This window comes from Ictalurus furcatus, chromosome 1 (assembly GCF_023375685.1).
Source record: "Ictalurus furcatus strain D&B chromosome 1, Billie_1.0, whole genome shotgun sequence".
NCBI classification, from domain to species: domain Eukaryota; kingdom Metazoa; phylum Chordata; class Actinopteri; order Siluriformes; family Ictaluridae; genus Ictalurus; species Ictalurus furcatus.
The window spans coordinates 11,273,596-11,334,543 of record NC_071255.1 but is presented as its reverse complement, the minus strand read 5'-3'; the positions used below and the strand labels follow the sequence as shown (position 1 = coordinate 11,334,543).

At 37.0% G+C, this 60,948-nt stretch overlaps 2 protein-coding genes across 2 annotated transcripts; both read right to left on the bottom strand.

Annotated features, from left to right (window-relative positions):
- Positions 1 to 428: 428 nt before the first annotated feature.
- Positions 429 to 24,024, bottom strand: LOC128612859 (carcinoembryonic antigen-related cell adhesion molecule 5-like). Its single transcript, XM_053633685.1, has 10 exons — positions 23,814 to 24,024; positions 22,629 to 22,907; positions 22,232 to 22,498; positions 20,585 to 20,860; positions 20,234 to 20,488; positions 9,749 to 9,878; positions 8,880 to 8,917; positions 7,513 to 7,535; positions 3,988 to 4,095; positions 429 to 1,826 (listed from the first exon to the last, which is right to left on the bottom strand). Exons 1-10 carry the CDS (start codon positions 24,022 to 24,024, stop codon positions 1,770 to 1,772), a joined length of 1,644 nt encoding a protein of 547 aa, XP_053489660.1. The 3' UTR covers positions 429 to 1,769.
- A 9,530-nt stretch (positions 24,025 to 33,554) lies between these two features.
- On the bottom strand, positions 33,555 to 49,446 carry LOC128607897 (carcinoembryonic antigen-related cell adhesion molecule 1). The gene is made up of 12 exons (XM_053625156.1): positions 49,087 to 49,446; positions 48,226 to 48,543; positions 45,522 to 45,797; positions 45,171 to 45,425; positions 39,022 to 39,151; positions 38,494 to 38,531; positions 38,198 to 38,220; positions 37,620 to 37,718; positions 37,402 to 37,475; positions 34,131 to 35,648; positions 33,953 to 34,045; positions 33,555 to 33,587 (listed from the first exon to the last, which is right to left on the bottom strand). The coding sequence occupies exons 1-9, from the start codon at positions 49,133 to 49,135 to the stop codon at positions 37,431 to 37,433; spliced, it is 1,233 nt and encodes a 410-aa protein (XP_053481131.1). The 5' UTR covers positions 49,136 to 49,446; the 3' UTR covers positions 33,555 to 33,587; positions 33,953 to 34,045; positions 34,131 to 35,648; positions 37,402 to 37,430.
- Between the last annotated feature and the right edge of the window lie 11,502 nt (positions 49,447 to 60,948).

Below are 60,948 nucleotides of genomic sequence, written 5' to 3'. Positions count from 1 at the left end.
TTTAGTTGATCAAAAAGGTTTGCATGAACACTCAGGCACAGAATTAAAGTTGACATCTTTTACTTTGGTTTCTTGAGTGCAAATGTGTAATTACTCTTAATCTCCTTATACTGTTTGTGAAACTGAAACAAAAGTATAACGAAAGTATACTAAATTATTACAGAAGACAGAACTGATCTCCGAGACTACGTATATGCTGCTTAAAAAAACTTAAAAATAGCTAAATTAAATAAATATTAAAAAAAAAAAATTAAATTACAAAGATGAACAATAAAACTTACAATCAAAGCTTCTCCAAGGATTTACACAACAGATGGAGAAATATTTAGGGCAAGAACAAATAATACATTGTTCTCTTCACTCTGCAGGACTGAAAATGGTGAACACATGACTCTAATAGACCAACAAATACAATTTTCCTTGAAAATTGAAGAGAGCCACCCTGTGATAGAAAAGGTGAACATTAAACATAATATGACAGCATGACTGCCAAAAGACGATTATGAATGACAAAAATGTTAGATTCTTGAACTTAAAATGATCTTTATTGATTGTTTAGTCACAGACAAACAAGCAGAAATATCTAAATAATTCATCAAAAAAAGTCAATTGTATGCATTTGTCATTCTAGAAGTCATAGATGAAAGTATACCAAAGTGTAATCTTAAACCCTAATTAGAGATCCGGGAGTATGAGTTTTTTTTTTAAATATATACAATGAGATTCTGTGGATTTCAAACAAATGTTGAAAGAAAGCTGCGACCCTAAACTTTGCCATTCATACAAACTGATTTGTGTGATTTCCTACCAAGCACTGTCAAAATTAAACACAACTATTATTTTTATATAAATTATATACAGACATATTGGATAAAATTACATAGGCCTAGATGAAACAAAATAGGTTAACAAAAATATTAGCATTTTTTATTAGTAAAGAGAATTACAGTACAGTATTTCACATTAATGATTTTTTTATTGCTATATGCTGGGAACCACTGCACTTATTTTATGTGAACATGCAGTCAATTTCTAACTTTTATTACTTCCTCATTTTAGTTCCCTGAGTAACAGAGTAGCAGGTCCAAAGGTGAAAAACATAGTCAGGGTCTATATCTAATAGAGTACAAGACAGCTAAGCAGCAAGCATGTTTATGGCACTTTTTAAACATGCCCTTTTTATATTTAACAGATATATTTCTAATCAAAGGTTGTCTGGGGTCCACACATGCCATTTCGATTCATGTATTACATTTAACTTATTACAGCTTGGAGAATTTGATTTCTCAACAAAATGTGAACAGAATGTATACTATTTATATTATTGCATCTAATATATTTGCACTACTACTATTACATTTGTACTGTATATATTTATACAATTTTCTTTATACCCCGTTACTTGATGGGGAATTGCACACTGAATCTCATTGTACTTTGTTGTAATTTGTATTCGTAAGTAATATTGTACATTTTAATACATTTGTACCTAATATTAAAAGCAAGAAAATCTAAGGACTAAATTCGGACTCAACACTGAGGGTTCCATTGAAATAGCCAACAATACCCACTTCTATTCAAGCAGAATCTGCAGTGAAACCATTCAGTTACTTCAAGATCTTGGACTCATGATTTTTTCTTCCACAGCATTGGCAGGTTGATCAAATCCACAAATGTCTCTTGCAGAACTGCTGAATTGTGCATTTCTTTTTAGCAGGCGACTGGCAGCCTTGGTCAGTGTGGTCCACATATAATGCTGCTGCTTCAGTCTATAAATTCCTCACATCAGAATAAATGATTTGTGTGGCAGGATTAGATGTAGCTGTCTGGAAAAGATGAAGGGACAGTTATGCTGCAGGGTGTCGTCCCACATTAATCTTCACACAAATCATTTGCTTGTCCCTTAATATGGTTTCCAAAATATATCTTTTCCAGTATATACCATCCTTACTGTTGTCATTATGTTCCTTTAAAGGTCATTTCTAATATGTTAGTGATCTAGCTGAAGACAAACTGCTATTCGGTATTCCCAATGCTAAAAGTGAAAAGTGCATGGACTCTTGTTTTAGGCATGTATTAATATGACTGGATTTTGCAACAATAGCAGCTACCAGCTGCCATTGCTGCTAGCTGGTTAATTATTTTCCAGCTTCATTATTACTTGACTAAGCTGATCAATAAATGTGTATGATTCTCTTATTGCCTTACTGTTGTATTATTTTCTTAATAATTCAGTAATTCAGAACATATTTCCTTTCGACCAACACTTGCAAAGATGGTCTACCAGTTTGTTGCAGCTGGTGGCTGGTCAGGACAAGCTGGAGTTACTTTACTAATTCTATAATTTTTTAAAATTATATTAAAACAAAAGACAATTCACTCGAAGTAAATAGATCAAGATATATCAAGTTTCTACCTTCATTTCTATCTACATTTCTATCTACCTATCTATCTGTCCGTCCGTCCGTCCGTCCGCCCGTCTGTCCGTCCGTCCATCCGTCTATCTATCTATATCTAAAACATCTAAAATATAAGTTCTGATTTAATGTGCCATCAGTGCAGCTGATCTCTCCCCACTTTTCTGTGGTTAGACAATGTGTGTTAAAGTCTTATTCCTAAGAGGCAGTGTTTTGCTATATTTTGGCTTCAGGCCAATTCCGTTTTGGAAGCAGTTTCCTCTACAGTTACACTGTCAGTTTTACAATTTCATTTTTCGATTCGCACTAGTCACTAAACACAAGCTGTTGCAAATGGGTGGAAAATACTTGAGTAATTGTACATTATTATGATAAGTAAATATAATGTTGGCTTATTTATACTTGAGCATTATTTAATTAAATATTTGTACACTTACTTAATTATATTTCCAAGAAAAAAAAACCTTATTTTTACTCCTTAGATTTTTATTTAGGCATTTAAAGTATTTTCAAATTTCAAGGGTCTCTTCTTTTCTCATTCAGCCAATGTCTGTATGTTGTACAGTATATTAGTGGAATGGGCTCAGTTTAGCATTAAATTATTTCAGTTTAGCATCCCGTGAAGTGAAAAAAACAAACAACTATCAATAGTCATGACAACTCGTCACTGGTCATGAGCTTCTCATGCTATACATTGTTGTTAGCGCTATATTTATCTGTTTGCATTTGAATACGGATAAGCCACTGGACTACAGTGTGGAAGTTGAAAGTGAGTGCTCCTGGCCCTACCTTAGTCAAATACTCAGTATGCTGGACTAAGCAAAGCTAGTTGATGTTAGCTAACTTGCTAACATTAACTAGCTATATTTAATTAAACTAGCCTGTTTTCTTTGGTAATGCCAGATTAGATTAGCATTGAGTCCAGTAAGAAACATAATTGGCTAGTCAATGGTAAATACTGCACTAACAGAAGAACGGTGTATCTTCTAATAATTTTGGATAAGTAAAAGTTACTTTTCACATGAAATTTTGACATTAGCTGAATTTCATCAGTTCAAACCATTTGCTTTTTAATGCTTGTGTACATTTAAAAGTAGCAACTTTTTACTTTTACTTGAGTCCTTTTTTTGTTTTGATAAGAATTTTTTATTTTATTTTATTATTATTATTATTTTTTTTTTACCACATATCTATACTGTGATGCAAGTATAACTTCTCAGTACTTTGGCCACCCCTACATGTGCATCCTCTTAAGAATGTCATGTAGTTGCATATGTGTATGTGAAGCATAAATGCTATACAAACCCATACAACAACACTATGTGCATACTTTGAACTTAAATTCCTCCACTTTTATTTTGGTTATGTAGAGAAAATGTACTGTAATTGATGCTGTTGCTAGGCATCGGCACTACCAGAAGATTATGGAAAAATAAAAACAGAAATGCAGGTACTGCATACCACTTCAAGCACTGAAATATAAGCTTTTTGAATGTTAATATAACTTTTTGAATAAAATATAATTAAATATAAATTATATACTTGTTAATCAAATGTAATTGATGCTTACCTTATTATGCTGAGACACATGAGCAGGTGCGTGAGCCATTGGCATGGCTGCTATTCCTTGCTGCCTTTGATTATACCGAAGATGGCTGACGTCTGCATAGTGCAACTCCTGTAACAAAAAGAGGGACTGTGTAAAACAGCTAGTGGTACTAAATACATTCATTATGCTATACTATCATTCAGCATTTTGGTTAACTAACTTTGTGGATTGTGCAATATAAACTAGTGCACGACAGCTCATTTATCTATTTACGTTAGACGTGTAATGCAATGCCAGTATCTGTATATGTTTAGTGCTCAAAATATTCATATCTGTTTTCATATTTTTGTATCAGCAAAACAGGGCTGTTGGAAAAATAAGTCATTTTTCATTTACAAATAACAAATCACAATATGCGAAGAACATACTGTAAGTTCAATTCTTCAATAACTATACAATTCTCCAAACAAATGTCCTATGGAAGTTTCTAACAAGCTTTCTTTCTTTTATCTAACGTGAAAGACTAAGCAAACTAAATGTATTTCACAGCTGTTCTGATGTTTAGGCTACATTTGAGAATAACCATCTAATAATATTTAATTTACATTTTCATTTACATAATAATATTACAAACTTTTTGTGTTTGTTACATTCCAGAAAGACCAGAAAAGTTTGCTGCACCAGAATCTACGTTAAACCTGAGATGCACTCTGCAAGTCAAAATGGTATGAATTCCTGAGAGCATTTTCTTTTAACAACAATGGAGAACAAACATTTTAGAACATGTACAATGAATGAATAAGTTTTACAATTTATATACATATTTTTTTTAAAATTAATTCAGCTACTATTTTCTTAGCAGAGCCCTGCAGAGATATGCTGCCCTGTCCACATCATGTTGTCTGTGTGAGATAAGTGGAGCAACTGTTCAAAAATCACATTTATAATATTTGTACAGTAACATAGTAAAAAGCTCAGTAAGGGATTGTCTTGCTTGGCTTAAAACCAAATAGTGCATCTCCTATTAGTATCATGTTAATGAATTTTTTTTAAAGTTCCAGAAGTGGGGTTGGCAGGAAACCCAGGAAAATCCCCCCGAAAAGAGAGAGAAAAAGTAGATTTTTTTTTTCCTATACATGAACTTTTTGGGCTTTTATCTAGTCTTTTTGTGCAGTTTTTGACTTGTAGTTAGGCTGGAAATTTTCCTGAAACCTGGCAACCCTCCCCATAAACTAGGACAAGCTATTCTTTAAAACCCCACATTAAAGTAAAAACCTTGAGCTGTTGACTTTGTTAATTTTGTATTGTCTAGGATTCCAGGTTACTAAGCCCCTAAAGGATCACAATGAAAATTCTTTTTTAAAATGTATTTATTTACTTTTGCATAAATACACAATAATCTTTGCATTCTCTTGCAATATATTTGTAAAGCTTATAAAAAAGAATACTCCACCTTTTGTTCATTTCTGTATTTGTTTATTATGCTTTATCTGTTCAAGATAAATAATATATTTCTATTTGGTTACCTACCTAATTTGCAATCTTTGGGAGGAATTCAGAATTTTCCAGAAGCTATTGCTGAATTAGCTGACTGTCATTTTAACATTATTATAAGTGAGATTTGATAAGTTTGCTAATTTATCGATATATGATAATATGAGCTGAATCGTGTTGCTACTGCATGACCAAGGACATAATTTAAACTGCTAGTTACGCATGTAACTGTGGTTCTGTGAATTCCAGACTAAGGTTGCTCCTGAAGTGGTCCTATTGACGCCAGCAGGGGGTGCTAACAATGTGGTCTGTGTAGGGTCTAATGCCCCAATATAGTGACAGGAACACTATACTGTAAAAAGTGCACTGTCTTTTGGATGAGATGTTAAACTGATGTTCTAACTCTCTGTGGTCATTAAAAAAAAATTACAGGACACATATCACAAAAGAGTAGGGGTATACCCCGGTGTCCTTGCAAAATTCTCCCATTGGCCCTTCTCTATTATTGCCCCCTAATAATCCCAATCTCTGAATTGGCTACATCACTCTCTCCTCTCCACTAATAGCTGATGTGCGGCGGGCGTTCTGCTGCACTATGGCTGCTGTCGCATCATCCAGGTGGATGCTACACACTAGCGGTGGTTGAGGAGATTCCCCGCCTTCCCCCATACTATGTAAAGCACTTTGAGTGTCTAGAAGAGCACTATATAAATGTAACTGTAAACTAACTAACTAACTAACTGTAACAAATAGTGGAAAATGAATCCATAAAGCTTGTTTAATTTTTAACAAGGTATATTTAATGGATTTGATAACACTGACTCTTAATCATAAATGTTCTTAATATATGCGCAATATATTTCCTCACACAATTTTCTTTGAATCTTTGAATCTTATAATAATGCCAGATTAGCAGCGAATATTTTACATTTGACTGTAACAAGTCACTGGGGTCTCCAATCACTACTCCTGTGTCTGGCAGAATTTATGAGTGTAAATGTATTAAAATCTCTGTCAACGTGGTTTTAAATGTCTAAAAATTATTTGTAAAAATTAAGATCTGGCACTTTACTGAAGATAGAAATACATAGTATATATGCCTAGCCACAATTTAATTATAGTTTATTAAAACTGCAGTATTCTTCCGGATCAGAGCTATGTGGCCCAGCCTGATAATGACAAGCAGTGGCATCCTCCCAGCAACATAAACAACCCAACATTACTGGTGGAAATAGGTTATAAATTGAAAAATTAAATCTACAATATTTTTTATACAAATCGTGAGTCAAAATATTGTATGCTGTTATTTATTTTTTTTGTGTTATTTTCTTCTAATGCCACAGCACTTGCAACAAGCAGAATAAATAATACAATAACGTTGTATGTTGTGCATGCTTGATTACTGCTGTGCCCTTTTCAGTCATCTTTAAAAATGTACTACTCACAGGTCACACCGCAACTGGCAAACTTATTTTTTCCCTCTGATTTTTTTGCTCCTGTTTTTTTTTTTTTTAATGGTAATGTCGCACTGGAAAATAAACATAACTGTATTAAAAAAAGTCATAAACTGCATGAGATTAAGTAACAGCCACTATTCTCTGATTGCTTTGGTTCAATCAATAACTGAAATCGCATAAAGGTGTTATAGTTTGGTTAAAGAGCTATGGCACTGCATCGGAGCACTGAAGGCTCTGTATGGGTTTCTGCTCATGAAAATGCAGTTTGTATCTGGAGAAACATTCCTTAGCTTATTTCCTTATATTATTTATTAGAAAATATCACTGTGTCAATAACTACCAAAGTGGGAAGTGAAATTGCTCTGCCTACGTGGTGTATGAGGTCAAAGGTCCTCAGTGGCTTACGGTAAGAGATATCTATCTGCAGCAACTGGAAGAGTCTTTGCCACTTTAATTACTTCTGTATTATAAACACTATCAAGTCATTTGATGGTAAAGTAATAAAGGCAAAGCAACTGTCAGCTACATGCTCTGAATAAACTCTCTTTGCACGGTGTATGGACTGTAAAACTGGAAATTTAAAAAAGTGACTCACATGCTGTCCTTCACTTGGTGTTGCTGTGGAAAAAAGCATCATTATCATTATGCAACAGAATATTAGGTTTAAGTATTTATGCCAATAATAAAGTGAATTATTTGTGCACGTGACCTCTCAGCCATAACATTAAAACACTTGTGCCACCAAAACAGCTCTGACAGATCGAAGAATGGACTCCACAAGACCTCTGAAGGTGTGCTGTGGTATATGGCACCAAGATGTTAGCAGCAGATCCTTTAAGTCCTGTAAGTTGCAAGGTGAAGCCTCCATTGATTGGACTTGTTTGTGCAGCACATCCCACAGATGCTTGATCAGATTGAGATTTGGGGAATTTGGAAGCCAAATCAACACCTTGAACTCTTTGTCATGTTCCTCAAATCATTCATGAACAATTTTTGCAGTGTAGCAGGTCACATTATCCTGCTGAAAGAGGCCACTGCCATTAGGGAATAATTTAGCCATGAAGGGGTGTACTTGGTCTGCAACAGTGTTTAGGTAGTTGGTACGTGTCAAATTAACTTCCACATGAAAGTCAAGACCCAAGGTTTCCCAGCAGAACATTGCCCACACTTCCTCCGCCAGCTTGCCTTCTTCCCATAGTGCATCCTGGTGCCATCACTTCCTAGGTTAGCGACACACCCGGCTTTCCACATGATGTAAAAGCAAATGTGATTCATCAGTCCAGGCCACCTTCTTCCATTACTCCATGGTCCAGTTCTGATGCTCACATGCCCATTGTAGGCTTTTTCAGTGGTGGACAGGGGTCAGCAAGGGCACTCTGACCGGTCTGCTGCTACACAGTCCCATAAGCAGCAAACTGTGATGCACTGTGTGTTCTGACACCTTTCTATCAAAGCCAGCATTAACTTTTTCAGCAATTTGTGCTACAGTAGCTTTTCTGAAGGATCGGACCAGACGGGCTAGCTTTCACTCCCCACGTGCATCTGTGAGCCTTGGGCGTACATAGCCCTGTCGCCGGTTCACCGGTTGTCCTTCCTTGGACTGCTTTTGGTAGGTACTAACCACTGAATACTGGGAATACCCCACAAAACTTGTCGTTTTGGAGGTGCTCTGACCCAGACGTCTAGACATCACAATTTGGCAAAGGACATTCAGATCCTTACGCTTGCTCATTTTTCCTGCTTCCAACACATCAACTTCCAACATGACACAACACTGACATTGTAACAATAATCAATGTTATTCATGTCACCTGTCACTGGTTTTAATGTTATGGCTGATCAGTGTCTATACAGTACAAAAAATGTGCCATATATAGATCTGAAATTACTTTAATTGGCGATAATATACAAGTCAGTTAACCCAGAACATATTTATAAATGTCTGAAATGCTTTATACATACCTCGATTTTGCTTATTTCCTCTGGAGGTTCTTTCTATCCTGCACAGAAAATGTATTACAATAAATCCGATTTAAGAGTTATTGTTTACAAAGTAGTTAGCAGTCACATGAGACAAGTGTTTAAAATATAATTGAAACAATTATGTTTTAAAATAAAGAAATAACAACTAAATAAATAACTACAACTGCTACTACTACTACTACTACTACTACTACTAATAATAATAATAATAATAATAATGATAATAATAATAATTTTACTCCGATCCTGACATGAAATTTGGTTATAGATACAATTGATACTAAAACCTGTCTATGTATAAACGCTGGCAGAATATTTGTGACATTTTTGAGAATTATTATATGATGATTTCCCAATTAATAGGGCTGCTGGTAATATTTGAACAACAATAAAATAATAAAAAAGTTATGTTAAAATGTGTTGGCATCCATACAATTTCTGGTCACACTTTCAGAAGCATGTATTACAACTTAAGAAAGCAAAGTAAAACTTTTTTTTTAACAAAGGTTTTACATTTTGTTAAGAAAAGAACTGTTTGCGCTGCTTTATTAAGCTGTAAATCAAACCAGTAAATGCTGGAGGATTAAAATACCCAGACAACAAATGCAACCTGCATCTGCTTCAGATTTACATAGTAGATTTACATCATTTTTGCAATGCCCAAGAACTGATCCATTTACAGTTCTGCACCAAAACAGATTTAGACAGCTCAGGTTAACAAAGAATTTTGTTACATCTGGCCCCAAGTTGAAGTTATTTCGGGCCCAAATGTGAACCAGATTCTTTTCAGAAGTGATGAAAATGTTAATTACAAGGAAAAATACAAAGTTATGGTCTAATGTACTTACATTTCTTTGCCTTTAATAAAGTAGAAAATCAAACCAGCAATTCCAGCAACACCCAATAAAACTCCAATAACAATCCCAGCTATAGCTCCTGCAGACAGTGAATCTCCACCTCCACCCATAGAGCCTTCTTCTATGAAAACACAAAGAAATAATTTTGAGAAAAATTTAGAGAATGTCTAGATTAAAAGTATATCTTCATATAAGTCATATATACATTTTATATAGGGTCACTGCACATTTTTACACATGCACTGCCATTTATTTATGACTACTGTACATTTTTCTACACACACTAGCACATTTGCGCATCAAACATGTCTAATGTGCAGTTTTAAGATTGCCACTCTGTAATATATTTCATACAGGTAATGTGTACAGTAATAGTCTGTAAATATCTTGGAGAGCTAATTCTGCATATTTTTATTCCTTCTTATTTGTTGTATATTGTGAGTTTATTGTGCACTCTTAAATATTGTGAACTGTTGTCTCAGTCCTCCCTGTTTCTCTTGTGTTGTGGCTGATGTGACACCAAATTAAGAGTAAGAGTAATACAGCTGGTCTGTTTAAGTATGCTGATGATATGGTTCTGGTGCAACTTTGTTCTAAAAATCAAGTAATGAGCGAGCAAACTTATCTTAAAAATGTGGTTGCTCTTGAAGACTGGTGTAAACTGAGTGCCTTGCATACAAATGTAAGGAAAACAAGAGATGATTTTCATTGTTAAATCTGGTGAACAATATGTGTTAGGGAAACTAAAGTTAAATGATCAGGTTGTTGAGATTGTAGAAAGTTTTAAATATTTGGGAACTTATTTGGATACAAGTTTTAGTTTTTGTGAGAATGTAGACAATATTTTAAGGAAAGCAAGTCAAAGGTTATTTCTTATGCGTAAACTTAAGAGTTTTGATGTTAGTCAATCCATTTTGGAAATGGTATTCAAAAGTCATGTTGAGAGTATTTTAATGTTTAATATTGCAGCCTGGTATGGTAACTTAGGAGTGAGTAATAAAAATAAGATGCAGCGGATACTGAGAACTGCAGGAAAAATAATAGGACCCCAGCAAACACAGCTTGATAAACTGTATTTGCTGGCAATGCACAGAAGAGCAACAAGGGTTGTATTTGACTCTACACACCCACTTAACTCAGAATTTGTAATGCTTCCATCTGGAAGGAGGTATAAGGTCCCAAAATAACTTAGAAATGTGTATAAACATTCCTTTATACCAGTGGCAATTACAATATTAAATGAAAGGTAAGCAACTCCTTCTGAGAATAATTTTTATATTGATGTATTGTGTATGTGTATAACTTGTGTATTGTGTATAATTTGGGGGGGGGGTTGTGTTTGAGAACCCGAAGAAGAATTTCCACATTGCTGGACAATAAAGTTAAGTTAAATCAATCAATTTCCCCTTGATGATCAATAAAGTACTCTTTATAATTACATTATACAGCATTTGGCAGAGTGAAAGTGAAAGGGCTTGAATTTTTTCAGACTGAAAGGGCATGAGTTACAGAGTGATAGGGCATGAATTTTTTCTACATTTATACAACTGAGCAGCTATGGATTAAGGGCCTTGGCAGGACTGGGATTTGAACTCACAACCTCACATTCAGTAGGCCAATGCCTTAACCACTGACTGAAAATTAAAACAATCTCAACACACTAGATTTGATTTTAAACACCTCTACACTCAAAAAAAATGCTGGGTTATCTTTTCTACCCTAATACTGGGTTGAGCCTTTTGGGTCATTTAATTGGGTTATTTTCTCAATCTTGGGTAGTTTTTTGGGTAGTTTTGTGCAACCCAACCACTGGGTTAGTGGCTGGGTCATTTTCACTGACAGTTGAATCCATCTATCTTCTACCATTTACTCCTTTTCAGGGTCACGGGGAACAAGGAGCCTATCCCAGGGAGCATCGGGCACAAGGCGGGGTACACCCTGCCAGGGTGCCAATCCATCGCAGGGCACAATCACATACACACACCACGGACACTTTAAACACACCATTCAGCCTACCATGCATGTCTTTGGACTGGGGGAGGAAACCGGAGTACCCGGAGGAAACCCCCGCAGCACGTTCAGGGAAAACATGCAAACTCTGCACACACATCCGGCAGGACTCGAACCCCAGACCCTGGAGGTGTGAGGCGAACGTGCTAACCACTAAGGTCAGGTGGAGCTAGCGGTTCTTGAGGCAAGAAAACTAAATGAACACAGGTAAGTTAGTGTTCATCCCTATTTAGTGTTAAAGCTGCTGAAAATGCCTGGTCGAGTTTATGATATTTATGCAGGGAGATCTCAAAAATGTATTCATTGGAAAACAGTAACTCAGCGAGTGATAATAACTACCTATCGGGACGGCTTCAAAAGTTAATATCATGTACTGCTTCCTCATTCCTTCCTCAGACACTGCTAGTGTCTTGTGTTTATGTTGCGTGTGAAATATGGACTGAGGTTATTCTATAATTCTCTGTGTCTGCATCTTGTCTGAGGCTCCGAGTTAGGGTTAGCTAGCTGGATGCAGTAGGGATGAGTGATGCTAAGGGCAAGATGCTCACCTGAGTTGATAACATTACTTTAGCATACAGCTCGCGGTAATGTTAGACATTCCACTTACCTTTTTGAGAGTTACCGATAACACAGCATTACATCTGTTCACCATGATGTAATACAGAGAGTGGGTTGATGTTAACTACATTTAGCAAGTGTTTTGGACAAGGCAAGCTGTAGTAATTAGCATTTCTTCATGTATTTGGTGAATGTTAATGTTGGTTAACAGGTGCAGACAGTCAGTGGCTAAAGGAACTTAGCTAACTCAGTAATGTCGATCCCAGAAGTTCTTCACAAGGTTAACGTGACAAAAAAAAAAGTTGGGGTTACAGTAGATTGTAATGCTTTCCACTATCTCTGTAATGTTGATTGACTTAATTAGGTTGTGCAGAGTAATTGGCAGTGAGGTGCTAAAGGCTGGAAAATAAATATTCGCAAGTTAGCTAGCTTTTCCTGGTGAGTCTACAGCGCCATTTTGTTCTTTAGGAGAGTGGAGGTCACATTTCCAAACTTACACAATTTGGGATTCTGTAATGCAATTTCTCAGTTAAAGCCCAAAGACATCTGTTCATATTTTGTAGCTAACAACTAACCAACACTTTTACTGCTCTTTTAAAGCTTTTCAAATGGAAGGGAGTGGCAGGGAGAAGATGCATCAACTCAATTTCTTACATCTGTGAAATGTTTTAATGATTTTAATAATGTCAGTTGAATTTCATGCAATTGTTTGTGTATTTTCGGAGCTTTTAAGTAGAATTTTAGCATACAAACAAATAGCATTTTAAGATAATTGTAGGGTTACAAAAAGTATAAATAACACATCTCTGTGTTTAGAGTTATTTTTAACCCATATTTGTGTTGAAGTTTAACATACAGCATGTGTTAAATGTACTAACACACTGATTGTGGTGAAAGCATCACAAAATGTGTTGTCCTTAACTAGACACACAGGCGTGTTAAAAATAACAAATGATTGAGTGAAGGTTTTTATCAATATATTTCTCCATAAAACCATTATTATACACTAGAAAAAAACAAAAGTGTGCAACAACAGTCCAGTTTACATTAAATTAAATGCACCGCTATCTTCGTTAGCTTTGGCTTACTTGTTTTTAATGCACACTGGATCATAAGTTGGTTTTTTGGATGTTTTAAATTTCTCCTCTGATCAAAATCTGACGCTTTCTTCTTCAAAGTCTATATATATATATATATATATATATATATAAACTCCACCTTAGCAGCTCTAGCAATACATTTCTAAACAGCTTCTTGTATATAAATAAAGGAGATACCATGTTGACATATTTGTTTATAATGTGGAGTATTTTACCTTTTCATAGGGTAAAAATAAGCCTGAAAATATCAACCCATTTATGAAATAAAATGAACCCAGCATTTTTGTAAACATGAAACCATCCTTTGGGTTGAAAAACAACCCCTTTGCTGGGTTAAAATTAACAACCCAACTTGATGGATTAGTTTAGCCCATAATGTGTTCTGTCCTATATTTACCAAGCCATTGGGCTAAAAATAACCCAATTTGGGTTGTTTTTAACCCAGTGTTTTTTAGAGTGTATTCTGCACCTCACATCACAACACCACAACTATCACTAAATGGCAGAGGGACTCCCAGATTATTTTCAGTAAGAAATGACTGATATTAGGTTTGTGGGTAACAAATCAAATCATACCTAAGGGTGTTTTCACAATTGGCAGTTTTTCCACAGAAACAGTGCTGGGCAGAGTGTCTTATGCAACATGCACAATATAACTATAACAACGCACTTAACAGTCCTAACTAGAATCAACAAACTGACCATTGTTATATGCAGTGAACGTTTTAAATCTCCTTAGATTTATCTTAAACTATCATGACTTTTCACTTGTATTCCATTTTTGTTTTTCTTGTTTGACCCCCAACCTGAGACCTGATTGGTCTGGAAGTACAAAAAAAAGCTTGATGTCACTTGGTGACTGTCACTTTTAAACATCACTCAGATTCTGCCGTAATCTTAAATCCATTTCCCTTAAGATTACATGTTCAAAGTTCAAAGGTGGTCGAGAAAAAACACATTTCTTACGGGGAAAAAGTCTACAAAATATAGCGTTCAAACTATTTTTTAAAAATAAACAATAATCAGGGAATAATCTGAGGTAAATCACTTTTTAATATTATACAGAAACAGCACAACTGCAAATGAAAGAAATGCCAATAAAGAAAATATCTTTGTACTGCTTGAACTGTGTGCAGTATCTAAAAATATATATCATTACATATCATTAACATTTAGATGAATAACCAACAATTTATGAACAGAAATATATAAATCTATAAATAAAGTGGGATATTTTATTTCCTGCTGTGCGATATTTAATTTTTGTCAAAGCCAGAATTGTACATTATAATCACTGACAGTATGTAACCACATACGAATACATTATCCATATTCAAAATAATTTGTCCTGAATGAATACTAATACAAAGCTTTACAGAAGGGGAATCTATCTGACACAAGATCTCATGGGAAGCAGCAAAATGTGCGAGTGGAGTAGGATGTTTTTACTTTCCTGTGAAAATATCAGAAAATATTAAAACCCCTTCCAGTCTACAATATGGCCACTTCTAATTTAAATCAAAATAAATGCATTACTGTCAACAAATTTCACTTAGTTTTATTATTACACCCTTGTAGGGAGGCGCTAGTATATGCGCTTACTGTACTGCCCCTGAATCTACAGTTCAGATGGTACAAACTGCACAGTGAATGGAGATTTGGAATAAAACCCAAGTGTAACCTTAAGCAGTGGTTCCACCTTATCATCAGTACACATATGAATCCTAGTTTTTTTTTTTTCTTGTCTGTCATTTTTTTATTTTCGAACTTTTGGTTAACTGCAACCCTGACCAGGAAAAAACAGTTACTGAAGATAAATGATTTAACATTTTTGCCATGTTTTTCCCACATTTTGTCTTCTACAGCATTCAATAAACATTAGTGTAACATATTGTAAGCATTATTGCTCTTATTGTAATTGATGTGGCATGACATTGCAGCTTATGTCATACTATAACAACCTTGAATATTTTCAAATATGATTTTTTTAATGGTAACAATTAGGTTTTCAAAGATATCCCTATACAAGTGGACAGAGCCTCAGACAAAAAGCCAGCCACCTTTTAAACTGCTGTTCATGCTAAATTACAGGGCAGCTGAACACACTCAGAGAAAAGGGGTAATTGCCCTCTTCTGCATACATGAGCTCTCAAATGCCTGTGATTGGCTAGTGTCGCTGTGACTGACAAGGGAGAACTTATTGACCTCCCTCCCACCCAGTAATCTTCATGAATTACTGTAGTAGAATTATCATTATCATATTTTAACTCTTGATATCTTGATGATAGGGCAAATTATGTTTATGCATGATTGAACATTAACTATTTGATTCATTTAATTTAATTATTCATAGTTTTATCCTGCAGGACAAAAAAGCAGGGCCCTGATCCCTCATCTCTGTTGTTGGATTGAACTCAACTGGATTAACCTCACATGTAGGTTGCTCTATAATTAACTTGTAGGTTGATGTAGATAAAAGTATCTCTCAAAAGAATAATTTTAAAGGTAATGTTTACCCAGCTGCTTGGCATCTCATGTTCGTCTCATCTCAGGAATGAATTGCAAACTGTTTTTAAATTCACTAATCAGAAAAACTGAAGCTTTTTGAGGGAGTAGAAAACATCTTCAAGCTTACAAGAGTAGTCCAGATTTTATCCTGACTAACATATATCAAGGAGGTAACTCTGGACTTCAGATCCCATCAGCCACTGCACTGTACTACAACATGTCACATGACCACCTGCACCTGATTCACGTTTCTGTTAACGAGCACACTTATATAGCCATTGTTTGCACTGCTTCTCTGTCTTATGTCTGTCTTAGAGCACTGTGTTCCATGTATATGTGTTTTGAGCTTGTTAGTCTATGTTTAGTTTTTGCCACAGTATTATGCCATGTTGTCTTAGTTTTGTTGTTTGTTTGTTTGTTAATTAAACTATTTGAAAATCTGCGATTGCTTCCACCTCAACCTTGAAACGTGACAGAACGTAAGACCCTCAATGGAAGCAGCAGATCGTGATGAAGTACCTGGGCGTCACTATGCCACCTATGTTTGTGGAGTACTATGCTACGCTACGCCAACAGGAGGAGGAGTACCAAGCTGTGCTACATAAGCAGCAGGTCGCCAGGAAGTACCTGGGCTTCAATCTACCACCTATGTTCACAGAGAACTATGCCATGCCACAACAACAGGAAGAGGAGTCCTGGTACAAGTGGGAGTCTGTGGTCGGGGCTACTCCCATCTCCCACCCTCCCTCCCCTATAATGGATCTAGTTCAGCAAATGGAGTCAGCGGAGAATGAAAGTCAGCCTTCCTGCTCGTCTGAGGACTCTGCTCAGCTTTTTGGGTCAGCTGAGGATGCCACTCAGTCACCCAGGTTGGCTGAAGACGTTGCTCCGTGTCCTGACATACCCAAGTGCTCCCCTCTGTTCGCCAACTCTGTACACAACGTCGCTCGGCCTTCCTGCTTGGCCGGGGACGTCGCTCGGCCTTCCTGCTCGGCCGGGGACATTTTGCCCACGGGGCCAGGACCACCAGATGGCGGGAGTGCATTTTTGGGTGCTCCGGGAGAAGCACCCTTGGGGGGGAGGGGGTTCTGTCATATATCAAGGAGGTAACTCTGGACTTCAGTTCCCATCAGCCACTGCACTACATGTCACATGACCACCTGCACTTGAATCACGTTTCTGTTAACGAGCACACTTGCATATAGCCATTGTTTGCACTGCTTCTGTCTTACGTTTGTCTTAGATCACCGTGTTCCATGTATACGTGTTTTGATCTTGGTAGTTTTAGTTTTTGCCACAGTATTATGCCAAGTTGTCTTAGTTTTGTTTGTTAATTAAACTATTTGAAAATCTGCGATTGCTTTCGCCTCAACCTTGAAATGTGACACTGACACACAACTGGAAATGAAATGACTGAAATTGCACATCAGCAATAGGGCTATACACAACCCATCCAACTTATTTAACAATGCAGAAGTGAGCTGAAGTTGTACTTCCTTAATTGTGTGAGACATCAGTTGGATTACTGTACTACCTTAACTAGAGGTAGCTATAATTTTCAAGGCAGTTATAATTAGGTTCGACAGAATGAACTTCTATATTACTTATGTCAGAACTGTATACTGGTCTGTGCTACACTTTTACTGTGCCTATTGTCATGTTTTAGTAGTTACTGTCATGGGGTTTTTTTTTTTTTTTAGTGTTACACACATTTGTACGTGCACTTTATGTTGAAATGTGTAGGTCTTATTTAGTTCTGTGCCATCTCGTGGTTAGTGGGTACTCTACCTGCTGTATATGGTTGAAATGACAATAAAGCCACTCGATTTCACTTGTGTTTTAAGTAAAGAAAATGCCATGACTGGATTCTTAAGAACACATGATTCCTTTGTTTGTTTTTTTTAAGCCCACCACTGTCAGAAAAAGGGTCAAAATAAATATTTTTTTTATGCAGGGAATATATGAAGTGAAGAGAAAGAGAGACATCATTGTTGTGTGGTTTTTTTTGTTTGTTTTTTGTTAGACAAGTTGGTGATTGAAGATGTAAAGATGAAAAGAAGATAAATATCAATAACCTAAAATGCTGTAAATAAATATTCAGAATGCAGCAGCATGCCTTGTTTTCAACCAACCCAAAAGAACCCACTTCCCACCCCTCTTCATCTCCCTCCACTGACTTCCTGTAGCTGCCCGCCTCAAGTTCAAGGCCTTAATGCACACATATAAGACCTTGTCTGGAAGGGCACCCCTCTACCTCAACACTCTCCTTGAGGTTTACATTCCCTCACACAACCTGCAATCAGAAAAATAGAAATAAAAAAAACCTTCTGCACTTAGAGACGCACTTTGCTTCTCAACTTAGTTAAAAATCCTGTTTGGTATCACTCGGGCGTAACTTGGACTGGGCACTGGGGGCTGCAACTCCAAAGATTTTTTTTCTTTAGCCCCAAATAATTATCCACTTGGAGTGGTTTGTCACTACGTAACTGAACATCAGCAAAGAAGACGGTGGTGTTGTAATTTTATATCTTCAGTGAACGGAGGAGGGACCAATCAGACCGCATTTATAGGAAAATACATGGAAACACTTGTATCTAACAGTCTCCCAATTCTGCCAAATGCTAGCTCACACAGTCAGTTTGAGGGAAAATGGATATATGCTGTGTATTTAATTATTTTAAACCAGTAAAGGGGTTGAAACTGAAACATCCTCTGATGCTGAGCAGGAAAACAAGGAATGTAAATGTGAGTTCCAGTTTACGTGAACATGATATGAGCAGAGCATAAGGAAAGGTAATGTACTTTGCATGGCACTGTAGCAGCTAAATCCATAGCTTAGTTGTGCTTCCCTTTGGCTAGCAACACCAAACTAGCCTAGTTAGAAAAGTTTTATCAGCCTGGTAGTCCTACAAGCAGTAGCTGCGTTTACATGGACAACAATAATCCACTCTTAATCCGATTAAGACCATACTCTAATTAAGAAACTACCATGTAAACAGCAATTTTTACTTACCTTAATCTAATTAAGGTCATAATCGAAGTAAGCAATAATCTAATTAAGACAGGTGGAGTACTCCTGTTTTAGTCATATTATGAACGCCGTCCGAGGTCCCTCCAGAATTTCACGTATCAACATACAGTTCGTCTTCGTTATGGTTCCGTATACAGTTTTGGGTGTTTTTATTTAATTTTTTTACGAACGCTTTAAGTGCAGTTAATTATTTGTCATGCTGTATGCGCTAATAGACAACTGCTTGAAGCCGTGGGTGTGTCCCAAATCACGTAGTTACAGTCTATATAGTAGCCGAGATACATGTATTTTTCCTCACTACAGGCCTATAGTAGGCAAGTATGCGATTTGGGACGCGGCCGAACTCTGCCATGTGTGATCGTGTCCTGTCGCAAAATGCGGTGAAAACTCTCACACGACGTTCAAAATGTGATTAAGGTGTTTACATGTCACTACTACACGTCCATAATGCGACTAAAACAGGAGTACTCCACCTGTCTTAATTCGATTATTGCTAACTTCGATTATGACCTTAATTAGATTAAGGTAAGTAAAAATTGCTGTTTACATGGTAGTTTCTTAATTAGAGTATGGTCTTAATCTTATTATGAGTGGATTATTGTTGTTCATGTAAACGCAGCTAGTGACAACACCCGAGGCAAGTTTTATGATAAATCCAACTTTTTCTGATCATGTCATTCACAGCTAGGTTATCTCTGATTCCATAATAAAAAAAATCAGGCTACTAGCTGAGCTGAAAAAAATGCATGGAGAAGAATCGGGGCTCAACCTCAGATGATTAACAGTCCAGCTAACACCCCTGGTAGCACTACTTCTCTGCTCGCTTTGCTTGCATTTCCCCATTTGTAAGTCACTTTGGATAAAAGTGCCTGCCAAATGAATAAATGTAAATATAAATATCATATGAAATAGCAATTTTTCATTACACAACTTCTATTTTACTTTGTACTTTACATTAAACATCCATACTGTAAAAATCATGTGATTAATACAGGTTACAAGCCAGCATGATTTTGTACAGATAACATCTTAGTGACAACATATTAAAATCCTTAATAGATCTTCAGTGTGACACCTTCTTCCAGCTGAAGAAATATTTTGTATAAATTATATTTTTGTGTAAATTAGAGTGATGTAGGAATTATTAAGATATAATTCTTTTCTTGGTCTATTTACATGTTACTTCAAAACATCTTATATTTTATGTCTGATTTATTTCAAACAGAAGAAAAGCCTATTTTATTTCTTTTATACAGCGTAAAATCTCACCTTTAACTACCAAAACATGGTATCCAGAGGCATCACGTCCGGTTACAGGATTAGAGGCCATGCAGGTGTAATTTCCAGTGTGCATAAAGGTGACCTGTTCCACAGTAAATACGGCTGTATTCACTTTAGGTAAAGTCCCATTAAACATCCATTGGAACGAGACATTTGGTGTAGATTCAGTACGGCAAGACAGTGTCAATTTATTTCCTTCCTCCACTTCAACTGGTCCATCAATTATCACATTATCTGGTCCAACTGTAACACACAGTACAGCGTCATTGCCTGTTCAATTAAACTTAGATGTTTATTCAGTTTAAAACAAATCAGCACCAGGTATATATTTGTACTTACAGTTAACAGTCATTCTGTATGTTGCAGTGTCAGAGCTGATGGGGTTGCTGAGAGTACACTTATATTCACCACTGTCTCTTCTCCTCACTGGACTGATCATCACTGATCTGTTATCATTCGAGAATGTGATGTTGTCGCTAGCTGACAGTTTCTGATTATCTTTCATCCATTCAGCATTGTAGATGGTTCCACTTGCCTTACAGGATAATGTAGCAGAGGAATCATCTTCTATTAGATCTTCTGTTGGTCCAGTAAGTGCTGCTCCAGATATTTTTTCTGTAAAATCCACAGAGGAAACAAATAAATAGTTAAAAACATTCATTTAACAATGTGGATTGAGATGGAATTTGAATTAATTATAATTCTGTTAAAGTTATAAAAACATTAAACATAATCTGCTTGTTGTATCATATTTGCCAAATAAATTATTTAAAAACTTACTTCCAATTTGTCACATAACAAATACATTTTTAATCGAACCAAATAGCATTTTGATTCTGTCTATCTATGACTTTTAGCTTTTGGGTTATAACAGCACTTTAAACATTTCACTTACTGTTTTAGAAATCCCAGTAACCACTGTTTTCCCAGATATAGCTTGATTTCCTAACTAATTACCTATTTTCAGACCTCTTGTAGATAAATTATATTTATACCACAGCACTGTTGAATTCTGAAATCTGATTTGTCATTAGGTGTTGATTAATTTTTATAACAACAGCTCTGACAGTGGTGCCGACTGCAAATCAAATAACAGGTTTACATCAATGCTCTCATTATAAAAGATTAGCGTTTCTATAGTAACATCTCCTTCACAGGGACGTGCATGGTGGACACTCAACATAATCTAAGCCTGATAATAAACAAAAGATGATATTTGATAATGAAAAATGTCTTGAAATCTTTGAAATTTTCTGAAAGATGACATTTACTTAACATTTATGAAAGGATTCTCAGGTGTTAGTGTTTTGTGTAGCAATCACCACAGGACACTCTGCTTCATGCTGGAGTACATAATTTACTATTTTTCTATAACAACATGCCCTGTTTTATTTGTGTTGTATTCCTTACACAGTATATACACAAATTATTCAACTGCTAGTTAAATACAACAGTTCTGCTATTTTATGAGTCCAAAATGTAGCATATTTTTAAACACCAACAAATGATTTCCTCAATTTATCTGTCAGTTATATAATTTTAATTCACTGTAAGATATTTCAGGTGGTTAAACTTAGAAACAAAAGGGTCACATGGTGCCTTAAAAATGTAGGCAAACTCAACTTGAAGATAAACTTTATTTCAACTCAAAAAGTAATGTTTTACAAGTTTTGCATTTTTTTTTTGAAAAATTACAAACTTGAATTCAATATCCAAAACTTGTTATGACAATTGGAGTTAAAGAGAAGAAATAAGTTCACATAGCTTAACGGGGTTATCATGTTTTACAGTGTTGAATTAAAATGTCTCAATATGCCATTGTCCACTCTTTTGTGGCCATCTTTTATAAGGTTTGCGAAAAGCAAAAAATCAAACAGTAAAAAATCTGTACATTTCCGGGAGAGCTGCTTTGGCTTAATTTAGTGGCTTGCTATTTTTTTCTTTGTTGTTGTTGCACATGAATTCAATAACTAAACTATAACCCACCTAGTACAGTCACGCTGATGGGTTCAGACACAGAGTAGTTCAGGCTCTGCTTGTTATGGGCAATGCAGGTGTAATTGCCACTCTGACTGCTCTGAATGTTGCTCAGTCTGAGCTCTTGGCCCATTTCACTAAGCTCTGTTCCATTCACAGCCCACTGAAACTGAGCAGCAGGGTTGGACTCAGCTGAGCAGGTCAGTATGAGGTTAGACCCAGAGCTGTAGAAGGGTCCCACTGGATCTGCTTCAACAGCAACATTTTCTGGACCATCTGCAATGGAACAGTCCATATTTAGTCAGCTTTAGAGCCATCATGGTCTTGTGGAGACCAGGTATATCATGCATGTTTGTTAGATAAACCTCATGACCGTCAACAAGTTGCATGATATGAAATAACTCACAGTAAATGGTGAGCTTCAATGGAGGACTCATTGCTTTGTCGATGATGTTGTATGCTTCACATTGGTATGGCCCTGTGTCATATCTGATCACACTAGTAATGGTCAGACTGCTGTTGTTGTCTGTTAGCTGAACTCGCTCCCCTGCTCTTACCTCAGAGCTGCCATTCAGCCAAATAAATGAAAGAGAGGAGCCAGACGCAGAGCAGATGAGACTCACAGTGCTGCTGAATTCAACCAGCTCTGTTTTACTTGGTACTATGATAACATTGGAGGGTGGCACTGGGGGGTTAAAAAGTAATACAGGGCTCAGGTGGACACCAGTACACATAAGATTTAAATGTTCATTAATCATCAATACATAAGCGTAATCACCGTACCAACACTATTAGCTCTCATGATTTTAGAGAATAATAACTGTTAAACTGTTTTAGCCATACTGACCAACATAACAAAAATGCAGAGTAAATATTAGCTACGAATAAAAATGAGTAAAGTACTCTTTGCCAACTTATTTTTAGTCCAATAAGTCTGCTATTTTAGAACTACAGATCTTCACTGTGGGTGCCAGTCAGAAATATTCAGTCACCAGTTATGGAGCTTTCAGAAGAGGAGATTTTACTGCAATATGACAGCAGAAGTCAAAATGGCACAAGTGGAGTGAACAATGACACAACTGTCCTACCCCAGTGGTAGTGTAGCATATTATTTATAGGATGATCATTACAGAAATCTGTTATCAAAAATGTTTGTAAACTCTACAGTTCCTGTATTTTTTATATTTCAATATTTTACTAATATTTTGAATTTGAGACATTAGAGTCAGACTTGACAATATTCTGTCAAAATTCAAATATATGTTCTATTAAATGAAACAGCTGAACTACTTTTTTGTGTTAGTTTTACATCAGCAGTAATATTCAATGCATGTTCACAGTCATCTAAATCAAGAATAATCTGATAAAGAAAATGATCTACAGTTTGAAAGATGTGTATTCCAATTCAGCTGTGAAGATGTAATGCAGTACAAATCTATGTACTTTTAATCCTTACACACCTGTATATAAACTGATTATAGTTACCTATATGCATTCAAAGACTCTTCCTTGTATTTACAAACTGAGGACTGTACTAGATTAAAGAAATCTTCCTACAGTTGTGTTAAAAAGAAAAGTTTTGTTTACTCACCAAACACCTGCAGTGAGGTTACATTTGTGAAAGAACCTGTATTAGTGACTACATTCAGAGAATATAGTCCAGTATCGTTCTCAGTCAGGCTCCTGAGCTCCAGAGTATAAGTGGTGGGGTCCAGACTGACTCTGTCAGTGTAAGGTGGCTGTATTATAATTTCACTTGGAGGTCCAGCAAGAATGACAGTCTCATTGAACCTCCATCTCATGACATAATGTGGGGGATCAGGAATACGGATTGGGGTAATCACCACATTCTCCCCAACTGCTTTATTTATTCTCTCAGGTAATAACACATCTTGGCCAAAACATGCTCCTGTGTTAAGAAATAAATAAGCCAAGCACAAAAACAAAATAAAACAAAACACTCTGTAATAAAAACACTCTTCAATAATAATAATAATAATAATAATAATAATAATAATAATAAGTAAGAAAGCATGTAATATACATGAGAGAGAGAGAGAGAGAGAGAGAGAGAGAGAGAGAGAGAGAGCGCATAAAAAACGCAAAGTTTCCAGAGATACAGGACGTTTCAGACCAAGTCCCTTTGTGGCTATAGGAAGGGAAACTGTGTAAACTGCACTGTGCTGTAATGTTTATTTCTTCTATTATGCTGCAGGAAGCCACGCTGCAGTTACTCACTGTATTCATCTTCACAGATATACGAAGAATATAGTGTTCACCTGTACATGACAGCAGAAGCAGAGAGCAGCACACAGCGTGTAAATCCATCAGGAGAGATCCGGAGCTCCACCACTGCTTCTCAATAAGCGTCTCTACAGAAAGATCTGTGCTGATTAATCACCCGATGTGAAACCGAATAGTGCCGATTAGACTCGAGTTAGAAAGCAAACGACTGAAAAAGCAAAAGTTAACTAAGTAAGCAGACGAAACAGCAGGTCTGTAAACGGTGCCATTAAAGCACACATGCAGGAGTGAACAGCCTACAGGGAAAACTATCAGAGTAATCCTGCACCGGTTTATCTCAGATCGTCACATTCAAGTTCCGCCTGTTACAACCCGCTATCTTGGGACGGGAAGTTTTGTTTGCTGTGACTTTTTGTGTGCAGGTCCGAACTCCCTCCCAGACTTTCCAGCCTGCCCTAGCCTGCCTTGCGCCCGCCTCCAGGATGACCTCACTGATTGGCGGCCATTTTTAAAGAGGAAGACGGAGTGAGAATGTGTGATTTGTTAGTTGGAGATTGCTTGGTTTTTGTTGCTTGCCCTTGTGGTTAACTCTGTATTTTGACTGCTGTTCTGGTTCTGACTTTTGCCTGGTTTTCGACTTTGAGTTTGGTTATCCCTATATTGTTATTAAGTATTCTCTTCACTTGTGTGTATATATGTATGTATGTATGTATGTATGTATGTGTTCACTTGGTTCACTGGCAGTAGGGGTGTGGCTGTCATTTCTTTTGGGAGAGGGTTCCTTTTGTCTCTGTTTCTTGCTTAGGTAGGTAGGGAAGAATATTTGTATTTTCTTTCCTTTCCTTTTAGGTAAGCTAGCTACCTAATCATAGAATCCTTTTATTTATTATTTTGGCCTTGGCCCACCCTGAAGATATGCCTGGTTGGTTATTTGTACAGTTATATGTATATATTGTCTGTTACAATATACCACAACCTTTTCCACACAACCTCGTTTGCATTTTTATTCCCTTATTTAAAGATCAATCAACTTGAATCCCGAGCTGGTTACTCTGTGCGGCCCAACATAGACTGGGCCGCAACACGCCTTTAACCTTATAGTCAGGTGATGATTTAATATATTTAAAAAATCGCTTATTCTAATTGTATTCAACAACTGCAACATCAATAATAATAATAATAATTGGGATAGGCTCCAGGTTCCCCGTGACCCTGAAAATGGATAGATGGATGGATAATGATGATAATGATAATAATAATAATAATAATAATCGCCACAAGCAATAGCCTACAATATGAAACTTCATGTTAGCGTGTTATTTTAGAAAACATTCATTTATGGAGCAACATTAACTGACTTTGAGCTACTGTGCTATTATTAATAGGAGAAGTGTTATAGTATGTGAGCATTTGGTTGAAGTGATGTATAAATTATGTTTTCCCATGTTATAATAGCAAAAATCAAATAGTGGCCCAGTTGCCTGTTCTTGCTAAGTAACATAGAACTAAAGAGACCATAGATAAATATACTAAAGATAAATTCACTGACATGAACATATACACCATAAAGTTTTGTGACAGCAGCTCAGTGGTAAATTCTAAAGCTGATTGGTATGTGGTGGTCAGGCTGTTTACAATTATTTTTGATAATTTCTGAGGATCAGACTCTGAGTGCTGAGTATTTTGTCACCAATTTTATGTCCTAAATAAAAAACCAAGGAATATGATTAATTTTAATATTTTTATTAAGTTTAGCATATTATATGAACTTAAATTTGAGTGAGTGGAGTCAAATGTCCAAAAAGGTAATGGTAATTGCTCGAGCCAATTTTAGTTTGGAAATGAGTATGTGAAATTAGTCAACCAGAAGTTGCAGAGATGGACATGTCGTTCAAGTTTCATGAAAAATGTTCAATGTTAAAACATGTTCATGATCAGCTTTCAGCAGGTATGACAGGGTTAATAAATAATGATTAGAAACCCATTTACAGATTAGGACAAATATGCAGTATACCACATTTCAAGCTTACAGTACGTACACTGCCTATGGCCGTCCACACCACAAACTTTACAGATTTCCTCAGAACATTTCCTCAACAATCCTGCATTAAAATTAAAACCAAAAATAGGTTTCACATATGCTCAAAATATAATTGGATGGACCTAAGCGGCATTGTTGCCTCAGTTTCAAAAAGTCAATAGAAGTCACTAGATGACGTTATAAACTAATTTGCATATAAATTAACAATCAAATTCCAAACTAGGATACATGAAGAAGGAAGATTTGTGATTAGAATATATTGTATGGTGAATATAGAATACAACACCATAGCACCACCATCAGTCCGATCAGGCTCATATCTCTGCCTGAGCTAACAGATGGGTGTACTGCTTATTGAACAAGATTCATGTCTCTATGGCTTATAGTCTTTTATCCCCAATGTGTTTTGGTGCTGAAGAAGGTGTCACCTAAAGTTGTCACTCGAGACTTCATCTCAATATCTCATTATGTGACTGGGATTGACAAGGTAATTGTCCACATATGATATTTACCACATATGATAATTTGCCCCTCAGATTAGCCATCCCCTTAAAGGTGTATGAGGTAAGAGTAATCCCGCCCCCCCCCAAAAAAAAAGAAAAAAAATTGCTCTCTAATACTTAGGTAGGTGACATTTGAATGACCAGGCCAGCGTAGCCCACACTGGGCCACTGGTGATTGGTGTGCCATTGACCCCATGACACTGGCGTGATGTGGGCTGCCCACAGTCGGCCAATGTCGCACCAATATTCAAATCCCTATCACCCAAGATAGTTGCCCACATTTGGCCATTAATGGTCTGATGAGGGTCCAATTGGATGACCATGCATAACATTTAAGCAGTTGTTTGATATTCTGCATTTCCATACATATTTAAAATAAAGAAAGTAAATGTTCAATATCTTGAATATTTAATATTCAAGATTCTGCACAATTTCTACCTCCATATTTAAATGGAAGCAAATTAGTGACACTGGCCATGTTAACTGCTTTGTATAAAAGGTCAGATTTTCTTCATGTCCAATCTCTTCTATTGAAGCATGCGTTCAGATGACATTCCAATAGATTTGATCTAAAATGGATCATAAGATTTTGCACAAGCTTGTGTAGTCCAGGACAGCTTAAGTACCCTTGCAAAATCTTATGATCCATTTTAGATCAAATCTATTGGAATATAAGTCTTCTTATAAGAAAAAAAAAGAGCATATTTTAGCTTTATATTTTTCTAAACCCATTATTTTTTTTACAGTGGGTTGAAGAAATGAATAAAATATGCTTTCATTTAATTTCCAAATTAAATAATAAATTGGAACATTATATCCATGCATGGTCATAATATATATTATATATATATATATATATATATCTGAAAAAATGTAAATAAGAATATAAATGGGAATCTGGTTATTATGAATTTCATTAACCTTTGGTTTTTAAACCTTATATATATACTCCTGCAGTGAGGTGAGGTTTGTAAAATATTTGTAGCAGTGTCTACAGTCAGATTGTATCATTTTCAGTCTGGCTCCTGAGCTCCCGAGCATAAGTGGTTGTATCTAGACTCACTCTGTTTTTGTATGGTGTATGTATTATAATTCCACCAGGAGGTCCAGAAAGAATGGTACTTGTATTAAACATCCATATGATAAAGGTATGTAGGGGATCTAGAATACAGATTGAGTTAATCGCCACATTCTCCCCAAACTGCTTTATTTATTCTTTCAGATAATAACAGCTCTTGGACAAAACATACTCCGGTGTAAAGAAACAGATATGCAAAACCACCAGAGGTTGCTGTATAAAATGTAATATAAACCAGAAAAAGCTTATGCGTCGTTCTAATATATAAAACACCAAAACATAGCATTTGTTTTTCCCCTCAAACGTTTGATCAAGCAAAATATATTGAGTCCTATTGAGCAACTGATAATTTCTTACTGACCTATTTTCACTGTCCCACCAGTTACAATTGTGACCAGGAATTCTTTTTTTAAGTTAATGAAAGTACCAATAACTTCTTAAAAAACTTTTTTTTAGAAAAGGAATCAGTTTGTTTAATTGGTCAATCCAGGTAGTAAAATGCATATGCTCACTTACTGTAGCTTGAATAGCTTATGAGTAGCTTTGGGTTCACATGCAAATGTACTGGGCGATTAATAAGCAATTGTCATTCATTCATTTGATTCCAACAAGTATTACATTGTTTTCACTATTTAGCTGTCTATTTATTTTAATAATCTAATAATTTGCATATATAAATTTAAAAACTTTATTTACAAGTGTCATGTTTGTGATTTTAGGTTATTCATTATTTAGTACAGCTTCTGACCATTAAATCAAAAGAGACTTGTGATTTGATGACATAATGCTTATTTACTCAGAAACAGAAGTAAATAAATACAAAACGGCTACTTTAAATTTTAACTCAGAGCGTGCTTTCAGTTGATGGACACCCCATTTAATATTTCTGATGAGCTGCAGTGATATTCAAAACAACTATATTATATATTTTTCAATTTAATTTATAAAATTGTTTTATTCACGTGTCATGTTTGTGATTTTTATTTGTTGTGTAGAATATTTATATGTGACAAGCAATATCAAGCAATGTCCAGAAATCAGTGCAGTTGTATAGCCTACCATTTAATTTTCCAGTTTAACTTTCATTTAACTGTAGAACGAAAAATAAAAGAATGCTTTGTAACATTACTTTACAATGACAATTTTTTTAGAAAAGGAATGCAGTTTGTTTAATTCAGCAATCCAAGGTGTAAAGTACATATGCTCACTTACTGTAGATTGAGTAGCTTTGGATTCACAGGCAAATGTACTGGGCAATTAATAAACAATTATCATCTATAAGTAATCTCATCATCTTTTGGCTCATCAAATTGAAGGGGAGGAGCAGAAGTATACAACTTGGAGAGTCATATACATTCTGTGGTCAAGTTATCTGTATGTATTTGCAGTCATTTTACTCAAAGAGAAGCGCTGCTGAGGTGACAATAGTTGGGGCGAAGGGGAGATGTACGAATTTGAATTAAGTAAATTCAATGAGCCTTTTTTTCCAGTGTATGGACTTCTGTGTTCACTTTAAACCAATTTTTAAACAGTAACACTTTTAATCTAAGAAAAGAACAAAAGTTTCCATTGGCAAGAAAGGAGAAGATGGAATTCATTCAATGTTGCCTTGAGGAACTTTCTACAGTGAAAAAATCCCACTCATTTAAAAGACACTAAATTGAGCTGGGTGGCAAAACCTGATCACTGGTGTATTATACCTGCATGTTACTGCTACGCTATACTCATATTGTATACTGTAAACACATTCATTTAAATCAGGGGTGGATTTTGTGATTTGGGGGCCAGATGTAGGAATGGGGCCCTCATTTCAGTGTTTTAACATCAATATTTAAATTTTCAGCATACATTATTTAGCATTAATTGCAATAATCAGGGGTGAACTGAGACCAAAAAGTGGTCCTGGACTTTCTGGCCCTGAGCGGACCACCACACCCGGCCCACAACACGCCACATCAAAACACACCGGCTCAGTGATGGTTTTCACCAATTTTTAACACCACTTACTAGCATAAAAATATAACACAATACAGAAGCATAAATGCTATTTAAACATATTTATTTGAAGTAACACTGAACAGATATGAAGTCATATTTGTAAAATAGGCAAACAGAAGAACAGTTTGACAAAGAATATAAAACAATCAAGACAGCATGTTATCTAGTCAGGGGGCATCATCTGGATGCAGTGTAGGAGAGCTGCACCACTCAGCTTTACAACTCCTGAATCAGGACTGACACTTTTTTAACACTAACATGAATCCACATCTAAGTTCAGCTTCAGAGAGAGAGAGAGAGAGAGAGAGAGAGTAAACCATGCTGACTGTCTCAGCCTCACTGTTCTTTGGCTGTAATGCTAGACTGCAGCTTGCCTTCACGACAAAGGCAAAATATGTTAATTAAAACAATTCACAGGCTTTGATTTAAAAAAAAAAATTACTTTCGTCCAGCTTTTTCCGTTTTTTTAGCACTACTGCATCGCTTCATTTTTGCTCTGTCTGTACACTACACGTGACGTCACCGACGTTTGCCCGAGTTGGCTCCTTTCTTCATGAATCATTTTTGCAAATGTGCAGTAAAATTGTGGAATGTAGTGGGGAGCTGATACACTCATAAATTAAGCATTCTGATGGTATTTTAGCGTATGTATTTTTAGAAAAACATAATTTATTTGCGAAAAGTAAAAATAAAACTTTCTTAACCATAAGTTATGCAGCGTTTTGGGGGCCCTTGCTAGCTCAGGGTCCAATTCAATTGCCGACCTTTGCCTAATGGTAAGTCCGCCCCTGGTTTAAATAATATAGTTACAGTACATGACTCAACCACGCTCACTCTTGTAATTTGAAACGTGTATCGTAAGTGAAAATGTATCGAAACATTTTAAAGTAAACCATACACAATATTATTTTCTTAAATCTAATCAACCACACATTCCATTTTTTTCAGGCTCAACAGCATTTAATGTGCTCTGCTGCTTGTTGCAATACGGTTCTGAGAGAGGTTCACAGATCCGCGGGCCAAGCACTAGCAGCTCATGGGCTTAACAAACAGCACCGTTTGGTTGGTAAAATAATATATATGCATACAGTATATGTCCAGGCAGAACTACACTACTGTATCTACTAGCAAGCTGTGTTTATTCAAATGAAACATGACTGCTCCCTACTGGTCTTGTGTTTCATGTGCCCGCATTATGTGCGGGATTCCACATGATAATACATGAAATCGTAGGATCCCATTTCCTTTGACGCGCATTTATAATGGCCACATCTGTAGGATTTACAGGGGAGTAGTATAGAACATTCCGAAAGTAACTTACCTATGTCGGTCCATACTTTTAATTGGGTTTTAAAGAATGCAGCAACTCTTCCATCCTGGAAGGATGCAGTAATATCTATTATACCAAAGGAAGGTAAGGATAAGTACATACAGACCATTATTGAAATTAAATGTTGACTTGACTGTTCACATCAATTATTGCTAGAAGAATGGAAGAATTCCTGCCTAACTTAATAAATCAGGCAGGTTTTATTCGTCAGTGTCAGACAAAGGATAATATTAGGCACACATTGCACATTATGAACCATATTAGGAGAAATAAACCAAAAGCACTGATGCAAAGTTTAGATGCTGAAAAAGCCTTTGATTCGGTTAGCTGGACCTCTCTCCATAAGGTTCTACACAAATTTGGCCTCCACAAAATTATAATCAGAAGTATATAGGCACTTTATGATACACCGACTGCAAAAATAATTATTAAAAATAAATAATTTAGTGGAACACAAAATAGCCTGCTGTGCAGCTGATATATTGATTTATCTTGGAGACCCAACCAAGTCCTTACCTCAGCTCATGAAACAATTTCAGAGTTCTGGTCTGATCTCTGGATATCAATTAAATATTGATAAAACAGAAATAATTCCATATAATTATAGCCCCCTGAAAATATTAAAAATACATACTCGTTAAAATGGCATACAGAATCATTTACATACTTAGGGGTCCATTTGAAAAAAAGACAGAAAAAATACATAGAAAGAATAAACTAATTAACTGTAAAAGAATACCACTAACTGTAAAAATCAAAGAAGATTTAACCAGATGGAACTTAATTCCCTTTTTTAGTTTTAGTTTGAGGATTGAAGCAATTAAAATGAACATATTGCCAAAATTTCTATATCTCTTCCAATGCTTACCTATACTTCTTGTATCCAAATCCAAGGATGCCTGGCTTTTAATTTTGGACATCCTGTTCAAAGTTTATGGCCATAAACAATTGTGGTGCTAGAGTGTTGGCAGAACTTGGCCCAAATCTGGTGTTCCCTAGACAACACCTTCGGTGCTTGGCTCCCTAATAATCATGTCATTTTTAGTTCAAAATTATATAAAAATTTTTTATCTAGAACTACTTATGAAGTATACTGAAGCTAAATCTTTCCGAGCTTTAAATGCTAAAAACACCACTTTCTAGTCAACGCAAAACTTAATAAGCAGCCAGTGTAGCTAAAAAAAAGGGAAATGTACTCTGGTTTCTTCTCCTGCTAAAGTTGTTCACTGCTGTATTCTGAAGAAGCTGAAGCTTGCTTAAAGACGTAGCAGGGCAGCCAGCCAGTGACAAGTTACAATTCATTTAATTTTTTTTGTATAGTGTTTTTTAACAACAGCCTTTGTCATAAATCAGCTTATATATGGATATAGATTTAAATTCCTAAAGAGCAAGCCAGAAGTGACAATGGCAAGTAACAACTCCCTGTGATGACCTCAGGAAGAAACCTTGAGAAAACCAGACTCAAAAACTAATCCATCCTTTCCTGGGTCACAATACTGGTATAGTGGGATTTTGTACATTACAGTATAGAGGTATAGAAGACTTAAAAGCAATAAGAAATAAATAAGTAATAAATATTTTTTATAAAATTTGTATTTAAAAATGGTAACATTTGGTGCACATCAATGGTCTTGATCTTGCTTCTTGTTCCTCGTTGACGATTCTTGCCTTGCCTAGTTCATGCCTGTTGACAGATTGTCTGGCCTATTGCCTGTTTCTTGAATATGCTAGTCTCATGATTTGGATTTGTCTGTGTGCCTCTCTTTATTAAAAGCTCTTATCTGCACTTGCATCCATCCTCACCTTCATAACGTTTAATATGTGACAGAGGAACAAGAAGCAAGATCAATGAACATAAAACAAAATGAGGAAACGTGTACAAATGCTTGGTAAGGTGAGAACACTCAATACTTCACAAAGTCATGGTGTTCAAAAAGTCTCTTATATAGCGTGGAGTGAGTCAGTGTGAGACTGGCAACAGGTGTGTGTGATTAGAATTCCGGAGAAGGTGAACATGTGTGTGGGAAGTGTAGTCCATGGTGGCCATGTTCGTAGGCCGCAGTGCAGGATGGGAAATGTAGTCACTGAATTGATGTGATATGACACTCATGCCCCAAGTCCCAGGGTAGGCTCCAGGCTCCCTGTGACCCTGTGTAGAACATTTTTGTAACCTTATAGAAAAAAAAAAAAAACCACACACACAGCCAAATCATGTCATTTTTCTTAAGATTGGAGTCAACTTCCTGTTTTATGCTGGCCACACCCCATTGTATGATGACACATAAATTAAGTCATCCTATTTTTATAAGACACTTCCACTGCAAGGGCTTATAGTAACATAGATTCTGACTTTCATTTATCAGACCAGAAAATAAATACCAAATTTCAATTACCAGACTAGCCCTAACCCTATACTATATCCATATAAACACATGTAAAGAGAGAGAGAGAGAGAGAGAGAGAGAGAGAGAGAGAGAGAGAGAGAGAGAAAGAGAGAGAGAGAGCGAGAGAGAGAGAGAGAGAATAAGAGACTCACCTGTACATGTCAGCAGAAGCAGAGTCCAGCACACAGCATGTAAATCCATCAGGAGAGATCCAGAGCTCCACCACTGCTTCTCAATAAGCATCTCTACAGAAAGATCTGTGCTGAATACTCACCCGATGTGACCCAAAATGAACCGAATAGTGACGATTAGTTACAGTATAACACAAACCTGGGGAAGTGAGCAGAGTAAGCAGATGAGACAGCAGGTGAACAGACTTCAGGGAGAAAAAATCCTGGCTATGGAATAACACTTAAAGATGTGATTTCAGCACTGCAAAGTTTATGATAACACATCAAACAAGTCTCAGTATATACAGTATATCAATGCCACAAACCAATTTCAGCTCTGAAATTTAAATCCAAGCTGGAATACACCATTATTAATTTTTTTTAATCTATTCTTCTGTCTACAGAAGCACACACAAAACATTTCACAAACCATAGTATGTTCAGCAAAAAACCCAAAGATAAACACGCACTGCTGTATGAATGAAAATTCTCTTGCTGTATGTATGTTTGTAGGCATGTGAAGGATGGTGCGAGGACAGTGATGAGTCATGATGTATTGTGAACATGAACACTAAATCACACTAAATAAATTGGTGATGCTTGTCTGTGGCACCAAATGTGGTTGTTCTCTGAGAATAAGCTTTGGTTAGTAATTAATTGGCTAACCAGTGAGGTTTTTCCAGTCACTGACATAACTTTAGTTAGACTAGTTTGTGTTACCTGTTTTAGTTAGTAAACATGTAATATATTTCTGTCATTTAGAGTACTTTGTGCCCCCTAGTAGGTGCTGTGATTTACCCTGCATTCACACTGAAAGGAGTGGAGTCACTGATGTTTTCTTGTGTAGAAGGATCACAGCTTCTATTGTTGCTCGTGGACATTTCCTTCCAGCAGGTTTCAATAAGAATGGTTTCATCCAAGAAGTTTACTCAACTTTTAATGTACAAATGTTTTACTAAAATACATGTATATTTTATTTTTGTTGACATCGTTTTAATTTATCATGTAATATTTGTCTAAACCTTGATTATTTAGTCCTGTGCGCACATACCTCAAGATTGGCTAGCTAGTTATTTAGGGGGGAAAAAATGAAACTTTCCACTTCCAGCCTGCTATATATTAATTTAAAAGATGCAACTTAATAAGTAGAAATAAATATAGAAAAAGTTAATGATTGATTATTGAATTGCTGAGCATTAATTGCATGTAGTTGCCTTTTATAAGTGTTGTTATGACAGAAACTCTTCCAGTCTTTGCGTAAGAGAAACTGTAATAATTTGAATTGCAAAATTACACATGTGGATAATAAATGTTTTTACTTGATACATCTATAATTGTGACTTGAAATGAAGTGCCAGTTTTCTGGATTAAGTAAAGAAATAAAAACAGCAAAATAGAAAGTAGGTAAAAACAGATCAGCCTTTAAACTTTCTATTAATGCGTTATTCATTTATTATTTATTACTCATTCATTATGAGAAATATTTCAGAAATCCATGTCAATGTTTTTCTCTTCTTCAAAGCTGGCAGTCAGAAATGTGGAATTGCTTTGCATACTCTTTTCTATCATGTGGCCTAACCAGTGTACTTTATTCCAGGTTTAGTCAATGATTCTCAGTATAACTTCCTCTTCCTCTTCTCAAAGCAGGCAACGTATGTCCTCTGGAAAACTTTAACCCCTATAACAGATGAAGTGCAGTGTGTTGATCACACAATCATGTATTTCTTCCTAAACTGGGTTTACATAAACATATCCACATAATCATTGCAGCAAATGTGTTCAAAACGGTATTATAATTACAGGACTCAAAAAAAATATAAAATATGATCATATGTATGATTGGTGGTGTATACTAAGTGCTGCTTAACTACTGCATTTATATGAAGTTAGCTGAAGAGGCTCATTGTTTTGAAATTCAGAATCCAAATAAATCCTGTCCATGTTCACAAAACACACACATGTACATAGATTAGACTAGAAGAGCTAAATGCTGGTGCAGGAGGAAAGTGATTTTTCTGAAAAGACCATAAACATCAATGACAACAAAGCAGAGAAGACCAAAGAGCACTGAACAGTAAACATGCAGACGGGTGTTGACCTGCACAGCTTTACGGATATAAAAATATATCAATAATTAAACACTATTAACAGCAATCAGGGACATAAAAAAATTTAGGTCTGGAACTGCCAGGAAGAGGACACAAGCATACTGCCTCCTGAGGACGATAAAGGAGCCAAAGAAGAACTCAAAGACAAACAGTTTCAGAACTGTACAGTTTAGCTGAGTTTTGTGGTTGCCATGTTTTAAGCGCTTTGGACGGGCTGCATGAAAACAGCTCATAAAATGCAGCACCTACATCCCCAAGCATCATTGACTCTTCAAACAGAACTGTGCGTTGTCCTCAAATGAGTCCAAATGAGTCTTTGTGAATAATGAAAAATGTTGAATTATGTTTAGTACCAATATAATTTAGTTCAAAACCTGGTCTCCTCCATAGAGCACTCAATAAGATAATAACCCTAAAATGTATACACCCAAATCAACACAGAATTGGTTGCAGGAAAACAAAAGCGTTTCAAGATTTCTTGAAATGTTGTGCATGTAGGAGTGCTCCAGGATCCAAATGTCTCTAACCTTCTTACAAGAGGAAGCATTATCTTCATTAAATACTGTATTAATTATCGGAGTGGCACTCATTTTGAAGCGTTTTTAATATAAAAATGCACTTCTTTAGAAAATATTAAGTTTTAAAAATATGACGTTACACTATATAGTGTTCCTGTATAAACTAAATTTAACAGTTAGGTCTAGTCTCCTATAATTCAACTGGACAAGCGGTATTCCAAGAGTGCCAATATTTAATATATCAGCACTGGAAGATTTTACTGTTTGTATCACTCTACTTGTCTTTGTTTGGTACCATTACTACACCGTTACTACATGTATTACGGGCTGTCAGTCAGTCGGAGCATTACATATTAACAAGCAAAGCTCCATCCAGCTGTGGATACCACTTTCTTTAGGAATTATTTTAATTAATGAAGCAAAAATTAACAAAACATTGGGCCATATGGTGTCTGAAATGTCAGTTACTCAAAATCAATTCCATGTTTATTGAACTGTTGTATAAAAGCTATATCACACTCGCAATCTTGCTGTTGTAGTGAATATCAGCACAGCTGCAATTACCTGCACCTCTCAGCCTGCAACCTCGGGCCTACAGCCAAATAACAGCCGTGCTGATATTCAGTATAACAGCACTCTTGCTCTACATACTCATGCTCATGTGATATTGCTTAAATATAATCCATTGCATTTGTTTTTCTGGAGTTGAATCCATATCAGTCTTATTTCTGTATTTCTCCAATCAGCTACTTTGATGAAACTAATTCTAGTCTGAAATGAATTGAAGTACTGTAAAGCTGCTTACCTCATTATCCACAAAGAGCTGAGTGAGTCCTAACTACGGACAGATTCCTCCATGATGTTTACATATATTGCTCCCTAGATTGTCAATAATAAATGAATAAATTTAATAGCCTGTACTTGAAATGACAAAATATCAGTATATCAATAGGTAATTTCATCAACATTGGGGTTGGGATTAAATTAATAATGCAATACAAATACATTAAATAGACTGCTTACATTATCAAGTTGAGGTGTGCGCATCTGAGTGTCAGATCCACTCATAGTCACTCCAGACTTATTATTTTGGAAACAGTCAATGTTTTCATAATTTGAATCCTAATAATTAAAATAAGAACACTGTAAAATGGCTAGTGATAAATATACAGGAGATACATTCAGTAAAGTGTACTTGAAATTATGAACAATATCATTATAACTGATCAGCTGACTATTAGTAAACATTCGAGTACATATAACTTCATGAATTCGAGCAGCACAACACAGACTAGTCTAAGGCTTCTGCATGCTGTGGGAGGAAGTCTAAATTTCCCAGCAGCTTCAAAAGCAAAGAGCATCTAAATTCAATTTCTTGCAGTGAAGCAATAGTGTAGAATAGATTTTCTGTGGATAATTACGGAAATTAGGTGCTTCTTCATATTCCCACATGCCCTGATCTGAGCTTTACTGATGAAAGAAGGACCATGTCATTATCATGAGTTTATTAAAGATTATAGAAACACTAACGGACAAATTTTAGTCTCATTCTCTACTTTTAATATGAATTCATTCATATAATTTAAAATAAACTGACTTACATTTTCATCTGCATTCTGTGTTGCTGTATAAGAAAGAATATATATAAATAAACCACTAGCTTGCAATAAAATATGGTGTATGAGCTCCATATTTTGTAAATACTGTATAGCCTAAAGAAACTTTATGAAGTGTCATAAAATTACAGCGTGTGTCATATTATTGAAGTATATGATACTTTATTATCCTCAATGAGTCAATATTATAACAATGCCATCAGTATATTTTGCCATCAGCTACATGTCTGGTTTTGAGACTCAGCAAATATTTATCAGTGACTGAAGATCTTCACACATACCTCCATTCTGCTTATTTCCTCTGGAGTTTGTTCTTGGCCTGCATGACAGTAAAATGTAGACCAGATAACACACACAGATCACACAGGTTTCAGTGTATTTCCTTCACAATATTAGCAGTCACATGATATAAATTGTAAATAGATCAAGTCAAAACATTTTTAAGAGTGCATTTATTTATTTATTTATTTCAAATGTATTTCATTCTCATAGAATCGGAATTTTTCTTGTTAGTTATAATACATAATATAATACATAATCCAGACCTTTCTTATTCTGTTAAAAAAAAAAAAAAAAAAAAAAGGTTTTTCTAAGGAAAGGAGAAATAGCTGTCTGGACCTGTGTGCCAATAATTTTCAAATTCTGAACAATGATGAAATTGTTTTGATTCAGACTTCTTGTTTCTATGCGACTTTTAGAAAATACATCTATATAACTCCTGTTTTTTTTGTTGTTTTTTTAAAAATGCTGCTATTAAAGATTACATATATGAAATACCAACCACATTAAAAACTGAATAATTTACTTACACTTCTTTTGCTTTCATAAAGTAGAAAATCAAACCAGCAATTCCAGCAACACCCAATAAAACCCCAATAACAATCCCAGCTATAGCTCCTGCAGACAGTGACTCTCCATCTCCACCTCCAGTCCCTTTCTCTATTAAAAAAAAAAAAAAAAACAGAAATGAACCAGACAATAATTGAAATCAATGACATGAAAACCTGTGAGGCAGAATTTCTTAACAACATGAAACTTCCCTTATTCAAATAGAAATTAAAACCCTTTTTTCTCTTTTTTTTTTTTTTTTTTTCCCAGCTGTGATTTTTGATTCAGGTTCTGATTATAAGTGAAAACTCCTATACTACTGTATGTGTATAGCCTTGTCTCCCTCCCCCAAAAGCTTCCTAATTAAGTTCCTTATATACCCTCTAAATACATACCTCTGTTTTCTAGCAAGCTCATTTTCTCTAAGTAGCTAAATAACTAACAATGTGAAATGAATGATGAGCAAAATATATTTTATTATATCTGGTTACATGAAGCCAAATTGATTCATTATTTGTTTTTTGATTATCTCACATGGATGTAATGTAAACTACAACAAATAACTACAACAAACACCTTCTGCAAAATTCAGTAGCAAGGATATTAACATAATAGAAAATGAAATCTTATTGGACCAGTTTTAAATCAGTCTACAGAATGCCTGTTTCCTTTAGAAATGACTATAAAATGCTTAGTACTTTATAAATCTTTTCAGCAGCATCATACATCATTGAATGTCTGACAGACATTGTTCCAGCTTGTGTTTTAATCATTTAATGCCAGTCTTCTCCATATTCCTCCTATAGAACTAAAACAGTGATGAAGCAGCCTTTTATTTTTATACAACAAATATCTGGAACACATTACCATTTATTTTAAAATAAGTAAATAAAAACAGTTAAATACATATTGCTTCACTATAGTATTATTTCCTCATCTTTTATTAGTCACTTCTATTTTACTTTTAGAGTACTTTATGTTAACTATTGTTCTATTATTCCATTGTAGGGCTAACATATTAAGGATTTATTACATAGTCCACTGCTCTCCTATAACCAAAGACGGAAGTAGGTGCAGCTGAAGGTTGAATGTTTGTTTTAATTTATGATTTAAATATCTGACTCTGTTTAATTATTTATCTGACTCCAAAAGATTATCTTCTAGTTAGTGGTGGAAGCATAATATCTCAGTGTCATGTTATGGAGTTCTGTATCTGCATGTGAGTGTTTATTTTAAATTGAGGCACAGTGCCTAGGGAATTGGTCATCAATTTCTTCTGAAGACATCTGTGGATGAAATAGCCTTAACATGAGCTTCATTTCTTAATTGAATTTGAACTTAATCATAGATATAATCTAAATAGGTGATGTGCTTTTATTTTCCTTACTCCGGCACTGCCTGACTTTTGAAGATTTAACATGTTTGACTTTCATTTCAACTAGGGTGCCAATGGAGCGCATGGTGAAATTCCATGTTCCTACATTCATACACTATGTTAGATGCCAGCCTCAACTAGGTTAAAGGTACTTCATAAAACATAATAAAATGAATATAAAAAAAACTGAATATGAAAATGAATAAAGACAGATCCAAATAAACAATAGTTCCACTGAACAATAAAGTTACATGTTCTCTTCCTCGAACTTGTTCAGTACTTGTAATACGGATTAAATACGTGTGGGCAGATGATGTAAACTATGGATCTGGTCCAATGTTATTTTAGAACAAAGAGCAAGCTGAATTTTCTCAACATAAATTTTGTGTGTAGTTTGTTATCAGATTGTCTAGATGTACATCATCTATCTGATGAACAAGATTTCCTCTCCTGTGCTGTAATGATGTCTGGAAACTAGGACTTAATGTCCTAGTAATGTCCTGTAGAAAGGTCATATAGAACATAGAGAAATCTCATTTAGCGCTTTAGGAATTAAATCACCTTTCACGTTGTCTTTTATTTTGATCACAACCAGACAGTTATATTGTTTCTGAGTTTAGTCGTTGCTTAGACTTTGTTGATGCTGAAGAAGCAAAAATCTGAGGAACCCTTAACCTTCAGACTAATGATTTGCAATTTCTGCACACAATGCTTGAAAAGAAACATGTATAACGAAGTTGAAAAGGTAGAAAGAGTTCGATGAATTAGTTAATGGTCTCTCTCTCTTTCTTTATATCGCTATTAAAGTAGTGCTTAAACAGATACATAGCAGACAAATATACATATAGACAGTTTTATTTTGTAAATGCATACCAAGTTAATGTTCACCTATCATCATTCCCTGTTAACGAAATCTGTCACCACCTAATAAAACAGTTTAAGTCACTAACCAAAGTAAGCATACAAACTGACGCTATGATAAAAGAATAAAAACAATTAACCTTTCTTAAAGAACTTCCTAAATCCTCTGATCAAGTATATAGCTGTGCCATCTGTCTATTAAATAAATGCCAATCCTTCAGGTTGAAAAATAAGGATGAAAATATTCTGCCAGTAGTTTGGCACTGTGACTCAAAAAGTTGTTTTTCATCTGTCATCTGAAAGCAAACTACTGTCCCAACTGCCGTACAATACTGATAATGCTCTTTTACTTAAGAGGGCTGAATGGCAGACCTTGTTAAATAATATTATGTGATTTCCTTATAATGTCTTATATTTTATAAAATATATTGTTATATATCTTATATTACTTTTTTTATTTTTGCCTTTTCTTATACATTGACATGGGAGAAGAGGGGCCAATGTGGCAATGCTGGTGCAAAGGTAAGACTGCACAAGAATATATCTTTGAAACTGTAAGTGACTAGTCAACTTAATCCTTCACATGGTATTCATAAGGTGCCATAAGTTTCTACTACTCTATGGATCACGCTGAAGTTTGAACAAAATGGTTTGACTTAATATCCAGAGCAGTAGTGTACAAGTCATTTCTTACAAATTTGTTTATTAACTTTTATTGTATGCTTAAATGCAATAAAAGTTTTTTTTTTTTGCCAGATTCAGATGCTCCTAAACAAATTATTATAAAGTGTGAGTTGTAACTTGTCAACAAAGACTGTACCATCATTTCTAATATAATGCATTTAATATGGAAAATATTTTCACTGAAATATTTCAGAGAAATTTTTCTTTACATTAGTTTACACGAAATGTCTAATATTCTGTTCTGTTGGAAATATTCCTTAACTGTTAAATTATTTTGGAACCTTTAAAAATAAGTTGCCTGCTTCTATACCTTTGGCTTATAGTGTATATGTCTGCTCACTGTCATAAACCAATACAAAGAAATAAAAAGTAATAATTTTGACTCCAGATAAGGAGTGGGTAAAGACAGACTGGTGTCTGATCTATGTTATATATACGTAGCTTAGATAATGCCTCTCTGCGGGCCATGGTGGACTGTTCCCAAGTTGAAGTACTGTAGAACTCCTAAGCATTAGATCTCCCCAATTACTCTTGTATAGATACGAGATATATATATAAAAAAATATGATATTTATATAAAAAAATTAATTATACAACAATATACTCTTTCCATGCCATCGTGCTCTTTGCCTGACAAAGCCATTCACAAAACATATTTGACAGTTGGTGTCTAATTCTAAAATCACCAGATACCAAATGTACAACAGTTTTGTCTTGCTGCCATCACAAATAAAAACGTTTAAACCTTAAATAATGTAGTTACGGAGGGTGTGTACATTTGTCACACTACATGAAGGGTGGGGATCCTTATAGACTGTGGAACAGAAATGTACTCAGTGTGTCTCCACCGATTTATTTCACATTGGAGTACAATTTTTTCTTTTTTACCATTATGGACGAAACAATCGTTTGTTTTAAAACATCATCTTTAAATGTTTTTCTACCTCCTAAAGGACCCTCTGACTTAAGAGACGATCTTTGGAGTTGTTGAGGCCCTGCTCAGGGTTAAACAACAACGTCTTTATAATATCTTCATGAGGAAATTGTCAAACTAACATCTTGTTTTTTTTCTTGGAGCAAAAGTCAGGTCTCATTTCAGCATGTCCTCTTGCACAGCATTCTTCCAGGGGTATTATGAATTTTCGGAGCAGCCATTGTAACAAATAGTTGCAGAGTTTCTTCTGTTTTAACTACATGGTTTTAAATAACCATTATTTAAGCACTGAGACGCACAACTCTCCCCTTAATACATTAACAAACACATTTGTAAGCATTCTGGTCAGCAAAACCCCAGAAATCACACGTCTCTGTCTCACACAGAAAGGCAACTGCCAGGAAAGATCATACATTCATGTCAAACAGTGTTCCTAGAGGTTATAAATGTACATGACTTGACTGTCATCCCTGGACATGGGATGTCAAAGCATATACAAAAGATTATGTATTTACCAACTGTTCTATGTAAGTATCCTCATTGCTGAACCATTTCCCGTAAACTTGTTTATAGTTGAAACAATAATGCACGATTCTTTTAAACAGCACTTTTAAATGTTTTACCTCCTAAAGGGTTATGTTTAGAAGGTATGTAAAAAAAATTTTTTTTTTTATTTCTTTGGACATATCAATGGTTTCTGTTTTAGGGGTTTTATTTCAGTAAATGTTTAATCAAAGTCACGCCGTTCTCCCAAAAACGTAATCACCATTTGTTTTCATTTATTTCACAAGCAAACATTCTAAAACATGATTCTTTTAGTCAACACTAACATTTTACCTCCTAAGAGTTATGTTTAGAAGTCATGTAATATGCGTAATTCTTTTAAACAGCACTTTTAAACATTTTTACCTCCTAAAGGGTTATGTTTGGAAGACATGTAATACACGCGATTCTTTTAAACAGCCTTTTTTTTTTTTTTTTTTTACATTTTACCTCTTAAAATTTATATTCAAAGTCAACCCATTCTCCCAAAAAAGTAATCAACAGTTGTTTTCATTTATTTCACAAACAAATATTCTGCTCATGTATGTACACATTCAACCATCATGCTTTTTCTAACAATGTAGTTACACAAATCGAAATCCCTCACACAGTAACACACATGAATACCCAATATTAACCATTTGATACACTTTTTCTTACATCAGACATAGGCTATTTCACCTAAATCATCCTTAAGCTTCAAATAAAACAATACCCCCAAAAACTAATCTCAGAAACAAACATTCTCTTATACCACAAAAAGGTATACATTTCACTCACTCACTCATCTTCATCCACTTTATCCTTTATCACCCATTCATACACTACGGACACTTATTTTCCAATATGCCAATCAGCCTACCATGCATGTCTTTGGACTGGGGGAGGAAACCGGCACGCAGCACGGGGAGAACATGCAAACTCCGCACACACATGGTCATCAGACCCCGACCCTGGCAGTGTGAGGCGAACGTGCTAACCACTAAGCCAACGTGTGCCCAAGGTATATATTTGGGTGTGATTAATACTGGGAGAAACACGTTTCACAACAGTCTCATTAACATAAACACATTTGTTGGGGGATATCCCCCACACCCCTGGAAAGGAAGGACACAACCAGACATAGAGGTGCCAGAATGACCCACTGTCACAGTCGATAAGGTTACCCTCACCCCTAGTCATAAATTAGGTGTACCTACAGAAATGTCGTTCAGGGAAGCACAAAGGGTGATAAATCAGCACACACTACTTTGACTGATAGTTTGACAGAAAGTGTATGATATAACTACTAAGGTCAAATTAGCATATACGAGGACAATTGTGAATGTTGAACGACATGGCCACCACTGGTCGAGCAATGTTCAGCAGCTATTAGACAAGCACAATGAAGGCCAATTTTTCCTAAAATTATATTGTTTTTCCTTTGATTTAGGTGCTTATAGGATTGCACAAAATTATGTAATATCTTTTAACGTCTTTAAGGGCCCGAAATGGCTCGAAACCCAATAACTGCTGCATGCAGCTATATTATTATTAGTTATTGCATTAACTAAACATATAACTATTATTATATGATTAGTAAATGCAAATAATCTTTTAGATGTTTAAGCTCAGAATAGACTTAATCTTGATTTTGCGTTTTAATTCAAATATCTGATATCACATTTATTTGATGAGGGAAACTCTAAACATTTAGAGTTTTAGAGTTTGAGTATTATAGAGTAATGTTTTACCTTTTACTACCAAAACATGGGATCCAGAGGCATCACGTCCGGTTACAGGATTGGAGGCCATGCAGGTGTAATTTCCAGTGTGCATAAAGGTAGTCGGCTCCACAGTAAATACGGATATATTCACTTCAGATAAAGTCCCATTAAACATCCATTTGTACGAGGCATTTGGTGTAGATTCAGTACGGCAAGACAGTGTCAATTTATTTCCTTCCTCCACTTCAACTGGCCCATCAATTATCACATTATCTGGTCCAACTGTAACACACAGTACAGAGTCACTGTCTGTTCAATTAAACTTAGATGTTTATTCAGTTTAAAACAAATCAGCACCAGGAATATATTTGTACTTACAGTTAACAATCATTCTGTATGTTGCAGTGTCAGAGCTGATGGGGTTGCTGAGAGTACACTGGTATTCACCACTGTCTCTTCTACTCACCGGACTGATCATCACTGATCTGTTATCATTCGAGAATGTGATGCTGTCGCTAGCTGACAGTTTCTGATTATCTTTCATCCATTCAGCACTGTAGATGATTCCACTTGCCTTACAGGTTAATGTAGCAGAGGAAACATCTTCTATTAGATCATCTGTTGGTCCAGTAAGTGCTGCTCCAGATATTTTTTCTGTAAAATTCACAGAGGAAACAAAAACAGTCAAATACATTCATATAACAATATGGTTTGAGATGGAATTTGAATTAGTTATAGGGCCTGGGACTGTTAAAGTTATAAGAACATTAAACATAATCCGATTATTGTATCACATTTGTCAAATCATTTATTTAAGAACTTACTTCCTATTTGTCACATAGCAAAGTCATTTTCATTGAACCAAATAGCATTTTGATTCTGTATATCTGTGACTTTTAGCTTTTGGGTTATAACAGCAGTTTAAACATTTCACTTACTGTTTAAGAAATCCCAATAACCTCTGTTTTCCCAGATATAGCTCGATATCCTAGCCAATTAGCTATTTTCAGACCTCTTGTAGATAAATTATATTTATACCATAGCACTGTTGAATTCTGAAATCTGATTTGTCATTAGGTGTTGATTAATTTTCTATAACAACAGCTCTGACAGTGGTGCCGAATACAAATCAAATAACAGGTTTACATCAATCCTCTCATTCTAAAACATTAGCGGTTTTATAGTAACATCTCATTTCATTATTTGATAATGAAAAATGTCTTGAAATCTGTGAAATCTTCTGAAAGATGACATTTACTTAAGATTGATGAAAGGATTCTCAGGTGTTAGTGCTTTGTGTAGCAGTCGCCACAGGACACTCTGCTTCACGCTGGAGTACATAATTTACTATTTCCCTATAACAGCATGCCCTGTTTTATTTATTTTGTATTCCTTACACAGTATATACACAAATTATACAACTGCTAGTTAAATACAACAATTCTGCAGATTCATGAGTCCAAAATATAGTAAGTATTAAACACAAACAATTAAAATGCTCAGTTTATCTGTCCGTTACTTAATTTTTTACTTGAATTAACATGTCTCAGTGTGCCATTGTCCACTTTTTTGTGGCCATCGTTTACAGTTGTCTAAGGTTTGTGAAAGGCAAAAAATCAAACATCAGTGAAAAATGTGTACATTTCTGGGAGAGCTGCTTTGGCTTAATTTAGTGCCTTGCTATTTTTGTATTTGTTGCACATGGTTTCAATAACTAAACTAACTAATCTGCTACAACAACAACATTTTCTGCAACATCTGCAATGGAACAGTCCATATTTAGTCAGCTTTAGCGCCATCATGGTCTTGTGTAGACCGGGTATTTCATGCAAGTTTGTTAGATAAATCTCATGACTGTCAACAAGTCACATGATATGAAATAACTCGCAGTAAATGGTGAGGTTCAATGGAGGACTCCTTTCTTTGTTGATATTGGATGCTTCACATTGGTATGGGCCTGTGTCATATCTGATCACACTAGTAATGGTCAGACTGCTGTTGTTGTCTGTTAACTGAACTCGCTCCCCTGCTGTTACCTCAGAGCTGCCATTCAGCCAAATAAATGAAAGAGAGGAGCCAGACGCAGAGCAGACGAGACTCACAGTGCTGCTGAATTCAACCAGCTCTATTTTACTTGGTACTATGATAACATTGGAGGGTGGCACTGGGGGGTTAAAAGGTAATACAGGGCTCAGGTGGACACCAGTATTTGATTTTGATACACAAGATTTGAATGTTCATTTATCATCAAAACATAAGCATAATCACTGTACCAACACTATTAGCTCTCATGATGTTAGATAATAATCACTGTTTCACTGTTTAAGCCGTACTGACCAAGATAACAAAATATAGAGAAAAAATTTGTAGAAATTAATAAAGTACTCTTTGCCAATTTATTTTTAGTCCAACAATTCTGCTATTATAGAACTACACATTTTTTATGTGGGCGCCAGTCACCGATATTCAGTCACCAGTTATGGAGCTTTCAATAGAGGAGATTTTACTGCAATATGACAGCAGAAGTCAAAATGGCAAAAGTGGAGTGGACAGTGACACAACTGTCCTACCCCAGTGGTAGTGTAGCATATTATTTATAGGATGATCATTACAGAAATCTGTTATCAAAAATGTTTCTAAACTCCACAGTTCCTGTATTTTTTACAGTTCAATATTGTACTATAAATTTAATGTTCTGAATTCGAGACATTAGAGTCAGACTTGACAATATTCTGTCTCTAATTCAAATACATGTTCTATTAAATGAAACAACTGAACTATTTTTGTGTTAGTTTTACATCAGCAGTAATATTCAATGCATGTTCATAGTCATCTAATGTAAGAATAATCTGATTAAGAAAATGTTCTACAATTTGAAAGGGGTGTATTCCAATTCAGCTGTGAAGATGTAATGCAGTACAAATCTGTGTACTTTTAATCCTTACACACCTGTATAAAAACTGATTATAGTTACTTATAAGCATTAAAGACTTTTCTTGCATTTGCAATCTGAGGACTGTACTAGATTAAAGAAAAAAATCTTCCTGCAGTTGTGTTAAAAAGAAAAGTTTTGTTTACTCACCATACACCTGCAGTGAGGTTTCACCTGTGAAAGGACTTGTAGGAGTGTCTACAATCAGAGAATATCGTCCAGTATCACTCTCAGTCAGGCTCCTGAGCTCCAGAGCATAAGTGGTGGGGTTCAGACTGACTCTGTCAGTGTACGGTGGCAGTATTGTAATTCCACCAGGAGGTCCAATAAGAATGCCGGTGTCATTACAGATCCATCTGATGAGGTGATGTGGGGGATCAGGAATACGGATTGGAGTAATCACCACATTCTCCCCAACTGCTTTATTTATTCTCTCAGGTAATAACAGCTCTTGGCCAAAACATACTCCTGTGTGAAGAAATAAATAAGACAAACACAAAAACAAAATAAAACAAAACACTCTATAATGAAAACACTCTTCAATAATAATAATAATAATAATAATAATAATAATAATAACTAGACCGGTACATTTCCTGAAGAAAATGTGAGTGGTGCTTGCCGTGGCGAAACCCGGGGCGGGGAGCCAATACTTTTGAGAGCCGCCCGCGTAGGGTGCCAATACTTTCGAGAGCCGGACATATAGGGCGCCAGCACTCTTAGAGCTGGCCATGTAGTGCGCCAATACTTTTGAGAGCCGGACAGATCGGGCGCCAATACTGTTTAGAGCCGTCCGTTTAGGGCGGAAATAGTTTTAGAGCCGGCCGTGTAACGCAAAGTTTCCAGAGATACAGGACGTTTCAGACCAAGTCCCTTTGTGGCTATAGGAAGGGAAACTGTGTAAACTGCACTGCGCTGTAATGTTTATTTCTTCTATTATGCTGCAGGAAGCCAGGCTGCAGTTACTCACTGTATTCATCTTCACAGATATACGAAGAATATAGTGTTCACCTGTACATGACAGCAGAAGCAGAGAGCAGCACACAGCGTGTAAATCCATCAGGAGAGATCCGGAGCTCCACCACTGCTTCTCAATAAGCGTCTCTACAGAAAGATCTGTGCTGATTAATCACCCGATGTGAAACCGAATAGTGCCGATTAGACTCGAGTTAGAAAGCAAACGACTGAAAAAGCAAAAGTTAACTAAGTAAGCAGACGAGACAGCAGGTCTGTAAACAGTGCCATTAAAGCACACATGCAGGAGTGAACAGCCTACAGGGAAAACTATCAGAGTAATCCTGCACCGGTTTATCTCAGATCGTCACATTCAAGTTCCGCCTTTAACCTTATAGTCAGGTGATGATTCAAGATATTTAAAAAATCGCTTATTCTAAATGTATTCAATATCAGATAAAATAGAACAATAACTGCAACAGCAATAATAATAATAATAATAATAATAATAATAATAATAATCTCCACAAGCAATACAATATGAAACTTCATGTTAGCGTCTTATTTGAGAAGACATTCGTTTATAGAGCAACAGTACCTGACTTTGAGCTGCTGTGCTATTATGAATAGGAGAAGTGTTATAGTATGTGAGCGTTTGGTTGAAGTGATGTATAAATCAAAATGTTTTCTCATGTTATATCAGCAAAAATCAAATAGTAGCCTCATATGCCTGTTCTTGCTAAGTAACACAGAACTAAAAAGACCATAGATAAATATACTAAAGATAAAGATAAATTCACCGACATGAACATATTCACCAAATACACCTTAAGGTTTTGTGACATAGCTCAGTGCTAAATTTTAAAGCTGATTGGTATGTGGTGGTCAGGCTGTTTACAGTCCATCCACCTCCTATAACACTTTAGCCTATCCCAGGGAGCATCAGGCACAAGGCAGGGTACACCCTGGAGAGGGTGCCAATCCATCAGAGGGTACAATCACATACACACTCACACACCCATTCATACACTACGGACACTTTAGACACGCCAGTCAGCCTACCATGCATGTCTTTGGACTGGGGGAGGAAACCGGAGCACCCAGAGGAAACCCCCACAGCACGGGGAGAACATGCAAACTCCGCACACACATGGCCCCGGCGGGAATCAAACCCCAGACCCTGGAGGTGTGAGGCGAACATGCGAACCACTAAGTCACTAATTATTTTTGATAATTACTTAGGATCAGACTCTGAGTGCTGAGTATTTTGACACCAATTTTATGTCCTAAATGAAAATCCAAGTAGTATGATTAATTTAATTTTTTTAATTAAGTTTAGTGTGTTATATGAACTTAAATTTGAGTGGTTTGAGTCAAATGTCCAAAAAGGGAACGCTTATTGCTTATATGTGAAGTTAGTCTACCAGAAGTTGCAGAGATGGACATGTCGTTCAAGTTTCATGAAAATAGTTCAATGCTAAAACATGTTCATGATCAGCTTTCAGCAGGTATGACAGGGTTAATAAATAATGATTAGACATACAATTACAGATTAGGTATACCACATTTCAAGCTTACAGTACGTACACTGCTTATGGACGTCCACACCACAATCTATCCTGACTTCCTCAGAACATTTCCTGAACAAGCCTGCATTAAAATCAAAACCAAAAAATAGGTTTCACATATTGCGCTCAAAATATTATGATAATATTGGATGGACCCAAGTGACAGTGCTGCCTCATTTTCTTTTTTCAAAAAGTCAATAGAAGTCGCTAGATGATGTTATAAACTAATTTGCATATAAATTATTCATCATGATCATTGGCATATCAAATTCTAAACTAGGATACATGAAGTAAGATTTCCGATTAGAATATATTGTATGGTGAATATAGAATACAACACTATAGCACCACCATCAGTCTGATCAGGCTCATATCTCTGCCTGAGCTAACAGTTGGGAGTACTGCTTACTGAACAAGTTTCATGTCTCTATGGCATACAGTCTTTTATCCCTATTGTGTTTTGACGCTGAAGAAGGTGTGAGCTAAACTTGTCACTAAAGACTTCATCTCAATATCTCATTATGTCACTGGCATTGGCAGATAAGGTAATTGCAAAGACAATTCATCACATATGATAATTTGCCCCTCAGATTAGCCATCCTCTTAAACGTGCATGAGGTAAGATTAGTCTTTTCCTCCCTCAAAATTAGCTCTCCATCACTTAAGTAGGTGAGATTTGATGATCAGGCCAACGCAGCCCACACTGGGCCACTGGTAATTTTGGTGATTGGTGTGACATTGACCCCATGACACTGGCGTGATGTGGGCTGCCCACAGTCGACCAATGTCACACCAATATTCAAAATCCTAACACCCAAGACAGTTGCACACATTTGGGCCTTAATGATCTGATGAGGGTAAAATTTGGCTGTCCATTTGGATGACCATGCATAACATTTAAGCAGTTGTTTGATATTCGGCATTTTCTTGTTATCACAAATGAGCGTGTAAATGAAGGAGAGATAATTATCAGAATTTAGCATATGAAGTTCGTGAACACATTTTGTTCACAATATGAAATAACTTTTTTAAAAAAAAAAGAATTATTTATTTTAAACATTTTTATTTAAACAAATATCTAATAAATAATTTTAACTGTAATAGACAGATAATATATAAATAGCTTTGCTAATTTCATAAATAATGTATTAATACCATATTATTTATATATATATATATATATATATATATATATATATATATATATATATATATATACACATACATACATATATACACACACACACATTATATATATATATATATATATATATATATATATATATATATATATATATATATATATATATATATATATACACATACACACACACACACACACACACACACACACACACAGGGTGCGGGCCAAATGTCTGAGACCACATTGAAAATCTATGGATTTTTTTTTTTCATTTAAAAATGGAAATAAATAGAAGGGTTTAGAATTTTGACATATTTAAAACAAAGAAAGTAAATGTTCAATATCTTGAATATTTAATATTCAAGATTCTGCACAATTTTTTACCTCCCTATTTAAATGGAAGCAAATTAGTGACACTGACCATGTTAACTGTACAAAAGGTCAGATTTTCCTCATGTCTGATCTCTTCTATTGAAGCATGCGTTCAGACGACATTACAATAGATTTTATCTAAAATGGATCATAAGATTTTGCACAAACTTGTGTAGTCCAGGACAGCTCAAGTACACTTGCAAAATCTAATATAGATTCTTCCTTCCTCCCTTCCAATCTGCTATATGTTATGGAACAGACGTTTCTTAATATTTAGGGGGAGAAAATAGATAATATAATAATTTTATAATAATTGTATTGCTGAGAATTGCTTCCTTAATCTGCCCTGTGTGCATGGAGTTCTCCCCATGCTTCAGTGGTTTCATCCCAGAGTCCCACAGCGTGAGTGAGCGTGAATGGATGTGTGTGTGTGTGTGTGTGTACCCTCCGATGACTTGGGATCCCATGCACGGTGTCCCTGGCCTTGTGCCCCATGGCCCCTAGGATAGGCACCAGGCTCCCCTCGATCCTGAGTAGGATAAGTCTGCAGACAAGTTGGTTGCTGAAAACAGCACAGAAATAATTTTAAACACGAAATGCACAATCCCCTCTGAAAGTATTGGAATGGCAAGGTCAATTCTTTTGTTTTTGCTATACACTGAAGACATCAAAAGATGAATATTAGAGATGCACTGATATATCGGCCAATAATCGGTATCGGCCGATAAAGGCAATTTTTAAAAACATCCGATGATCAGGGCGGATTATATCCTGTCAATGAAAAGAGGGTGGGAAAACACATGGAATTTGTGCTGTGTGTAAAGATGATGTCTCTTGTGTGGAATTACTTTGAATTGGGTGACAGTGATGACAAAACTGCAGTTTGTACGCTCTGCACTGATAAAATTTTACACCGCATGCTGCAGCAGAGCAGAAGCAGCGCATATATTTTTCACCACAAAGCTATTATGGTTTTGTGCCTACTTTTGTTTAAGGTCTCATACAATAGATTTACATGCATCCAAGCTCAAAAAAACACTTTAATGTGCTCATAATTTAAATTGCAGCAATACCACCCCCCCGCCCCCAGTGTCACAAACGACTCGTTAAATGATCCGTTCTAAAGGATTCATTCTAAACTCCTCCTTTCAGAGAGCATACTCTGCTCTGATTGGTCAGATGTCCCAGTCTGTGGTGATTGGTCCACCGTGGTCAACGTGTTTCAAAAAGGAAACGCACACTACCATGACGAGTTTCAGCTCTGTCTGTTCCTAGCAGCCAGTGAAGACCAGAGGCAGGGTTTTTTATTACAAACCTTCTGAGGTTCATACAGGAAGTAAGTCTGGGGTCACTAACGACTCGTTTCTGCTGTTCAGAATTGGTTCCTTCTATTGGGAGTCAATAACCCCGTTTGTCGTGCACTTAGATTTTTTAAACTTTGCAGACTTGTTACATACACAATACATGAAAGGTAATATTTGAAAAACCATAATAGGTGCACTTTAATGAATGAGTGCTTTTATATCGGACCGGCAGGGTTTCGGAGGGCACTTCAGTGGCTAGAGGTCTGGTGACAACAGGCTTAAGACGTGACACGTGGAAGGAGGGGGCGATGTGGCTGCGTCCTGGTAGTTCCAGACGGTAGGTAACCTCATTGATTTGTTTAAGGATCTTGAAGGGCCCAGTGTATCTTGGGGTGAGTTTCTTGCAGCCATGTGGTTGTCTTAGGTCGTTGGTGGATAACCATACTCTATCGCCGGGTTGGTAACAGGGATGCTCACTGCGGTGACGATCAGCTTTGCATTTGTATGTGTTTACGGTCCGTCTCAGGCGCTGGTGTGTGTCAGCCCAGACTTGCTCACTACGTTGGAACCACTGGTCTACTGCAGGTGCTTCCGTGGGAGTCGCATTCCAAGGAAACAGTGGAGGTTGGTATCCAAGTACGCACTGGAATGGGGTGAGATTTGTGGCAGAGTGTTGGAGAGAATTTTGGGCATATTCGGCCCATGGCAGAAATTTGCTCCAATCTTCGGGGTTAGAGGCACAGAAAGTTCGGAGGAATCGGCCTAATTCTTGGTTGACCCGTTCCACTTGGCCATTAGTTTGTGGATGGATGATAACCTGATGTGAGATTTACTGTGATTCCCATCTTTTCCGTAAAACTAGACCATAGCCTGGAGGTGAATTGAGGGCCCCTATCACAGACTACCTCCTCCGGAATGCCGAAGACATTTTGAAATAGTAGCTCGGCTGTCATAAAGGCGGTGGGCAGGGCGTGTAGTGGAATGAAGCGCACTGACTTTGAGAATCAGTCCACCGTGACCAGAATGGTTGTGTTTCCTTGGGACCTGGGTAGATCGGTTACAAAATCCACAGATATATGTGACCATGGGCATTCTGGTAAGGGTAAGGGCTTGAGCTTGCCAGCAGGAAGTGTCCGTGGTACCTTATTTTGTGCACACGATGAACAGGATGCCACCACTCTGTGTACTTCCCTTTCCATATTAGGCCACCAGTATTTCTCCCGTAGCAGATGGTATGTGCGTTGTGCCCCTGAGTGACCTGTACCAACTACCGTGTGGGCCCAGATAACGAGTTCCTGTCAGTAATGTTCAGGCACGAATAGTCTTCCTGATGGACATGTTTCTGGAACTTGGGACTGGGGAATGTTCTCCAATTCTTGATCAAGTTCCCACTCTAGGGCACTGATGATACATGAGGGGGGAATGATGTAATCCTCGTGGTCCTTCACAACTTCTGTGTGGTCCAGACGAGACAGGGCGTCAGCTTTAGTGTTCTTGGATCCTGGGTCGCTATGACAGGGTGGACTGGAACCTGGTAAAAAAAAACAGGGACCATCGGGCTTGACGGGGTGACAGCCTTTTTGCAGTGTGTAAATATACCAAGTTCTTGTGATCTGTGAATATGATGAAAGGGTGTGTAGCTCCTTCCAACCAGTGCCGCCATTCCTCCAGGGCTAACTTGACGGCCAAGAGTTCTCGATTGCCCACATCATAGTTTCTTTCGGCCGGTGAGAGTTTTCGTGAAAAGAAAGCCACTGGATGGAGCTTTGGCTTTTCTCCGAAACGTTTCGAGAGAACTGCTCCTACACCTGTCTCAGATGCATCGACCTCCACTACGAATGGTCTAGATGGGTCTGGGTGCTTGATAAGGGGGCGGTTGTAAAGGCCTTCTTGAGTTGCTCAAGTGCTGCTTGGGCAGCTGGGCTCCATGGCAGGCGTTTTGGCTTTACTTTTAACAAGGACATCAATGGATTAGCTATGGCACTGAAATTCCAGATGAATCGTCTGTAAAAATTAGCAAAACCCAGAAACCTCTGTAGCTCCTTCACCGTCGTGGGTGTAGGCCACTTCACCACTGCTTTGACTTTTTCGTGATCCATGGTAACCCCTTCAGGGCTAATGATGTATCCCAGAAATGAAATAGTGTCCTTATGGAATTCACACTTTTCAGCTTTTACGTACAACTGGTGTTGGAGTAATCATTGCGTGACATGACGGACGTGGTGAATGTGTTCCTCCTTGGAATTGGAGTAGATCAAGATATCATCAATGTACGTTATTACATTATGTCCCAGCATGTCCCTTAAGACGTCGTTGATGAGACACTGGAAGACAGAAGTGTTAGAAAGCCCATACGGCATGACCGGGTATTGGTAGTGCCCGGGTGTGGTGCTAAACCCCGTTTTCCACTCGTCCCCCTCTCTGATCCGGATTAAGTTGTAAGCACTGTGTAGATCCAACCTGGTGAAGATGGTAGCAGTGCGCAGCTGTTCTAGAGCGACGGGTACTAACAGCAGTGGATAGCGATACTTGACGCAGCATTGGTTTAAGCCCGGATAGTCTATGCATGGTCGTAACCCTCCTCCCTTTTTCTTCACAAAGAAAAATCCGGCAGATGCTGGGGATGTAGAGGGTCGTATGTAACCCTGGAGTAATGCCTCTTGAATGTATTCCTTCCATAGCTCTCTGCTCAGTCTGTGTTAGTGGGTAAACTCTTCCTCGGGGTGGTGTAGTGCCTGGAAGCAGATCGATGGCGCAGTCGTGGGGCCGATGAGGTGGTAATCCACTAGCCTTTTCTTTACTAAACGCTTCGCTGAGGTCCTGGTATTCAATGGGAATATGGACGGTGGTAGTATTGTTAGGGCTCTCTATGGACGTGGTTGCTAACATGATCACAGGTGTCTGAAGACAATGTCTGAAGCAATGAGGGGACCAGTGTATGATCTCCCTTTGAGTCCAAGAAATACTCGGGTTATAGTGTTCTAGCCAGGGCAGGCCTAGGACCACTGGATGTCGGGCAGACACAGTGACGTGGAAAATCATACTCTCCTGATGGAGTGCGCTGGTACGGAGGTTGACTGGTTCAGTGCACCGTGTAATGAACCCCCTCCCAATGGGGGCTCCATCGATAGCTTGAATCCGGCGTGGTGTGATTAGTGGGCGGATGGGGATGTTGTGCTACTGTATGGTGGTTTGGTCGATGAAATTCCCCGCCGCTCCTGAGTCAATCAGCGCTTCTAAAATACAAGACAACCCTGAGTACTCTAATGTGACCGGCATTAAAAATGCAGATTAAAACGAGCTCCGGGCTGCTGAACGCAAACTCACCCCTGGCTGATGCTGCTTAGCGGCTGCGTTATCTCCTGAGGTGCGGCGTCGCTTGAGAGGGCATTGTTGAACGAAGTGCCTTTCCTCACCGCAGTAAAAACAGCGATGTTCGTGGCGTCGTCGTTCTCTCTCCTCCCTGCTAACCCGTGTCCGACCCAGCTGCATGGGTTCAACGGGAGGACCTTGAACTGCCACATCCACCTCACTGCGTACGGGGCGGCGGCTTTGTAGCAGACGGTCAAGGCAAATCACAAGGCTAATAAGCGAGTCGAGTGTTAGTTGGTCATCTCGACATGCCAGTTCGGTCACGATGTCAGGATTTAATCTCTGGCGAAACATAGTTTTAAGGGCAGGTTGGTTCCATCCGCTCCTTGCTGCTACAATGCGAAACTCGAGAGCATAATCCGCCACGCAGCGTGATCCTTGTTTCAGGGTTAATAATTCCTCCCCAATCTCCCTGTTGTCTGGAGAGTGATCAAAGACGGTCCGGAATCGCTCTTTCAGTTGATCATACGTGGTTATGGTGCTATCTCCCTGCTCCCACTCCGCTGTGGCCCAGAACAGAGCTCTCCCAGTCAAAAGTTCCATAAAGTGGATGATCTTCCGACTCTCCGTCATGTCTGGGTAGGTAGAAAAGGACAGGGAGCATTGTAGGAGGAAACCCCGGCAGCGTGCCGGATCCCCGTTGTATTTCTCCGGCGCCGGTGTGGGAGGTAAATGTGTAGTCGCCGCTGTAGCAAACGGCGTGGCTTGATTTAGCCTAGCTACCTGCTCAGTCAGGTTGGTTAGCTGTTGGTCATGGTCGCTGACAAGCCGGCCGTGGCCGTCGATGGCTTGCCGCCAAGGCGGATCACCCGCTGCTTCCATAGGAAGGCAAAGTATTCTATCACATACCGTGGGGAGCACAGAAGCAGAAGCGGGCGGCAGGATCAGTACGTAAGTCCAAGGGTGTTCAAAGCTCATGGTCGTAAGGCGGGCAGAGGTCAGGCGATCGGGCGAACAAAACAATAGGGGACGTGAGCAAAGGTCAAGGAAACTAAGCGAACAAACACTAGAAACAACGGCTTGGAATATCGACAGAGAACAAGTCTACTGAACTTATATTTCGCAAAGTGAGATGCGTTCAAGGTCTCTAAATAGCTGTGGTGCGAGAGTGACGTGAGTGGCTGCAGTCGTGTGTGATTAGAACTCTGAGGAAGGTGAGCGCATGCGTGTGTGTTGCTTCTTGGGAAACTGAGTCGCGGCTGGACTGGGATATGACAATTAATCCTATTTATTTATTCATTTATACTTTTATTATTCTATGTTTGTTCCTTTGAATTTGTATTGTATATTTTTATATTTTGTATTTGTTGCATTTGTCTTATAAACATTGTTCCTATTGTGTCCTGTTGTATCCTGTTGTTTTTTACTTCACACTGTACAGCGCTTTGAGCTACAATTTAAGTGTATGAAATGTGCTACATAAATAGTTTCTAAAGATCAAGGCATCTACAATGAATGTTAATTAAAATGATCTCATGCAAGGATCAATCTTGTTTTTGCATTTTGATTCAAATATCTGATTTACTTGAGAGAAACCATAATTAAATTTTCCTAAGTCCAGAGTAATGCTTTACCTTTAACTATCAAAATTTAGCCATCAATTTCTTAATCCCGCTCCCGCTCAATTTCTGACCGTGACCACCCGTTCCTGCAATGTGTGTGTTCCACTCCCGTCCGTTCCCGCAATGTGTGTGTTCCACTCCCGCCCTCACCCACAAACATTCTGTCACAGCTTGTAGATATTGTGAAAATTTTTACACAAACGTTAGGTCTATGCTAAACGTTCAGAATAACAGACATAAAACATTGCATTTAATTAAACTGACCATAAGTAAAAAGCACAAGTAAAGCACCACACAGGACAAACACATTGGGCCAATTTTTTTATTAGCCTTATAAAACTCTATCAACTTTTAAATCATCACAACTAGCGGAGCCTAAAAACTTATTTAAACGTATGCATAACAACACACACACACACACACACACACACACACACGTAACAATAGCCTAATAGTTAAACTCTGGTAACCCAACAAGACACAAAATTTAATTTAATTAATTGTAAAATAGTCTAAATAAATATGAAACAAATGAAATATTTAAAAAAAATAAAAAGAAATAGGAAATAAAAATCTCAGAAATATCAGGTGTTTATGTAGCTAATTAACATATAGCAAAAATACTATAAAACATTCAACGTAGGCTAATTAATAAATGAATGAAATGATGAATGACTTGGTCTAACCTACTCCAGATTGCTATGGAGGAAGAGAATGTTACTATTCGACTGCAGTCCCAGCCACCCCCCCCCCACACCACAAACACACACACACACACTAAATGCCCTCTCAGATGGCGTACTAGTTGCAGGAATACTCAAAGAAAAAGCGTGTGAAAGCATTCTCTGTTGAACTTCTACCATTCAAGCACACTGTCTGGATCTGGGTTGTCCGAGAGTCAGGTGCTGAGATGTTCCGCTATTGCAGCATCGACAGGCTTTGGCGCTGAAACGCAGGATGCACCCTGGAGAACGGAGCAGGTCGACGCAGAGGTGCCAGATTTGTGCCCGTTGTAAACAAATACTTTTGCACATTTATCGCAACTTACAAAGTTCAATTCTTTTCCATTTCTTTCAGTAACAACTGAAAATTGTTTCTAAATGTCAGACTTGCTGTGCTTTGTTTGTGTGAAGTAAATAGCCGCTTTAATTTTCTTCTCAACTTCATTTGTTGACTCCATTTTTGTTACACGCCAAATCCCGGGACCCGCGCTATATTTCTGACCGCCCACCCCCACTCCCACTCCCACCCGCAGCAAAGATGAAACCGCCCGCTCCCGCGAGATTTGCGTTGTTAATCCCAATCCCAATGCAGTTCTCTAGCCTGCACCACAGTATATACGGCTGTATTCACTTCAGTTAAAGTCCCAGTAATCGTCCATTTGTATGAGGCATTTGGTGAAGATTCAGTATGGCAGGACAATGTCACAGGCTGTACTTCCTTCTGTGGCAGCGTAAGTGATTTAACTATCCTATTGGCTCTCGGGGAATGGCTTCAGCAGACCAATAGGGTGGGAGTTTCCTGATTATTTAAGGACCCTTATTTTGGTAGGCGCATAGGTGTCTTGGTGATTCTGAGTTCCTCGCGCCCCTGGCATTTCCGTTTCCCATTCCCATTTCCGTTTCCCATTTCCGTTTCCCATTTCCATTTCCCCATTTCCGTTTTCCATTTCCGTTTCCCATTTCCGTTCAGTCTTAGAGCGGCGCTGGTGGCGCCGGGGATCGCGTTCAGTGATCACAACATTTATCCGGTGGCTGAATGATATGTATATGTATATGTATATGTATATGTATGTCGAGCCGCGGTACCCATAAGTAATCATACAACTTTGCCTCTGGTGTTTGTTCAATCTAATGGTAAGAGTGGGGAGTTGAACATCTAAATCTACTCTAAGGCTAATCCCTAGCCGAAGACGCTACATGTGACGCTGCTGCTGTTTTGTTTCACCCAATTTGTTTTGCTTGATCTGTTTCTTGTTTTGCTTCACCTGATTTGTGTTTTCTCATTGTTTTGCCTCATGGTTTTATTTATTGTCTTGCTTTATCTAGTATTGTTCGTTGTGTTAGTGTCTGTTTTTGTTGACTTTAGTTTTGGATGTATGTTTGGCTTATGTTCTGCAACCACATGTAGTCTGGGAGGCTAAGTGGTAAATTAGTGTTTTCCAGCCTCAAGCCTGTTTCAGGTTTGTTGTTCCACACAACCACCTTACTACTGAGAGGGTGTATGTTAAGCCTTACTGTCTCCATGCTATAGTTGCCATATTTTTCATTTTATTTACTGTTTACCAAAATTTTTATCCTGCTTAGGTCCTGTTAACTGCCTCTATTTCATATGGTGGTGTTAATGGTCCTGGGTGATCTAGCCACCACACCAGGGTGGCGTAGTTGGATTTACTAAATTTGGGATAAGAATGCCACGCTTCACTTCACTCGGTCCATTAATTATCACATTATCTGGTCCAACTGTAACACAGTTATTACAGTACAGAGTCATTACCTGTCAAATTAAACTTCTGTCTTAATTAAACCTGACTGTTGGTGTATTATACCTACATGTTACCACTATGCAATACGTTTGATGTTTTAACATCAATATTT

Excerpts from the sequence above, each read along its gene's own strand:
- LOC128612859 (XM_053633685.1), bottom strand. The coding sequence starts at position 24,024 with ATGAGATGGAGGTTCAATGAGACTGTCATTCTTGCTGGACCTCCAAGT. Across the intron at positions 22,908-23,813 it reads AACCTCACTGCAGGTGTTTG|TGCCACCCTCCAATGTTATC; the intron begins GTGAGTAAACAA and ends TTAACCCCCCAG. Across the intron at positions 1,827-3,987 it reads ATGTGTCTCAGCATAATAAG|ACAGCTACATCTAATCCTGC; the intron begins GTAAGCATCAAT and ends CATCTTTTCCAG.
- LOC128607897 (XM_053625156.1), bottom strand. The coding sequence starts at position 49,135 with ATGGATTTACACGCTGTGTGCTGCTCTCTGCTTCTGCTGTCATGTACA. Across the intron at positions 45,798-48,225 it reads AACCTCACTGCAGGTGTATG|AAAAAATATCTGGAGCAGCA; the intron begins GTGAGTAAACAA and ends TGAATTTTACAG. Across the intron at positions 38,221-38,493 it reads AGGAAATAAGCAGAATGGAG|CAACACAGAATGCAGATGAA; the intron begins GTATGTGTGAAG and ends TTTCTTATACAG.